This window comes from Crocuta crocuta, unplaced genomic scaffold (assembly GCF_008692635.1).
Source record: "Crocuta crocuta isolate KB4526 unplaced genomic scaffold, BGI_CrCroc_1.0 scaffold30, whole genome shotgun sequence".
NCBI classification, from domain to species: domain Eukaryota; kingdom Metazoa; phylum Chordata; class Mammalia; order Carnivora; family Hyaenidae; genus Crocuta; species Crocuta crocuta.
Genome location: NW_027528345.1, coordinates 12896187 through 12966161, shown reverse-complemented (window position 1 = coordinate 12966161; position 69975 = coordinate 12896187). Strand labels below are relative to the sequence as shown.

The 69975-nt window shown below is 47.8% G+C and overlaps 3 protein-coding genes across 4 annotated transcripts in view; 1 reads left to right on the top strand and 2 right to left on the bottom strand.

Annotated features, from left to right (window-relative positions):
* The window catches only part of SPRYD3 (SPRY domain containing 3), a 14439-nt gene extending 12385 nt beyond the window's left edge, over nucleotides 1–2054 (top strand). The window contains exons 9-11 of the mRNA XM_077753460.1: nucleotides 1–120; nucleotides 206–378; nucleotides 697–2054. Of these exons, the coding sequence (XP_077609586.1) occupies nucleotides 1–120; nucleotides 206–378; nucleotides 697–831 (428 nt within the window). The 3' untranslated portion in view covers nucleotides 832–2054. The remainder of the gene's footprint in view (nucleotides 121–205; nucleotides 379–696) is intronic.
* A 191-nt stretch (nucleotides 2055–2245) lies between these two features.
* TNS2 (tensin 2) lies at nucleotides 2246–15418 on the bottom strand. The gene is made up of 29 exons (XM_077753461.1): nucleotides 15315–15418; nucleotides 13638–13746; nucleotides 13092–13129; nucleotides 12174–12212; nucleotides 11813–11851; nucleotides 11610–11659; nucleotides 11248–11419; nucleotides 10913–10963; nucleotides 10480–10602; nucleotides 10328–10392; nucleotides 9392–9475; nucleotides 8896–9008; nucleotides 8735–8795; nucleotides 8387–8462; nucleotides 8011–8140; nucleotides 7843–7908; nucleotides 7655–7768; nucleotides 6249–7463; nucleotides 5959–6109; nucleotides 5255–5841; nucleotides 5072–5161; nucleotides 4604–4729; nucleotides 4301–4393; nucleotides 4122–4199; nucleotides 3876–3953; nucleotides 3307–3475; nucleotides 3157–3225; nucleotides 3017–3046; nucleotides 2246–2883 (listed from the first exon to the last, which is right to left on the bottom strand). Exons 1-29 carry the CDS (start codon nucleotides 15387–15389, stop codon nucleotides 2745–2747), a joined length of 4230 nt encoding a protein of 1409 aa, XP_077609587.1. The 5' UTR covers nucleotides 15390–15418; the 3' UTR covers nucleotides 2246–2744.
* Nucleotides 15419–21805: 6387 nt separating this feature from the next.
* Nucleotides 21806–51565, bottom strand: EIF4B (eukaryotic translation initiation factor 4B). 2 transcript variants are annotated; one of them, XM_077753457.1, is made up of 15 exons: nucleotides 51390–51565; nucleotides 42678–42815; nucleotides 41383–41591; nucleotides 38322–38438; nucleotides 36264–36318; nucleotides 35509–35643; nucleotides 31383–31520; nucleotides 31108–31281; nucleotides 28058–28286; nucleotides 27200–27312; nucleotides 25949–26162; nucleotides 25293–25348; nucleotides 24626–24731; nucleotides 24280–24352; nucleotides 21806–23886 (listed from the first exon to the last, which is right to left on the bottom strand). In XM_077753457.1, exons 1-15 carry the CDS (start codon nucleotides 51400–51402, stop codon nucleotides 23806–23808), a joined length of 1851 nt encoding a protein of 616 aa, XP_077609583.1. In that variant the 5' UTR covers nucleotides 51403–51565; the 3' UTR covers nucleotides 21806–23805. The 2 variants fall into 2 exon arrangements, with proteins under 2 accessions (XP_077609583.1, XP_077609584.1); XM_077753458.1 differs by having other exon boundaries at nucleotides 27215–27312; nucleotides 51390–51561.
* Nucleotides 51566–69975: the final 18410 nt, after the last annotated feature.

Genomic DNA, 69975 nt, shown 5'->3' with positions numbered 1-69975 from the left:
ATGATGGGAAGATCTTCCATGGCAGTGGTGTGGGGGACCCCTTTGGGCCACGCTGTTACAAAGGGGACATTATGGGCTGTGGAATCATGTTCCCCCGAGACTACATTCTGGACAGTGAGGGTGAGTGGGGTGGGGGTGGCTGGCCAGGCTGGTCAGGCAGAAGGTGGGGACAGCACCAGAGGAGCTCAGTTTCCTGGCCTCCTAGGTGACAGTGATGACAGTTGTGACACAGTGATCCTGTCCCCAACTGCCCGAGCTGTCCGGAACGTCCGGAATGTCATGTACCTGCACCAGGAGGGAGAAGACGAAGAGGAGGAAGAGGAAGAGGAAGAAGATGGGGAAGAGATTGAGCAAGAGCACGAGGGCAAGAAAGTGGTGGTGAGTGGGGAGAGGGTGGGGTTGGACTAGGGTTCTGGGGCCTGGGCAGGGGCTGGCATCGGTGGGGAATAGGACCCTGAGCCAAAGCAGCGGAGGGGCCCTGGCGGTGGGCGTGTTCTGTTCTGAGGTGTTGGCTGTTGCCTGGACTCTGGTGGGGAGCTGGTTTCCAGACGCCCTCTTGTGGTCACTTCCTGCATCACCCTAAGTCTCTCCCTTCAGTTGGCAGTGCTTGGGGTTCAGGCCTGTGTGGCTCTAGTAGCATCGTTAGAAGAGGCCAGAGCCCACCTGCTCCACTTCTCTCCATGCCTCCACCCCCAGGTTTTCTTCACTCGGAACGGCAAGATCATTGGGAAGAAGGATGCTGTTGTACCTTCCGGCGGCTTCTTCCCCACCATTGGAATGCTGAGCTGTGGGGAGAAAGTCAAAGTGGATCTGCATCCCTTGAGTGGCTAGGGGCTTCTTCCCTAGACCTGCCCCATCTCCTTTTCCTCGCCCTTTGCAGAACCGGGTGTCCAGTTCCTGCCTTCCCCAAGGATTTCCTTACCTAGCAGGCCGCAGGGAGTGCATCGTCCCTCTGCCTCTCCCAGATCAGGCCCCTGCCGAGCTCCTCTGTGCCCATGTTTCTGACCTGGTGCTACCTCGATCATCAGTCAGTCCTGGGCCCAAGTCCCTGGTTGGACAGGAACAGGCCCAGAGAATGGAATTGGTATATTGGTGGGTCCCACTTGCTTTGGCTGGTGGACTCCTGTACCTTTTCTTTCCCCACTGGCCGTGTTAGTGGAGAGGGGTGAGCACCCTGTCTCAGCTGCTATTTGGGCATGAGGCTCTGCAGGGGGTGGAGTAGCGACACCCCCCTCCTCTATTTATCACAGTATTTCTCCTCGCATCTCCTCTGTTTTGTTCCCTGTTCTCATTGTGAACCAGTTGCTGCTGTTCTCCCCCTTGGCTGGGCTTGGGGGCTCTGTTGGGCCCTCTCTCTCCTTCCACTGACTACTGTCCCCGGAAGACACCCTAGGGTCTCCGTTCTTTCCCTTGAGAGTCTGCTTTCTCCTTCACTGCCTGTCCAGGCACCATATCCCACAGAGAATCTGAGTCTCCAGCTCCCCGCAGCTGTACACACAGTCGGGTGCCTGTTACGTGTTGACTGGAGTGAGAGAGGGGCTGCCAGGTGAGGGGGCTTGGGGCCTTTGCTCCCATCCCCTCCTTGCCATCCTTGGGACACCTGTGGCACCCTTGTCCCTAGTTCCCTGGGATGCACAGTGAAGGCGAGATCCTGAAGGCAAGACCCCAGAGCCGTGGTTGCAAGCGCAGAGGGCGGCTTGGCCCCTCATTCCCTTTCCCTGCCGCACCCGTTTCCCAGCTTGCTCCCCGTGCCAGTTGCCTGTTTTGCTTCAGTGTTTGATTCTAGCACTTACACACGTCCTCCCCCACCAAGCCCTCCTGTCTGCTACTGCCATGACCCCTGCCCCCTTCCCATACAGTGACTTCTCCTGGGAGGAAGAGGGAGCGGGAGCTGTTAGCCTTGGTTTGCACAGAGTGGGTGGGCCTTGGGGAAAGGGAGTGAGCTGCTGTGTTGCTGGTGTCCCCCCTTCGGCCCTCCACTACGATGTATGAAATGTATGTACAGCCCAGAGATGTTTATACAGCCAATAAAGATGGAGTTTCTGTATTTATCAGGACGGCCTGGACAAGGGAATCCTTTCCAGTCTGTAGGGAACATCTGAGGGGAACTTGGACCCATGTGAGGCCAAGGGTAGGGATCGTGTACCTGGCCGTGGGCCTGGGATGCCCCCAAGAAGCCTCCAAGTGCCCCTAGGAGACACGAGTCTTTGACCTTCCCACGAACAAAGCACAACTCAGTTCTGAGTAAATGTTATAGAATTTCTTTATTAGACAAAAATAGACTCTTTCCCCCCCTTTTCGTGTGATCCCACTGTGATCTCTCTGCTCGGAGGGGGAGGAGGGAGTGCCTTCTCCCCACACCTCTTCCCCCTCTGTCTGCCAGGCTGGGACCTGCAGCTGGGTGGAGCCGGCAGGCCCGCTCTCCCCTCCAGGCTGATTTTCTCTCCTCATGCAGGTGGGGCTGTCCAGATCAGCTCTGGGGTTCAACTGCTCGTGCCTCCTCACCCTTCACACACCCATCTCTGCCATCTGCTCACGTGCAAGGTCATCTCACGGGCCCATCCGCTTGGCTTAGCAGGCTGGAGCAGGGAAGGAGAGCAGTGTCCCAGGCTGAGGCCCACTCCTCATTCCTAAGGGAGGGGCTGGCTCCTGGGTCGCCTGGGGCCCAGGCCAGGGGAAGTGAGGGCTGTGGGGTGCTGAGAGGTGCGCGGTGTTGAAGTGGGCTCTGAGCTTGTGGCCTTCCTTCACTTTCTCTGGCCCAGTAGGACTTTGGTGATGAAGGTGACAATGGCGCCTGCAGGCTGGTCTGGGTCAAGCTCTGCAAAGAGGTGACACACATTCTCCCAGGGACTTCCCGGCTTCTTGGCCACAAAACCGAAGATCCTAGGGGTACAAAGGCAGGGTGGGGCGGAGGCTCAGCAACCCTTCCACAAAGGACTGCAAAGCCAGGGTTGGGGAGGAAGGCAGTGCCTCTGTCCCGTGGAGGGAAGAGACGGCACCCGTGGGGGAGGCTTACTTGGAGGTGGTCCCATCGGGGTTGGTCCATCTGCAGAAAAAGACACACTGTGAAGGAATGCACCCAGGGTCTGGCTGCTGAAGGAGGAGGTTTGGGGCAGGGGACTTTCTGGTCTGTGGGGCCTGATGGGAGCATGGGACANATGGTCCTGAGGATCAGTGCTGCAGAAGGTGATGCTGTTCACTGGATAATGGCGGCGAAAGAAGAGCCTGCGAGGAGGATTGTGGGGAGAGTCACAGCCAGAAGTGGGGGTCCCCAGTGTCCCCCAGGGGCTGGACCCACACACTCACTTCCTTTGGTTGTCTGTCAGCGTAATGCCCTGGGCTGAGACCTTGAAGTGGACGATGGCCGGGGTCGGCCGTGGGCTGCAGCTCAGAGCTGCAGAGCTGGCCCGGGCCACCGCTTGGGGGCCCGTCAGGGACTCTGTCTCCACTGAGGTCAGGTAGAGCACACTGCAGGCTGTGAGGGCAAGAGAGGGCTGGGGGGGAGCACCGGCTCTGCCCGCACCCAGGTCTGTCTGCCCCTATCGCCCACACCCCCAGCTCTTGCGCTTTCCCCAGCTAGTGCTGCTCAAAATTCCTGAGAATCCTAGCTCACCCGTTAGAAAGGCAGATTCTGCGACTCCCCCTGATCTACAGTCGGGAATGCTAGAAAGAGGCCCAAGAATCTGCATTTTAACAAACCTCCCTCCAAAGATTGTCGTGTTCATGAATTTGAGGTCCTAGACTGACGACCCCCTTTCCCACTCCCACTGCAAATACAGGGACCCACCCACAGCAGGGTCTTTCAGTGGCCTGTGCCTCCATATGTAGTGCCCCACCTGGCGCCCAGGGAGAGAAGGGAAGGGAGAGGCCCTTACCAGCACCCTGACGTAGGAGGTCTGCTGCCGTGCTCATGTTGGCGGGCACTGGGGCCTCTGGGGTCTCCTCTAGAGGATCTGAGGGCAGTGGGGGCCAACAGGGAAGATCAGCAGGGGGTCATGTTCCCCAGGAGCTGGAGAACTCTGTTGTCCCAAGGCAAGGCAGGCTGGGAGCCAGGACCCGGGGACGCTGCCTTGGGCTGCAGCGTGCGAGGGGAGGCGGGAGGGCAGATCACAAGCACCCACCTTTGCTGGGGATGCGCAGGCAGCAGGGCAGGGACAGCGGGGAGATGGAGTGCTGGGAGACCAGGGCCGACAGGCTGCCTGCAGGGGGAGGTGACAGAAGCCCTGAGGTGCCCACAGGTATCCCCCCTCCCCAGCTTTCCTTCCACCCTCCTGAGACCCCCTCGGGCCCTGCTCCTCACCAAAGTAGGGCTCACTGGGACAGCCTTTGATCTTCACCCCTTTGGGCCCAGTCTCAATGAGAAAATGGCGGACCAGCTGTTCCAAGGGGTCCCCTGAGGGGAGGGGAGGAGGGTAAAGGTGGAGAGGAGAGAAGAAATAGGCTTTATCAGATTCCAAGTTCCAGCTTTCTCTTGTGCCGGGATTCTTTCCAGCGCCGGAGAGGTCACTTCCTGCCTCTCCCCACCAAGAGGTGGCATGGCCCACCCTGCCTTGTCATGCCTCTGGTACCTCCCCCCACTCCCTCAGGTTTGGGCATTCTTTACCTTTCCAGGGCTGAGCGCTGGGTGGAGGTGTGGCCACTTTGAGGGCCAGCCCATAGGCTCCTTGGAATGAATGACTGTCCCTGATCAGGAAGGCCCCAGGGTCCTTGTCCTTCAGCAGGGCAATGGCTGGGGGGAGGTGGGAGAAGTTTTCACAGTGGTGGATTCAGCCCCACGTAGCCCCTCTCTACCTCTGACACCCAAACTCTCTAGGCCTTTCACCCTGACAGGCGCGGTGTTTTGGGGCCCCCGGGGATGGAATTTTAGAGTCAAATGGGTATTGAAAGTGTTGAGTTGAAAGCTCCTTGGGCCCAAAGCCCAGAACCACCTGCTAGTGAGAGACTCAGCCTGGGGTAAACCTGCTGACGCAGGGAGGAGGAGGCACCAAGAGGGTGTTAACTGGGAGGAGGGGTTCTTAAGCCAAGACCGAGCCCCAGAGGGTGGGAGGGGTGGGGCAGGTTGGCTTCTCACCTTGGTCACGGGACAGGTGTGGTTTGTACCAGAACTTGGACGTATCCTGGACAAACTTGACATTGCTCTGGCTCTCTTGCATAGGGGGCTCTAGGACAGGGAGGGACTGAGCTTGGCCCCATGCCCCTCCTTGGCAGACAGGGTTCTCCCAAGGGGGCCCTGCCCTCCTCAGGGCCTTTATACCTGAGGGTTGGGGAACATTATCCGGGAGCAGGGGTGCAAAGGTGACATGGTGACTGGTGCCTCTGGCTGGTGGTGATGCCTGCTCCGGGCCCCAGGGTCCTGGCTGTTGCCCAGGTGCCAGCAAATGGCGTTTCTCGGGAAGTGGGGGCTGGGTGGAGCCGTTGATGTCATAGGATGCAGCCAGGGGGAAGGCAGGCGTGGGTGAGCTCTGAGGTGGCTCTGGGCTGGCCACAAGCCAGGGCATCTGGGTGGGCACGGGAGTGAGGGGGGACCCATCCGGGCTATCTGGGGGCTCTCGAAGTCCCTGCCAGGGGGCATGGCGGAGGCCAGGCAGTGTGGTGGGCACAGGGCCCCGGGGACTGGCGCTGTCTGAATGGCTCCCGGGGCTCTTCTCCTGAGGCCAGTCGGGTGAGCTGGGCGGGGAGGTGGGGGAGAAGGCGCTGGCGGCTGGGAGCTCAAGCCCGCTTCTTGCTGGCAGCTCGGGAGCCTTTTCAGCGCTTCCTTGGGGAATGGACGGCAAGGCCTCTCCAGGACTTAGTCTCTGCGTAGGCACCAAGGTGGGGGATGTGGTGTCCTGCCGTCGGGTGCTGCAGTTTGGGAGGGCGGGCAGGGGATCAGTAACTTAGCAGGGCTGCAGAGCCCCCGTGTGAGCTGCCCCCACCCCCATCCTCAGTGCCGGAACAGCCCCCAGCCCCTCTGCACACCTTTCCTTGCCCTGGACTGGGCTGCTGGTGTGCAGGGGTGTGGAGGGGCCAGACAGCTCAGAAGAGGCACTGCACTGAGCATCACGGGGAGACCGAGGCAGGGTGCTGTGCCCACTGGGGGCCTCCCTCCAGGATGCTGGCTCAGGTGATTCTGTAGGGAAGGTGAGAGAAGGGGCCGTGAACCAGCGAAGTCCCTTCTGTCTGGCTTAGTGCCTTCTCACTCTGCACCTTCCCCACCATCTTCCAGAACCCTCCTCTTCCCTGGGCACTCCCCATCCCAGTGCCCTCACCTGCAGACGCCAAGGGTCCTGCTGGGGCCAGGTGCCCAGGCATCGGGTACCTGTCCCCTCCTTCTTCGGCAGGGATCTCGTAGCTCAGCTTCCTGGATTGTGGGTAGGGTGGGCTGCCCGGGGAAATGGAGCCAGCCCGTGGGGAGTGGGTACCAGAGCTGGAATATCCTCTAGAGCCCTCACCCGTAGAGCCACAGCTATGAGGCACCCGGCCATATGCTGGGCAGTAACTGGGAACCGCTCCTCCATAGCCATATGTCACCAGGGCAGGGTACCCTGGATGCCCATACCTGCCCTCAGGGCACATGGCATAGGAGCAGCCCTCATGCCCTTCCTCGCCTGCCTTGGGTGGCTTCAGGCAGCTGTAGTCGGGCATCGGGGCATGGTGATGCCCGCAGGCAGGCACCAGCAAGGGCAGTGGGTGGCCGGGCCGCACCGGGTGCAGGAGAGGCTTGCCAGCCTCGCCCGCCCACCCCTCTCCAGCCTCCCTCTCCAGCCTCAGCCCATATAGGGCTGCAGTGGGCAGCGCCAGCTTCTCCTCACAGGCGGGGCACGAGCACAGGACAGGCATCCCAGGGTCCTCTACGATCACCACCTCCCGGTAGCCTGGGGAACGGTAGCCAAAGTCCCCATTGGCTGGTTTCCCCAGCTCAGGAGGGTAGGGATAGGGCCCCTCAGAGAGCGACCGGCAGAGGCGCCTCTTCTCCACAGAGGCCTCGGGGTAGCCCTGGGGGTGCCCCTCATAGCCCCCATAGGCCAGCCGCCGCCTGTCCAGGGTTCCCTCTGGCCGGTAGTAGCCCCCATTGGGGACCCCGCAGGGATCCCGGTAGCCCTGGCGGCAGGAGCAGTGGCGGCTGAGGCTGGGGCTGGGGCCTGAATACATTCCGAGGTGGGGGCCTCCGCCTGTGGGCGGCTGCTCTTCGTCATCTAGGATGGCCGTCTCGCGGCCGGCGCCCCGGCCCCCACCGGCCACTCCACAGCCTCCCAGGAGGCGGTCTAGCTCCTGTCGTTCAGCAGCCGTGGGGGGTGGCCGGCCAGGGGACTCGGCGGCCGGCTCTGTGGTCAGCGTGGACGAGTGGCCGGAGTCGCTGCTGACAGAGAGCATGGGGGGTGGCGGTGGCTCTGGAGAGGGCGCCGGTGGGCTCTGACGGGGGGCCCGCTGCACCTGGGCGTAAGGACTGCCATCCAGAGGTCCCCGGGTGTGTGTCGGGGAGCCTGAGTGGGGACAGGACCAGGGAGGGAGGGCAAGCGGGGAGAAGGGAGAGAGAGGGAGTTAATCAGAGGGGACGGGGGGCAAGGGGCTCCAGTTCAGGGGTGTCTCTCAGGAGGGGGATCAGCCTGGGAGAAAGGAGTGCACCCCTCAAACCTACACCTCCCCCCACCACCCCTGGGCCTGCCCCACACACCGTCCACACTGTCCTCGTGGTGCTGATTGAAGTTCTCATAGGAGTCCCAGCGGACAGCAGGCTCTGCCGTGTTGTAGTCAACAGAGACCGAGGGGTCATTCCGTGGGGTGCTGCCTGTGGACCGGGCCACCCAGGTGTTGAGGGACAGGGAGACAACCTTTAGCCCTGGCCCAAGGCTTGGCTCTTACCTTTGATCTTCTCAGGGCTGGAGGAGAAGACGAACTCCACCGAGGCTTGGAAGGGGAACCTCTCATCTGTGGGGAGTGGGCGGTGAGGAGCCAGGCCACTGCTCCCCCTCACCTGCCCGCCCATCCCCCGCCCCCGGGCTCCCGCCCCCACATTGGTCTCCAACACACCAGCCCAGGCCTCATCCAGTTGGTCCTTGGGGAAGGTGAGCCGTGGTCCGTGGATGGTGCATGTGTGGAACTGGACACGAAACACCAGGGCCCGGTCTGTCCCCCGGCCAGCCTTGTGATAGCAGGTCACCTGGATGAGGGAAGGGATATCAGGGGTCAGGCCTCCCTGTCCACTCACGTCTCCTCTGTGCTTCCACCCTGGGGACTGTCGGGCCACAGTTCTGCCTGGCCTCTACTGCAAGGTGACCCCTCCCCGCTCTAGGGGACTAGCTTTTCACCCTCCAATCTGCCTTGAATTGAGGGCTTACCAGAGACTGTGTGCCAGGCAGGATACACCCCCCCTTGCACCTCCCCTTTCCCAGGACAGCCCACTCACCATGACATCACCTTTGAGGAGGAGGGCTGGCTCCAGGCTGATGCAAACCTGTTGGGGCCCAGGGCCTGCAATGTGACTGAGGAAGGTGGGGGGAGACAAGGCAGAGGCTCAGTCAGAGGTACTTGGGCTGGGTGGGGAGGTATGAAGAGTCAGGAGGGACTTGGGAGATCGAGGTCTGAGCCCTGAGTGACAGACCTTTAGCCTGAGCATCAGCCTCTCCATCTCTAAAACGGATTCCACGATGGCCTACGTTTTTAGGCGCAGTGCCAGGAGCTGGAGGGCCCTGTGTCTGGGGAGGCTGGAGGAACCGGAATGCCGGGAGCAGGGGCCTGGGAAGAGAGCACTCACTAGATTCCAGATGTGTAGACGAGCTGCATGGACTGGTAGATCTTGAGGAAGGGCTGGAAACCTGGGGGGGGGGGACGGGAAGGAGAAGGCATGTTGGGGGGTACTGGGTGGAGGGGGTGGGGACGCCCCTCCCTGTGGGAGCACATCCCAGGCAGACTCACCTGTGCCAGGTTCAAAGGCTGGCAGCACGGGCACAAGCACGTAGTGCAGGAAGAGAGGGCTGCTGTTCATTCGGATGGAGCCGGACAGGAGACCACTGAAGTAGGTGATATACCTGGTAGGGGGTGTGTCAGAACATANCTTCTTAGCACTTCTCTCTCATCTTCCAGCTCACAAGAAAGTTCTTCCTTGCATCTAACCTCAACTCTTCTTGCTGTCGCAAAGGTTTGTACTTGCTGGCCCCTCTGGCTAGCATGCTCTTCCCCCAGATCTCTGCTTCCCATCATAGAGATGGGTCCTGACTGTCCTGGAAATCTCTCTTTATGACAAGCTCCATGAGAGCAAGGGCCCTGTTTATTCTGAAATTTTAGCACCTGCCACAGTGCCTGATACACAGAAGGTGCTCCATTAAGGTGTGCTGCATGAGCAAGAGAATCTGGGCCTAGACGGCCACGGAGGGAGCTGCTCCTCCGGCCCATCCCTACCCAGGCTGCTCACCGGCGCTGGGAGGGCTGCAGCTCCGCGGCCACCTTGTCCTCGCAGAACTTCCTCATGGTAAGCGTAGCCAGTGCCTGGTCCGCCCTGGGGACAGCAGGGCCAGCGTGGGGGATTAGGGGCCGGTATCCATGCTGGCCTCTCAACCCTAAGCCCCAGGATAGGGAGGAGAGGTGTGATCCCCCAAGGCTAGAGCAAGCCCAGAGTGGCGGTGAAGAGGACTAGAAACCCCACAGACAGTCACTTTACTAGTTGCTGGGCCTCAGGCAAGTGCTCCCTGAGTTTTAGTTCCTCCTCTGTAAAATGGGGCAATGAGACCATGCTATAGGTTGGATTGTGTCTCCCCAGAAGATATGTACCTCTGAATGTGATCTTATTTGGACATAGGGTCGTTGCAGATGGAATTAGTTAAGATGTTATACTGGAGGAGGGATGAGCCCTTAATCCAATATGTTTGGTGTCCTTAGAAGAAGAGAAGAGACAGACAGACACACACACACACAGGAAGAAAGCCACGTGACGACCAAGGCAGAGAGTGGGATGACGCAACTGCAGGCCAAGGAACACCAGGGACTGCTGGGCACCACCAGAAGCTAGAGAGAGGCAAGGAAGGGCTCTACCCAGAGTCTAGGCGGGAGTGCAGCGCTGCTGACACCTCGATTTTAGACTCCCAGCCTCCAGAACTGGGACAACAGATTTCTGTAGTCTCCAGCCACTTAGTTTGTGACACTTTGGTACAGCAGCCATAGGAAACGGATACAAATCCCCTGCTGGGAACTGTGGAGGACGGATACATGGGAAAAAGGAGGTGGAAAGGCCAAGTTTATGGTAAATGGTTCTCTGAACACAGAGGTGGGCCTCCAGGGAGATGGGCTCATCAAGGCCAACTAGAGGCAGGGTCATTGGGGTCAGGGCCAATCAGGGGTCAGGGAGTCTCACCCTGCAGAGATCTTGCTGTAGTGCATGTAGGCAGAGACGATGACCCCAAGCTTGCCCTTGCTCCCCTGAGGGTAGAAAGATAGGGATGGAGGGCCTGCTGAGGCCCCAGGCTGCGGGCACCCCAGCCCTGTGAACCCGAGGTCCCCACTCACCTTGCAGTACAGTACAACCACGTGCTGTGGGTCAGCACTGAGCCACGTCTCCATGGCTTTGCAGATCGAACACAGCTTGTCCAAGGGGGGCGCGTGCAGCTCGGGCCAACCGAAGTCCTGGACCTAGGGGTGGGGGGGGCGCAGGGGTGCAACTGAGGGTGGGGCCCACAAGCCTGAAGAGGGATGGGTGGGGATGGAAAAGGGGCCAGGTGGAGGGGTAGGTCGGGGCCAAAGTCAAGAGACCCTTGGTTGTCCACAACAGGCTCAACACTTTCCTCACGGGCACAACGGGGTTGACGCCCGCTGCACCATGCTTGGGAGTATCTCAAGAAGTCATCAGGGGAAGTGCCAACTGATATTATTAATAAGGAGGAGGCTGGGGCTGGTTGAAGTTGGGGGGGGGTTCAGTTTAATGGCTTTAATCCCCTCCTACCTTGGGGTTTAGGCGGGTCAGGTCATGCCTTTTCTCTGAAAGGTTGAAGAGCTGCAAGTAAAGAGGGGACTTTAGACGGGAGTGACCTTGGGCAGCGGGCAGCAAGGCGCGGTCCCCTGCTGTGACCCCAAGCAGTCTTTCTCCCAAACGTGGACGCCGCTAAGGGCTGGCCTAGCTACGACAGCCCCCGCGGGGGCGTTCCCTATGGGCTCCAGCTGCCCTGAGGCCCCGCCCCCTAGGCAGGCGTCTCCACGAGTTTGACGTCAGGGAGCAGCTCCGCCCACCTGGGTCTCCCAGTCCTCTCATTGGCTGACTGAGGAAGGCCCCGCCCTCACCAGGTACTTGTCGCGGTGCTTGGATTGCAGCACGTGAGCCAGCTCGCGCAGGTGGCCCCGGTGTCGCTGCTCGTCGGGCCGCGCTGGGAAGGCAGCAGCCAGGATCCGCTCCGTCACGTAAGTGAGGTCCAAGTCCCAGCGGCGCTCCATAAGCGGGTCCAGGCTGAAGCTCCTGGGGAGGGGGCAAAGCCTGCGTCAGGCACGGGGGCGAGGCTCCCGGGGCAGGTGGGAGGGAAGGGCGAGGCCTCGGGGTCCTGAGGGTAGGTGGGGCCGCTCGGGAGCGGGGCGTTGCCCGGGAGAGCTTTGCTGGGGGCGCGCTGCTCAGGGCTGAGGCTTGGGACCACCCCGGCGCCCTCACTTACCTGGGCAGAGTGCTGCGCTGCTTTGAGTGGTTTAGAGACTTGGTGGATCCCTGGTGGATGAGATGAGACGGTGCACATCTTTTGGGTGCCTCCCCATTCTAGGCTCCCCGCTGCAGAGTCCCATGAACTTCCATTCTCAGAAGAAACCTAGGTCCGTACTCCCAGAGCTACCTGCTTCCGCCCCCTCCTCCAGCATCACTTACCAGGTGTTCTATGCGCCTCACGGGGGCCGTGTTTCTCCGCTAGAGGGAGACAGAGGAGAAAAAGGGGGTGGTTAGGGCGGGGGTAGGGACCAGTCTGCGCCTGGGGATGGTGGAGAGGGCAGCGGGTCTCCCTGTGGGGGCTGCACCGGGCGAAGGGAGGGAAGAGGAGTCCTAACCCCCAGCAGGCCCAAGGGCAAGAAGATCAGAGGGCTCATTTTTTTTCCCCTGCCCCTCAGGATGACCAGCACCCACAGCAGTCCATTCGAGCTAATCTCCTGGGGGCCCTCTCGGTGGCCACCGGACCTTTGGACACCTCAGCCAGGTTCCTTGCCACTCCCACCCCATCTCAGAGCACACTCACCAGCTCGGCAGGAGGCAAGGCCTGACAGGACGAAGTCACCTGGAAGGAGACCGAGTGAGGGGCTGAGCTCCTGCTGAAATGGGCTCTCTTTGGACTTGACCATGGGGCTACCCCTCAGCTTCAGGAAGGTGGAGGGGCTGTCAGCAGATGGGCGCACACTCCAGCTGAGGTTCCTCTATTTAAGGGAGGCTCCCCTCTGGCCTCTCGGTCCCCCACCCCTGGGCCCCCCACTTGTTGCTCTTGGCTCCCAGCCCCCTGCCCACACAGACCCCCATTCATCCAGCTGCGGGGCAGGAGTTATATATAGAGCCATGTAGGCAGGCCACGGCCAGGGACGGACACTGGCCTCTTTCACCGGGAGACCCCGCCCCTGGGCACACAGCTCCCCCAGGCCAACTCCAAGGCCCTGGGACCCCCCGCACTGCAGGAGGAGGATGAGGGAACCTCTTCAGAGATGGGGCTGCCTCAGGTCCCCGGTGGACAGTGGTGCTATCCACAGCTTGTACCTTCTGCCCGGCCTTTTCAGGGCCCAGGATGAGACCCACCCAGGCATCCTGAGGACCCTTCCCCAGAGGGAAGGCACAGCCCATCCGGCTACCCAGTCTTTGAAATCCTGCTCCCCCCCCACCTACCCCACCCTTCCTCCTCCTCATTCTCCTCCTCTTCCCCACCCCCATCCTCTCGCCAGCTGCAGCCTGGGCACAGCACCAAGACAAACGCAGTCTCCTGTCCACCGGCCTGGGCCAGCCCTCCAGGGGGTGGAGTAGGGTGGTTCTTAAAGGGCCCAGTACAGCACCCTCTCCCACTCCGGCAGGGTTCCCCAGTGATGAGAGGGGCTGCAGGTTGATGCCAATGTGGTTGGAGAAGGCTGTTTCAGAGGAAAGGACTCTACTCCTCTTCCTCCAGTCAAGTACCCACCTTTGATTCACATTTTCTGTGTGTTGCCACCTTGCAAACTATAGAGGGATGGTGGGGAGAAGAGAGGGGTTAGCAAGTGCCTACTGGCATAGCCTTCCCCCATCTCCCCAGGCCCTGGAACCAGATCCTGGGACTTCCAAGACTGTTGAGATGGAATGGGGGAGCAGGGGCAGAGTTCAAGGGAAGTGTACGGCAGTGGGGTAATTACTTACGCTCAGGCCAGGGAGGGAGGGGGCCAGGGTTAATGTTCTAGGGTGGCTGGGGGTGAGGTGGAAGAGAGGGAGGGAAGTCCCCATCACAGGTCACATTGGGGAGGCAGTGGATAGGATTGGGGCTCCTGGGTTGGGGGAGTGTCTGTCATGGGGAGCAAGGGCTGTTTGGAGGGGAGGCAGGTCCCCGTGATGGACACCCTCTTGGCACCTGTGCTGCCCAGTCCAGGGGGCAGCACACACATTACAGTTTATACTCTGTGAGCCTGCCCGCCAGAGTTGTACACACAGTGGTGCCGGGTGGAGGCTCTCAGGGTCACAGGACAGGGCACCTCACCTCTGCATGAGACGCCAGTCCCGTCGATGGTCACCTTACACACCGCACAGACTGGTGGTTTCTTCCGGAAGACCTTCTCCCGGAAGCTGTGTGGCTCGGCTTTCCTAGGCTAAGGACGGAGGGACACACAGGCAGAGGCGTCAGTTCCCAAGTGGACACATCTCGGGCTCGCCAGGGTCTTAGCGCTGCACTGGTTTCTTTCCCCTCCCTCCTGACAAAGCCCCCAGACTCCTAAGACACACCTGGTCAGGGCTGTTTCTCGGCTCCTGTGGGCCCTGTCCTTGATGGTGTGTGGAATCTGGCCCCTTGCATAACCCCAGATGGGTCGGTTACCTCCTCTCTGAGGGACCACTCAGGCCCCTCATATGGCCCCAGGGTGTGAAACCCTCGTGGTCACTGCTGCCCCAAGTGCTAGAGCTTTCTTCCTAATGGGGGCGTGCTCTCTGACTTGCCTCTATAAGGGGTCCCCATTTCTCCTCCCATTTTGCCTTCCCCAGAGGGAGGTCCCTGTGGAGAGTGAGCAGGAGGGGGTCCAGAAATGAACGTAAGAGGTCAGCCACGCAGCACCCATACTGACCTGGCAGGGAGTGGCCTAAACCAGCCCTACTCCCCTGGCTCCCGCTGTCCCCACGCTCCAGACAGCTGACATGCCCTCCTCCCCCTGCTGTCAGAACAACATGTTTACTCATTGTGCATTGAGGCGCAGGCGGCAATTGTGCAGGAGGGGGTGGTAATGCCGGAGAGACAGGCAGACAGAGGCATGACATTGGGGGAAACACTTAGCTGCCTTGCTACGTCGGGAGGCAGTGAGCGCCCTGTCCCTTGAGGTTCAAGGGGGATTCCAGCAAGGAATGGGGGAAGGAGTGGACCAGATGCCCTGTTGGGCCTCTCCCTCCCACTGTGGGTTCACTCCGCTCATCCTCTGTCCATATGCCTCCTCTCCCTTCTACCCATTTTTCTCTTCCCTTAAGTGTTCAAGCCCCCCACCCCTGCCTCATGATATTGTCTCATGTTGCCTTGAGCTGCTTCTTTTGGGGTAAGGCTGACAGAATATGGGGAAATGGAGAGATAGGCATCCAGGGCCCCCATCCTGGGGACCCAGGCAGCACTTTTGGTCTCTTGGCTGTCCCCCAAGCAGCTGGGTTAAACCCATCCTGAACTTTTCTGGACCAGTCTTGCTGGACCCATTAGGAAACCTGGGTGCATTCTGACATTAACAGCAGGCACAGATGATGTCAGGGCAAAGCAAAGACCCAGGGTCTAAAGCACTTCTGAAACCTGGCCACCCCTCTCCCTTCGCCACCTCCACCCCATTTCTCCCAAACTTCTTAGCTCAGGGAAGGGGTCTGATCTCAGCTCTGCTCTGGGGCTCCCTGACAGTACCTGAAAAAAGTCCTACAATGAAGTATATGCCTGAGTGCAGGTTTAGGGGGCCAGGACCCCCAGGATTGGCCTCCATTAGAGCAGGGAAGTTGGAGGAGCCAAAGCGGACACCAGGCTCTGCTCTAATTCAAACTTGTGCTGCTCACACCACAGCTCTGGCCATTCCAAAGGGGCAGAGTAGTGAGGGGATTCGGGGCAAGGGGAAAAGGGTCTGGCCTGAGTCCTGGTTCCCTCCCCCCACTGCCCACACCTCCACCCCTGTCCCTCCTCTGCCCAGCCAGCGGGCACTCCTACCCTGCTGGTGGCCCGGCTGCTGTCCCTCCTCCCCAGGGCTCTGAGCAGCCTCTCCACGGGGCCGCTGGACTTCATGATGTCCGGCGGCTGGCTGGGGTGCCGACTGCGGGCCTGAACAATGCTGGGGCCCGGCCCGGGGCTTCCTGGAAGCGGCCTGGCGGAGGCAGCCGCTTCCCCTGGGTGGAGGGCAGGCTGTCTGGCTGGTGTGAGAAGCCCGGCCCTGGAAGTGGAGGGGAGTGCAGGCNGTGTCAGCCCGGGATCTTTTGCGCCCCCCGCCCCAAGCCCCCTTGCTCTGGAGCTGCCTCAGGCCCAGGGATCCACCCTATCCAGGGATCTGTAAGGATCCTGAGATCCAGCCCCCAGTGGGGTGGGGTGGGGGCGGGGTGGGAATTTAGGTCTCCTGCAGGGCTCAAGGGCCAGTGGGGAACACTGTGTCCCAGGCCAGGCCAGGCCGGTCTCCCAGCCTGAACTCTCGGGCTCTCAGGGGACCTCTGGTGGGGAGGCAGGGGGAGCTGGGAACCACAACCCCAGCCAGCCCAGAATCGGGAGTGCATCCTGAGGGGCAGGAAAAGTAGGACTGAGAGCCAGCTTCCTGCCTCAGTTTCACTGGTTGTGAAGTAGGAAAAGGAAAGCATGTACTGCCTCTCCCCCGCCGCCCCCATACACACTGGAAGGCCTGATTCCAGCCACAAGATTATTCTGCCCACAAGAGCGAGCCAGACTCCTGCTCCAGCCTAAGGCATTTGAGGCTCTTTTCCTGAGAGCACCCCAGCTGCTCTGCTCCTGACAGTCCTGTCGTCATCCCTGAGCTTGTCCACGCCAGCCCTCCCAGGTCCCTAGCCTCTTTTTCCAGCCCTGCTGTGTAGGCCCTCTACCCAGGCCCTAGGGCTGGGCCCTATCCCCCCTGGCCCCCAAAGCCTGAGTACTACCTTCATGGCTCTCCTAGCTGTGCTCTCCTTCCTCAGCAGCTGTCCCAGGTCCTCAGGGCTGGACAGGAGGGTCCCCCCCCCCCCCCACATCCTCCACCCCCCTCTGTGGGCCTCCTACCTCCCTCCTGGGAACATGGCCAACTTCCTGTCCCAAGAGTCAAGGGAAGGAGGTGGACTGGGGCCTTGGAAGTGGGGGGCGGGGAGGGGCAGTAATGTTCCAAAAATAAATGGGGTCAAGGGCCAGGGGGTCCTCAGCCCCAAGCCTTGGATAGCAGCCCTTTGACCTGACCGGCTGGAGCTGTCACTTGAAAGAATGTGCAAATATGCCTCCCCTCATTTGCATGGTATTTACTGAATGTACCAGAGCTCAGTCTTCTCCCACCCAGTCCTTAGACTTCCCTTTCCCTCCTTCAGGCCCAAGGGACTGGTCTATTCAGGCCTTCTCTGGGATGAGTCCCCTTAGGAGAGACCACTCAGGACACTTCTTTGGACTTGCCTGGCACGGGCCTGGCCTGAGGCTTTGCCCTTGAAGATTTAATTCTCCTTCCAAGTCAGGAAGTCTGTCCCCAGGGTACCTTGGCCAGAGGGAGGTATCTCCGAGGCCAGGCTTGGGCCCCTAGCGTGTAACTGGAGAGGGGCGCTGGCCCTGCAATCCCACCAACCCTGGCCGGGTCCCAGGACATTCCAGGCCCCTGGCCAGTGTGGGCAACTGGGCCTGGCCTGGTCCAGTCCACAGCCTTGCTGTGGGGAGGGGAAGCAGTATGGTGGGTGTGTGGATTGGGGTGGCCTTTCTCTGCCCCTTCAGCATGCTTCTTTCTACACCTGCTGCCTCCACAGGGGCTGAAGTCACCTCACCTGTAGTTTCCTCATGGGGGACTCATTAACCCCTGTCTTGGGGGGGCCAGGGAAGAATGCCTTTGAGTCCGTCCCTGCTCTGTGGGGGCACCTCTGTAGTGAGATGGAGAACGGGGAAACAGGGTTGAGAGGAAAAGGAGCTCACCAGGGCAGGACTGAGGCACGGCCAGACCCCGTAGGACCCTTACCCTACTCCTGCCTGGAACATTCCAGAGCCTGTCAGTCTCTCCCCCAGCTTGGCCCCCTCTCACTCCGAAGCCTTGGGTTTGTTTGGAGAAACCCCTCCACCCACACTCCCCCTTCCTGGAAATAGCTGTGGTTGGATGAGAGGCTGGGAGCCCAGCCGTGGAGGAGGGGTGAGGCCCGGAGAAGGAGAGAGGGAGAGGCGGGATATATGAGTGTGCCCTGAGGGATCTAGAGAATTGAGGGGAGAAGCAGAAGGGGGGCGGAGGAGTGGGGATGAAAATCGAAATCGGCCTCAGTGTCCCAGAAGTGAAGTAGAAAACGAAAACCCACGCGACGCACTCTCCTGGGCCAGGACGGCAGTTCCCGCCCAGGTCCGGGGCCCCGCGTGTGGGGGCAACGTGCGCCCCGTGACGGCGAGTGCGCNCCCCAGGGCTCCCTCCCCTGCCCGCCGCGCCCCGCGCCCGCCCTCGCTCCCTCCCGCGCTGCTCTCCTCCCTCCTTCCCGGCTCCAATCCCCACGTTCCCCCGCTCCCCGCCCCTCGGCCTCCTCCTTCTCCCTCTCGTCCTCCCCACCTTCTCCTGCGGGCCCACACGCCCGGGGCTCGGGGCGAGGAAGGCCGCGGCGACTGGCGGAGGGGCGCTTGGGCGCAGGAAGAGAGCGGGATGGGGAGAGTGTGAGGAGGCGGACAGGGAGGACGCAAAGCCTGGGAGAGACTAGCCGGCAGGACGCAGCAAAAGCAAAACAAAACACAGGAGCCAGACAGACGCAGAAGAAAAGCGGCCATAGGTCCAGAAGGCATTAGAAACAGGCTCTCAGCCGCCCCCTCCACAGGGGAGTATTTGCGATTGAGCCTGACCCCAAAGTCAGAGGAACCACCTACCACTCCTACCACGGGGCGCCAGATTCAGATAAAGATACCTGCTGCCCCTTGTGTCCTCAGTCGCTGGACACCCTTCCCTAGTCCTCTGCCACAAGGGAGACGTCTAGGCCACTTACTGTCCCCAAAGGACTCACAGCTAAGTATCTCCACCTCAAGTTCAAGCTCTCACCCCCTAGGCAGCTCCAGTCAGCCCATTCATCGCTCTGCTTTGGAACTGGGCCGTCATTTCCACTCCCTGACTCTTATCTATAAAGAACGTCTTCCTCCTATTTAACTCAAGTTGCAGGTTTCCCAGTGGAGATGGAAGTTCATTCAGTCTGTGGTCTAAACCTCATTCCCTTCTTTTGCAGTGTCAGGATCTGGTACTGGATAGAAACCAATGGGCCGTGGGGTAATTTGAGTTGGGTCACCCTGGAGGGGAAGATAGAAGGGATGTCTTTCTAGAAACTGAATCTATTCCCATTCTCAGATTCACCAGTATTCTCTAGTATTGAGTACTTCCTGAAACTCCCTCCTGCCCTCCCCACCCTCCCCACTAAATTTTCCATGATGAAAACTGGTGTGTGTTGGTGTGGATTCTGAGAAGCCAGTGCCCAGGGCTCAATGTCCAATATCTGCTCAAGGCAGCCAGTACCATCAGCTCTAAAGCCCTCTGTCTCTCCCTGTCTCAGCTCTCAACTGGGTCGTCTGTGCTCATCTTGCCTTTGGCAAAGGCTGGGAAGTCTGTTTCTGATCCCAATCTGGCGGCTGGGGAGAGGCATGGTGACAATACAAGTCCCTCAGAGACCGGCATTTGGAAGGGGTGGGTGTGGCTGGGACTGGGGAGCCTAGAGTTTACTGCTCTTGGCGGAGTTGATGTCCAGTAGGTGGCCAGAGTCTCGGAGGTTAGAGCAGTGGGAACCACTGGGAGCTGGAGGGAGGGCTGGAGAGTTGAAATGGGGTGCGGGAGGGAAGAGATGAGGAGGCACCGGGAGGAGGAGAGGCAGGAGTTTCTGGTAAGCCCCAAAGAGAGTGACAGGGATCAGAGGCTAACTGGAAGGGGGCAGGGTTGAAGGTCATTCTGTGTATTTTGGTAAGATTTGATTATGATTATACCTCGAGATACCCGAGGTATGGAATTTTGCTCATTTCTTTGTGGAGTCTTAGCTAGCTTTTAAAAAATCTCGTCCTTCCCAGAGTTCATTAGGGACTTTGGCCTGCTGCCTGGGATGCCTGTGGAAGGGGGGGTAGGTTCTAATTTTTTTTTCCCCCTGAGTTTATTTAAGTAATCTCTACACCCAGTGTGGGTCTCGAACTCACTACCCTGAGATCAAGAGTTGCATGCTCTTCCTACTGAGCCAGCCACATACCCCAAGTTCTAATCTTTAAAAGTACCAAGGAGAGACTGGTGCTCAGAAAAGAGGCACTTGATTGGATCTCAGAGAGGTGGGCAGGGCTAGAGCCCCACTCATGCTGGTATTGTCCCTAAGAGGAACTTCTGAGGTTCCAAGGAATTGGGAGAGTCATAAGATGAGTGGCTGAACTTTCAGCTCAGACTTGATTCCTGCTCTCAATCTGGGGACCAGGGGCTGAGGGGGCTGCAGGAGGCAGCCTGATGAGGAAGGTTGAAGAGTAAAAAATTATACATAGGAGGTGGCTTGGTGGGAATGAAGTAAAAATGGGTGCCTATGGAGCCAGCCAGCCATCCTGACTACCAGTTCCGAGCAGCAGAAGGAGGGGAAAGGGAGAAGGGAGACAAGATGATGTTAGTAAAGGCGAAACAGCATTTCAGGAGCAGTATCATGACCCCTCCCTCCGTGCAGGTTTTCTTACCTTGACTATGCAGAGGGCAGCCCATCCTGGGACTGAAGGCTGAACCCTCTCTTCCAAGGTCTGGGGTGATCCCATGCCTGTGACCGAGTGTGCTCAGATCCTTGGGGTGGGGGAATATGGGAGGGCTTTGAGGGACATAGGCTATCCTGGCTGGAAGAGCACTGGGTCAGGAGGATTTGAGTGGAGGGTTTGGGCGCTGGGAACCAGGAAGAGCGGGGGAAGGGGCAGAGCTCACTCCAGAGGCGGATCTGCTGGCCAGGACAGAGGACAGAGGGTGTATTGTCCAACCGGGAGGTTGCTGCAGCTGGGCGTGGAGCAGCACAGCTTGCTGCTTCCAAACTCCTTTCTGGGGAGGCGGGAGGGTGAGGAAAGTCGAGTCCCCCCTTCGCTTGTGGCCCTGGGGGCTATGACGGTTGCCAAGAAACAAGGTTTTATTTGAGAAATAATGCTTCCCAGGAGCAGATGTGTAGCTCTCCCACTTCCTGAGAAACCAGATGCTGTGAGCTTGCTTAGTACTTTAGGTGACGCCTTTGGCACTAACTGGGACCCTCATTGCCTTGGGATCCAGAGCCTAGTGCTTGATTCTGTTTAGGAGAGTCTAAGCTATGTGGACCTACTCAGGATCCGAGCAGCCTAGAAGTGACGCTTGTAAAGTAGGATGCCATACCTGTACCCTTCTGGTCATTCAAGATTTACGGCAGGTTGACAGGGTGCACCAGGGTCCTGGGATCTACTTCTGAAGATGGGAGGGGGGGTGGCGGGAGGTAGTACCAGCGCCTACCTTTCCCTTGGATTTAGAATACCCTCTTGGGACACAGTACAAGGGAACTTCTTTACCTTTCCTGTGCCCAACTGCCATGAATCTCTCTGAAGTTAGCCTTTCCCACTTCTATTTTTTTTGAGGTGGGGAGAGGGGAGAGAGAGGGGCAGAGAGGAGAGAATCCTAAACAGGTCAGCGCTCCACCCCACAAACCATGAAATCATGAACGGAGCTGAAATCAAGAGCTGATGGAGCCACCCAGGCACCCCTATTCTCCTTTCCATCATTTACCCTGCCCTTTGGGGAGTGGCTGGAAATGAAGTGGTGATGGTGGGTTCCACAGGCAGCCTCGGCAGCAACCGTTTCCTTTCCGCCTCAACCCACGTGGAAAGCTGTCAGCATGGTATGTGGAGCCCCTTACCCCTCCACGCTTGAGATCAGTGCAGCAGCAAGAACCACAACTGCAGCTTCTACGGTTGGCCTAGGAAAGCCACTTGTGTAGCTGGGCTCCCATGCTGGGACCCACCCATCTCTCCCTTGGGTTTTCTATGCTCCACCCTATTGTGACCTTTAAGGATTCTCTGCCACAGTCCTAGCCTCTTTCCTGCCTTGCAACATCCAATAGCCCATGTCTGGTCATTTGGAAAGTTCCCACTGAGTCTGAGCTACGGTTAAGAGCAAAGGGGAAAGGGGCCTCAGTTGTAACCCAGACCAGCCGGTCAACAAGAACCCAGTCTGCCTGTGCCGTGTAGCCCGGGCATGCGGAGGCAGTGCCTCTCCAGACTGGAGTGGAGGGTGGAGGCACGGCCTCCAGGCCAAGAGGTAGGAAATGGACTGCAGGTACTTTGAAATATTAAGGTTAACACAGCCGGAGGCAAAAATGCTAGAGGGGAGTGGATGCTAATTCTCAGTTCTTGGGCCTCAATAAAGATTCCCCTGGTAACCCCACTCGGTACTTGCACAGAACAGTATCTATCTCACGTCCAGAGGACTTCAGAGATGGGGGGTGGGGAGCCAGTAAAAAGGCACAGGAGTGTAGTATGTGGTCAAAAGAATTTCAGCATTAACGTGAACTTTAAAGATCAGATTTATTTGGAGAAAACAAAAAAAAAAATAACCCCACAACCCGAAGGATGGGATTTTACATCTCAAGACGTCTCCCAGGTATTAAGTCTACAGATTACAAATCATTTTCATAGAAGATATTTTGTACAAATTTTACACATATTTAAGGAGCGGGACATAACCCGTTTCTGTTGTAACGGGGGCAGGAGAGGGGAGTGGGGAAAAAACAGCTTTTTTTGGACACAACTATTTGGAAGTAGACCTGCAGAGGGCAAACCCTAACTTTCCAACATCTAAAAGCCACTTCCTGGCTACTGGCCAATCCAAGCCAATTATTTAAAGATACTTCACTTCGTAAGCCTTTTATGTCCAGTGGCTAAATGATTCACTCCTTGTGCCCACTGCTGCAGCACTCACAAACCAACACGTCTGCATGGCTGGACAGGGTCTAATCTAGGACTGATGGGTGAAAGGCTTGTGAACACCCATCACCCACGAGGATGCCATTTACTGGGCTGACAGTACAAAGGTGCACATAACACACGCAAGTTAGGCTATTGTGTTGCAAGAGAAACCAGGGCCTTGTTACACAGTTCTCTCCATTATCCTTTATTCTCTCAAGGGAAGCTAAAAAAAACAAAAAACAAAACAAAAAAAAAACCCAAAAAGAAAACAAAACAAAAAAACCCCACAAACCCACCAAAAAACCACGCATTGGTTGAGGCCACATTATAAATCCAAACACTAGTGTGGGATTTCAATGGAGAGAAGGAAACTTGTAAAAACAAAAGCCCCAATCAAGGTCATAAGAATGGCTCACAATTTGACCCTATTTATCCACCCTCACTCACCACCCAAGACCATTAATTCTAGAGTTTTCTGAGGTGTAAAAGGAGTCAAAGAAATAGGAGCCGGAATGGAGGGAAGGAGTGAGAGTCAAAAGACATGAAGGAGCCAAGATCTACTTGAGAAAAGCAGTGATTCCTCATTTGCTTCTGCTCCCTGGGGCGGGTCTAGAAAGCCTAGATCAGGTATGTGATTTAAATAGAAGCTGCATTCTGGGAGGTGACAGCAAAGAGTAGCATGAGGAACAGAAGCCCAGGATGAGAGAGTCTACATTTTTAAAGCTTCAAGATTTCAGCAGAACGTAGGTAGATGTGAACTTTCAGAAAGGATGGTGTTTAAGAAAGGGCAAAACCAGGACCCACACAAGACTTGGGAATTCCCATGACCCTTAAGTGCTTCCTGCTCCAGGAAGTAACCACGTGGTGTTTACTGGAGGTCATACCATTTCCCCATTACTGGTGCAAAATAATCCATCACCTCCCGACAGCTTCTTTTCAAACCACAACTTTTCCCACTTATTTTGGTCACCAAGCAGTCCCTATTCGTTAGTGGCCTACAGACTCACTCCCAACTACCCCCCTGGGGGGTAAAAATGAAGGAATTCCCCCTGGGCTGGCCCCAGTAACTCAGAATTAAGAGGAGGGGCTGACAGCCTCCTGGAGACTAAAAAAACAACTTCAGAGACTAAACCTACCTTTCCAAGGAGGGAAAATTTATTCAGATCATGTTTGAGAATTCATATATGCCACAACAGGATGTTAAGAATGAAAAGGTAGAAATCTCACACTGTTCCTTAAACCTGTCCTACTGCCCAACCAGATCCAGACACTGCATGTCACTACCATTTTGCTAAATGGAGGCCCCCAGGCACTAGTTCACACAGGCAACTGCATGTGTCGTAAAAATGCACAACTTTTCCATTAAAAGCTGTACGTCTCTCTCTCTCTCTGGCTACACTGGCGATTCTCCAGTTCAATACTTTAAAGGCTGCAGCAGCATGCATAAGAATTTCATTTTTTGTTTTTTGTTTTTTTAAAAAAAAGTTAAGAAAGGTCTCCAGGAGATGGTGAGTTTTATTGTCTTGTCTGGATAGAGGTTTGATTCGCTTTCGAATGTTCCAGGGTGGAAAGACTAGGAGAAAGCACAGGATGCAGAGGTCTATTCGGTGTAATCTTCTCCCTCATTCTCATCTTCGCCATCAACAGACAGAGCAGCATACTTGCTTGCAGAACTGAACTTCTGGAATAGAGGAGTGAGAAAAATCACCAAAGCCTTGAACCCTCACATCAAAAAACCAAGAAACAGGATACTGAGACTTAGACAAAAGGGAGGGGGCCAGGCCTAGCCCACTCCCTTCGGTATTAGCATTTTACACTGGCCTGTAGCTAGGGAGGCACGGCCAGAGGTGCAGGTGTTCTTACCGAAGTCCTCCCCCCACTTTTATCCTGGAGAGGGGATAAGAGCAGTGAAAGTGAAAGGCAGAAAACTGGGAAAAAAGAAGCTTCTTTCACTATTTCAAACAAGCAGCGATACCTGATTTCCAGTTTCCAACCCCTCTGCTTCCAGCCCCAAATGTAGGAGTTCCATGGCAAACATGCGCCGAGAGAAATCTAACAAGCATCTAACACTTACGGAAGCTGGATTTTCTTCAGGTTTCTTTGGCTCAGGTGCAGATCGGGAGTCTTGATCCTTTTTGCCATCTTTCCTGCGGAGACGGGAGTGTGAAACCATGTCTTTAGGAGAGGACCCTCGCAACAGCCACAAGCAGGTGGGAGGCACTGAACGGGCACTTCCAGTCAACAGTCCTTGCTACCTGGACATTGTGCTTCCAGATTCTTAAACAAGAACTGTCCACACTGGTTGACTTTCCTACAGCAGGAGATACGGCATCGCTTGGAGAACCAAAAACTTAACTACAGGGACCCACGTATCCAGCATCAGACGAAAGATTACCAATGACGAGAGAGAACATACATACCTATCTGACTCCTTCCAGTGGTCTTTGTTCCCTCCATCTCCTGGACCACGGCTGGAGTTCCCACTTTGGCCTTTTGGGACACTCATGCCATCTACTTTGTTTTCATCTGTTTGAGTGGAGACACAAAAATAAATTGAAGGCAAGTAAAATAAGCACCCTCCCTCTCCTAAGTTTCCCTTCAGCTACAGAAAAGCGTATCCATGTGTACTGAGGAAAATTCAACCTCAACCCAACCCAGATTTCTCTCCTAAATCCTTCTTCCCACATTCCTCTCACCCCCAAATATGACCCACTAAAAAATTCCACTTTAGGGTTATGCCATCATGAAGAGCAAACTGGAAATAAAGACTATAACGCTGTTGTAGTGACCTTGGCCTTGCAGATGGTGACATTTCTAATCTGGACTGAGCATGTTAATTTCCTTCCGATTCTTTTTTTTCCCCCCTTTCAAAGAAATGTTCTACCAGGAAAGGGCAGGACTCAGTGCTTTCTCCAGAGACCACTCTTGCCCTCTACTGGCTGGCAAGAAAAGGCAGATAATCTAAGAACCTTTGATACAAAAACAGGTGCAAAATTACACTGAAGTTCAATTGCTCAGGGACTCCTTTATAAGCTTCTGATTTAGGCCTCTCATCTATGGGAAAAACTAACTTCCTTTTGGTCTTACCTTTCCTTGCTGGTCCTTCTTCAGACGGTTGAGCCGGAACTACTTTCCCCCCACCACTGGAAGGAAAACATGTACACATTTTTCAGGCTTAGGGAAAGAACAGGTAAGAAACTTATAAAGTAGTAAGCTTTACAGAGAACCAGAAATATACACTTAACACTGTGAAACATTATAGGAAAAACAACAACGAAAGCAATTATTCGAACACTCACTAAGCACCATGTCCTATCGAATCATCACAATCACCCCAGGTGAATATAATTCTCTATTTTACACACGAGGCTCCTAGGACTTAAGGAAGTGAAGTGACCCCCAAAAGCCATGCTGCCAAATGTGGTAGTGGCAGCTTCTGACTACCAGGCTGCAGGTTTCGAGTAGCCACAGTGATGCCAACTGGTTATCAAAACTCTAGAAAATCGAACAATTGGCTTTAATGAGCCAGCTCCAGAACACCACTGAATCTGAACTGAGAGCAAAGACAGCATAACTTAAAAGCTGCTCTGGAAGGCACTTCCTCTCTCTCTTTTTTAACAATTTTTTAAGATTCCTGAGCTGAAACCAAGTGTCAAGTGCCCAGCCAGGGCACTTTCTGTCGTGCTATCACGGTGTTTAAGATCCTACAGCTATGCCACTGCTGCGCTTCTAAGCAGACTCACCTTGTAGGGGACTGCTGCTCTGTGTCTGAGCTCTGCGATCGAGCAGGAGGGTTGGAACTTCGCTTCACCCAAGCATTCTCCTTTGGTGGAGGGGCTGGCATTACCTTTAGAGGCTGTTCAGGTTTGGGAGGCTTGGAAGTCGGAGAGTGACAGTCTTCCTCCTTATTGAGGGTTTCATTTTCTAGAGACTTCTCACTCTCTCTCCTTCGTGCATCTGTTAAGTCAGAGTGGGAAGGTTAAATTATTGAGAAAAATTCCACCTCCTTTCCTAGGAACCAGTACTCTACTTCAGGATTCTAGCCTTGCTACATTTTCAGCGTTAAAATGTCTGTACTTGGACAGGATACGTATACAGGGGTGAAGAGGACCTCTGATGCACCCTCAAACCCCAGGAACCACTGCTCAAACTTCAACCTGGAGGCTCAACACACACTCACATCCACATACACAGAACAAAATGGGATATACGTTTATGAAAAACAAAACATACTTTATGTATTTTATAAAGGCGCCAAACATTTTCTCAAAACTAAAAGCTTTATTTTGTTAGATTCTTTCTGCATTTTAAGTGCAACCTCTTCACGTGGTGTATAATCAACCCAACCATCACACTCCCACCTCGCTGTAAGAGGCACTACGGTCCTGTTACTAAAAGGCTACTCGAGTATGAATGACTGCCAGAAAAACTTCTACAACACTTGGCTGAGGTGATGTGGAAATTCATCCTTGAGCCATACTTTGAAATGCACAAATCAATTTAGAGATGAGAGGAGAAAACAAAAAACACTGGCTCACAATAAGGTAAGGGAGGTATTATAATTGAACTGCTGTTTCCAAAACACTGAACATGTTTGTGACCGATCAATAAATTCAACGAAGGAAGGAACTATGGATGAAGAGCAGATCACTGCTGGAGACGCTGCTCTGGTCATAGGGGACGTCCACAAAGGCTGGCCCTGGGAGCAGCTCTGAGAGAGCTGTAGGACTGTGACTGCTCTAAATAAAGGAAAACTCTGGAATGTCCGTAAAAGGAAAAGAAAATCCAGCCGTCAAGTATACTCTTTAGTGGAAGATTATTCAACAGGTCACCTAAGTCACTTCTGGTACCCATTTCTCAGATTTTTCAAGCGATTAGATGTGATACTCCAATCAATCTATGCTAACCCAAATTAAGTGTCCACGACTGAATTTAATACCCCAAAGACTCTGCATAGTTTGGTTATGGCTAGTTTATGGAAACACGATACCCACCCTGGTCTGACTTACTTCTGCCAGATGTGGCTGAGGTCCCAGTCTGTGATGACTCACTTCCTGTCCTGGACCGTTCCCGTTCCTGAGTTTCTTCACTTCGCCAGCTTGGGTGTCTGTACAAAGAGATTAAAAACAAAAAGTCCAGCTCAATGAAGGCCACTTTGGACCCATGCTGACCCTTCAAGAACCATCACTTATTGATATTTTATCATGGTTGTTTTCCTTGTGGGTGGGTGTGTGCATCCTGTCTCTCACCTCACCAAGTTGGGGCTCTTTACTCCATATACTAAATCAAGGTTTGGCAATTTTCTTTAATGGGTCAAATAAACTTTATTTTTAAAAAAATGCTTATTTATTTTGAGAGAGAGAAAAGTGAGCGAAACGGAGGCAGAGAGAGAGGGAGACAGAGAATCCCAAGCAGGCTCTGGGCTGTCAACACGGAAGCCAGACACAGGGCTCAAACTCATGATATGTGAGGTCATAACCTGAACTGACAGAGTCAGACACTTAACCAACTGAGTCACTAGAGCGCCCCTGATAAATTTTATTTATAAAAAAAGGAAAAGGGCATAACTTCCCAACTCCTGTATTAAATTACCACCAATTTATATTTGTCGCAGGTTAAGCCCAGTTATTCCCTTTTACAAATTGTGAGCGATAGGCAACCAACTCTTCACTGGGTGAAAGTGTCCCATACGCTCCAGCACACCCATCGGTCCCAGCCCGTGCACACTAAATGCCAGCGACAACCAACAAGGTCTCCATGAATTTCCCAAGTGCGCCCTAGGGATGCACGCCCCCCACCACCAGGAGCCACCAGACTCGCGACAGGAAGCGCACAACTGAGGAGATGCTCACCGCTCCCGAGGCCGTCGCTCTAGCTTGGGCTCATCCAGCTGGCGCTGCAGCTTCTCCTGCTCCTTCTGCAGCCGCTCCTCTACTTCTCGCTCTCTAGCAGCTGTGTCAACGGGCTTCGCCCCTCCAAAGATAGAGGCTGCTCGACTGGACTGCGAGGTGCTAGCAGAGGAATCATCTTCCTTAGGAGTACTCCGAGGCTTTAGATTCAGTTTGGGTCTTTGGGGGGGACCTAAGTTAAATAAAACTCTTAAGTAAGTTTTTCAAAATCACCGAAAGTTGATGGCTGAAAGCCAAATTCCCAGACAGAGCTCTTATAAAATGCTATATGGGATTTAGATTAGTGGCCTAGCCAGTCCAGCAGAGAAGGGAGATTAGAAAATGGGTGGCCTAAATAACCAAGTCCAATCAATCTTTCCACTATCATATTGATGATGCAGTGCCAGACTGAGGAAAAGACTAAAGAAAGGTAAAACTTTAAGTGGTAAATTATTGTGATTACTAATTACCTGGAAAGAAATGTCTGAGTATAATGAACTATTGGATGAAAAGTATCTTGGTCAAAAATGTGGTCTGGAAGATGGATTACTTAAGTAAGAGCTTGTAACAGTATGATGGTAAAGACTCTAGTTCCTATACCTTTGTCTCTCTCTGTAATATAAACTTGACAGTGATTCACAGAGCAAAGTATACAACACTGACTAGCTGAATATAAAGTCTAAAGGAATCTGATTCTGTTTTGGATCCAAGTTGTCAGAATGTTTTAAGGAAACTGTGTCTCTCATAATTAGTGTTTATCTTAAATATTTCAGACATACCAAAGATAAAGAAGATAAGGCCTATAGGTGTCAGCCACCTGGCTTCAGTAATAAAACACTACAAAACCCACTGAAGGCTCCTCCTGAGTAGCTTTTCTCTGATGACATGCCTGTGTTCTGTCTTCTCATAACTATTATACTGAACGTGGGGTTTATCATTCCCATGCAGATCTTTATACTCTCACTATAGAGCATATACATGTTATCTACAAAAAGGGTATAGTTTAGCAATATTATTTTTTTCTTTTAAGTAGGCTTCACTCCCAGAGTGGAGCCCAATGCAGGCCTTGAACTCATGGCCCTGAGACCAAGACCTGAGCTGAGATCAAGAGTCAGAGGCTTACCCGACTGAGTCACCCATGCACCCCAATATTTAAGTTTTCTAGAAAGGGTTTAAATTGGCAATTTATATAACCTTCCAAGGTACAGTTTTTCAAAAAGGTCTTATCTTTAAGTCATTTCTACATCCAGCACGGGGCCTGAATTCACAACTCCAAGATCCAGTTGTACCCTCAGACAAAGCCAGCCAGATATCTCCAAGTGATACAATTTTAATATGTGTAACTGTGCGAAGGGCCCATTAGCTTCCCTTTTATAGGGTAATACTGGGGGTCAGAAAGAGTAACTCATTTAAGCCATACAGCTAATAATACTTTGTGGACCAAAGGATGAAATCTGTATTATCAAAGCAACTTTATGCTCCTTCCACTAGAGTACACAGTATCCTTTTCTTCTTCATCTGATAATTTCCATTTATCTTTACCAACTCAACAAATAATTTGACCACCTATATTTCTGATATTGTGGTAAGGCCAGGAATATGACAGTTGGATAGTATTTAGTTCCTGCCTGCAAGGAGCCCAATTTAGCAGAGGATCAGAATAAAAAAGACTATAGTATGCTAAGCTGTACAGAACAGATTTATCCACATGGAAGTTCTCAGACTGGGGCTATGTTTGGGGAAACCTATGAAAGGTTCCAAGTGGTGACTCCTGAAAGTCTAGAAAACTGAGCAAACACCTAATGGTAGATGTCCAAGGGATGGGAGAGAGCACTAAAGAGGCAAACTGGAGGCAGGATAGTGAAGACCCTTGTATGTCAGAGGAACAGACAAAGGGCTATCTTTCAGGCCATGGAGAGACTGGGAAAGCTTTTAAAAGAATGATCTAAATGGGGCGCCTGGGTGGCTTCAGTCAGTTGAGCGTCTGACTTTGACTCAGATCATGATCTCCCAGTTTTTGAGTTTGAGCCCTGCACTGGGCTCTCTGCTGTCGGTACAGAGCCCACCTCAGATCCTCTGTCCCAGCCTCTCTCTGACCCCCCACCTGCTTGCACTATAAAACAAAACAAAACAAAACAAAACATAAAAAGAGTAATCTAATTAGCTCTTGTTCCAGAAAAACAATTTGGGCCAGTGTGAAGAATGGAATGAGACAGGGAAATCTGTTAGTAATGTGAGCATAGCAATGAAGTATGAACAAAGCTGGAGATAAGGGGGCAGATCTTGGAGGGAGCGGTGGACAAGATCACCAGAAAAAAGATCAGGTATGCAGTTATGGAGGGAGGCAAGAAGGGCATGAGGAAGGAAAAGGTCAGGAGTCAACGAGATTCAAAGCCCATTATCAAGCCTCTACTTTTCTCACTAGTGAAGTGGAGATGATAATCGTACCTACACTAGATAGAATTCTTAAGACTGCATACCTGTAAAAGTACTTAGCTCACTGTTGGTGCAGAGTAAATGCTCATAGACTGTTGGCCATTTATTAACACTTCGTGAAAGGCCAGATTTGTAACAACAGTACATTTTACATAAATGTTATTAACATTAACATTAGGGGCATAATTTTAGGGGCACTTACATCTTACCACTGATTTAGTATCAGTTACTGTGATATAAAGGCACTGAAATCACCAACACTTGGTTTTTAACCCCACAGTGCCAATCACTCGCAGTCTCCTAACTGCGTGGCAAACATTTTCCTTTTCTCCTTTGTAGAGTCAACACATTTTAACTGAAAAATCTATATGCTAAGGCAACTTAGAAGAATTAGACTTTGCTTTATTTCCATTCTGTCATCCTTGTCCAATGCTCTTCTACTATCCTCTGCTGCATCTTTCACAATGTGTAAATTCTATCCTGTTTCAAAACCCACTTAAGGGGTTTGAGACATAACTGATAATTTTCCAATCAGTTTCTCCAGTGGTCTGCCCTACTAAGTAAGAGAAAATGATTACCTCTATCATCACGCCTATAATCATCCCGAGAGTAATCATCTCTGGAGCTCCATGACCGATCATCTCGTCTGTCATATCTGTCTTCATAGCGGTCCCCGCCTCCTCTGTAGTCATCATCCCTACGGTACCCGCTACCAAAAGCTCTTCTGCCACTCCCTATCCTGGAATCATAACCTGTAAATATATCCCAAATTAAGATCATCACACTTGAGGAAATAAAGGCAAGCAAGGGGTTCTCAAAAGAAAGAGATTTAATGCAGCTGTTTTCTAATGACCTCTATCATAGTCTCTGCTGCCTCGGTCATCATAGCGATCCCGGCCCCCGTATCGATCCATATCTCGGCGTGGGCCATCACGATACCCATCCCGATACCCATCCCGGTATCGGTCTGAATCGTAACGATCTCGATACTCTAGAGAGAAAACAGACAAGGCAATGTCATTCTCTTTTCTTTGACACCATTAATAAGAGCTTGAAAGACCATGAGGGCAACTTGGTTTCATGAGTTCACAGTCACTATGTCTGTTTTTATAAAAATTAATCACTTTAAATGCAAAGTGGAAAAATGTGTACTGAATTAAGTTTTATTGGTATTTGACTTAAAAAAATTTGATTCAATAAATGCTAACAATTTGAGAATTAAGGAAGAGTAAACTCTCTAAGTGGCCCATAATGAATTTCCAGGATTAAAAACAAAATACGGTAGAAAAAAAGATATTGTTGGAATCTATAGTTTTGATTGGTTCTAAAGAACCAAAGACCACTTAAAAAGTTTAGCATGGGAAAATACACAAGCTCTAATCTGGGAAGCAAACAAAATGAGAAAAATGTGACATAGGACAGTAATTGGCTATTACTTAAGTAACAGAAAATAAAATTAACAGGACATTTTCCACCACCAAAATGGCGAAGATGAAAGTAAGAGATACCTCTGGTACTGGCCAAGTTGGGGGGAGTAAGTTCATTCCCACACTGCTGAGGAGTCTAGAACTGCACAACTACTCTGAAACTGGTTTCAGAACTATGCATTAAAAGCTTTAAAATCACTTGTATCCTGTGGGGCAACAATTCAAATTCTAGGAATTTATCCTGAAAAAATATGGAACATTATAGAAACATGTACAAGAAGATTCACAGGAATGTTGTTTATAATGTTAAAAAATTGTTGAGTGCACAAGCTATGGGTTAAGTGAGGGACCATCTATAAAAAGCAACCACTAAAAATGGAGTAAGAGATATATTTACTATGACACTTGAAAACTGTATTTTACACTCATGCATGAATCAGTATCAGAGATGCCTAAATTCCAGAAATTTGTATCTAAAAATGCTGCAGAGCTCAGGTGGCAAACTACATGATATGAGGCATTTATAAAAGGAGGTAGAGGCTACTTAGCTTTGGCTAACTTGCTACATCTTCCAATTTTCTGAGAAAGCTGAGAACCCCAATTTTCATACGAAAAACCGTACTTTCCAAACATGAACCAAACAATTACAACAAACTTAAAAACATTTTGAGTTTAATAATTTATGCAGAGGTCAAATGAGAATTGTATTTTTATGACCTCTTCCTTGTAAACCACGATTTTGGAAACCTCATTTTGTCCACATTCCCTGATAAATTCCCAAGTTAAAGGATATGCTAATGTTGGTAAGACAATTATAGACAGGAGAGAATCTAAAATAGAATTCAAAAACCAAAAAATCAACTAGTGTTTATTTTGAAGTATGTATTTGATTTCTAGAGACAGGCACTGTATACTTAATTTTAGATGTTATTAAAGCGGGAATAAGCTTGTACTCACTACAACAGTTGGCTGGGAAATACACAAATGTTTGTTGAGATTTCACAGTAATATTTAGCACCACTGTACCCTTCCCTGTATCCTTTATGGGCCCAGAGCGTGGCACAGGTGGCTCTGACAACTTACCAGAGCTGACACTGGGGCCATAACCTAGTCTTACAAACTTGGCAGCACATTCACTCTCTCTTGTTATCCATCCTGCTTGCTCTAAATTCAAGGTTTCAAGTGAGGAAATAATCATGCCCCTGGATTCAAAAGAGGACCCTTGGTTTCCCTGCGTTTTTCTTTCAAGACCTATTTTGTTCTGTTAACAGAACTTCCTGCAGAAAGGCTGACGCACAGTACCTCAGGTAGTTCTCCCCATGGCTTTGTCTGGTCACACAGACTTGACTGAAAAGTCAGATATAAACTCGACTCCTTCTTCCTATTCCTACATCATTAGGTTAAGGAGAAATTCTTCAAATAGGAATTCTACTACTTACTGCTCCCTTCATTTTATTTGGTAGAGCTCACATGATGCCTTAGAGAATTAAAATGCATGTGAACTGAAGTTGTTCTGTTTCTTTTTACTTATAAAATATTTCCAACACACAAGAAATTACAAAAGCAATCATAACAGACTCCTGTTATACCTGTAGTTAGGTTTAACGGATGCCAATAGTTTACCATATTTACTTGTTTTAAATTTCATAGCAGTATGTTACAAATGTAGCTAAAAGATTCCTTCTACCTTCCCCCAGTCATGAAGGTAGTTCCGTTACCATGCATACATTTTTGTAATTTATGCATGAACACTAGAGGATAGTTTTTTTTTTTTAATGCTTGATTTTTTTCTGAAAGAGAGAGAGAGAGACAGAGAGAGAGAGACCGTGTGAGCAGAGGAGGGTCAGAGAGAGGGAGACACAGAATCTGAAGCAGGCTCCAGGCTCTGAGCTGTCAGCACAGAGCCCGACGCAGGGCTCGAACCCACGAACAACCGTGAGATCATGACCTGAGCCGAAGTCAAGACGCTTAACTGACTGAGCCACCCAGGTGCCCCTAGAGGATAGTTTTCAAATGTTTACACCCCCCACTCAATATTACAGATTTAAAATTTTATCCCTATCATTACACATGTATTATACTATATGGACAAACCACTATTTCATCATTTCTTCACTGAATTAGTGTTCTTTCTTCATATATTTCAATAAAGTTGCCTAATTTTCTCCATAAAGGTTTGCATATTTTTTTGTTAGATTTAGGTAGTGTGTGTAAAAGTTGTAATTCACCCCAACTCTTAATTACCCACAACATTCTATTTCTCTTCTCCTTACTCTAAATTATAGTTTATTTATTTATTTGCACACTGCTTTTCTCCCCCAGTATAAACAATGTCCAAGAGGATAAAATTTTTGAATTTCTTTTATTTTGAGAGAGCACCAATAGGTGAGGGGCAGAAAGGAGAGACAGAATCCGAAGCAGTCTCCATGCCATCTGCACAGAGCCTGATGTGGGGCTTGAATTCATGAACCATGAGATCATGACTGTAGCTGAGATTAAGAGTTGGGACGCTTAACCAGCTAAGGCACCCAAAGGCGCCCCCTTGTCTGTTTTGTTCACTGCTATATCCTGGGCTTTGAACACTATCTGGCACATGGTAGACATTTAGTGTTTTTGAAGTGAATGAATTCTGTTATTTAAAAAAGTATCTTAAAAAATTCCATTTTGACTGCTGGCTGCTAGTAATACAACCAATTTTTGTGTAATGCTCTTGCCCCAGCAATCTTTTTTTTCCCTTTTTTAAGGTTTATTTATTTTTGAGAGACAGAGCATGAGTGGGGGAGGGGCAGAGAGAGAGGGAGACACAGAATCGGAAGCAGGCTCCAGGCTCTGAGCTGTCAGCACAGAGCCTGATGCAGGGCTCAAACCCACAAGCCGTGAGATCATGACCTGAGCTGAAGTCGGAAGCTTAACCGACTGAGCCACGCAGGTGCCCCACGCCCCAGCAATCTTGCTGACTCTAAGATTTCTTGGGTTTCTTTATAAACAGTTATTTCCTAAAGAGAGAGAAATTTCCCGCCTAATCTTTGGCAAGGTTTAAAAACAAAAAAATTTTTTTTAATGTTCATTTTTAATGTTTATTTTTGAGGGAGAAAGTGGGAGCGTGGGGGGGGGTGGAGGGACGGAGAGGGAGAGGGAGGGAGAGAGAAAGAGAGAGTGTGAGAGTGAGAGTGAGAGAGCGCGCGTGCGAGCATGCACAAGAGACACCCAGAATCTGAAGCAGGCTCCAGGCTCTGAGCTGTCAGCACAGAGCCCAACTTGGGGCTTGAACTCCTAATCTATGAGATCATGACCTGAGCTGAATTTGGGTGCTCAAAAGACTGGGCCACCCAGGCACCCCCCACAAGGTTTATTTTTCTTTTTTTTTTTTAAATTGTAACCATATCAAAATCTTTTTCTGCATCTATCAATTCTTTTGGAGATCACATTTTTTTCTGTATCTACTACTCCCTCCCTCCCTGCTAATATGATTATTTACATTGATACATTTGTCCTATTACAAAACAGTCCTCAGAACACAGAAGAAACTCACTGAATTAAAAAGGAACTTACTGTCTCCAAAGCTATCATCGCCTCTCCTAGGCGGGTAGTCATCGAAGCTGTCTGTGGCAGGGCGCGCCCTCCAGTCTGTATCTGTTTTGTCAGAATCCCGATTTCTATCTCGGCCAAAAGAACGATCATCCCTGTCTACAGAGATGTAAAATAAAAACTACAAGTTAGCACACAAAACCTTTTACATGATTGTATTTCTTACCCGCACAGAGTCTTCCCCCAACATACTGCATTTCATATCACAAAGTTGCCTGACTCAGATGGTGCTCCATCATAAGTGCACTCTTCGACTTAACTGAGTAATTCATTTCCTCACTGTAAGCATTAAACCTCATTCAGGTCTCATTGTGTACAGGCCAGAAGCCCCTGAAATACATACGAATCAGGCCCTTGTGCTGCTAGGTACACTTATTTATTACATATTTAACGTTCCTCTAGATCAATCAGGGTCTTTCCATCAACACTACTATTATTTTGGGGTGAGTAATTTTTTGCTGTGTCCTATGCATTCTAGGATCAATCCCTGGATTCTACTCATTAGGAGTCAGCAGGACTCCCCAGTTCTGACAGTTCGAGAGGTCTCCACACATCGACAGATGTCCCCTTGGGCAAAATCATCCTTAAGTGAGAACGAACGCTCCAGATTCAGGCAGGCCTACTGCTCTATCTCTATTAAAATGTTCTGGTAAAAGGTACCTCTGCTTTGTCATCCTAGGACCAAAACAAAACAGGGAGATTTCTATCAGTTTTCTTACCTTTATCTTGTGCTTGATCAGCAACGTCCACTCGAATTCTCCTGTTACCTAGAGACTGAGAGCATAGGACCACATTAACCAACCTTTTGCCCCATTATGCACAAATCCCATGAGTGACTTGAACGTCTGGGCATAGCAGAAGCACTGGGGGAAGGAAGATAAAGGAAAAACACTGTAATCTAGCCAACACTCCAATTTGTTGGCCAAAGAATCCTTTATAAAGACTTGAAAACCGAAATAATCCCTTAGAATTAACAAATTTAAGTTGGGCTTATATCAATGTCATATCAATTACATATTTTTATAAAGCTATATATACTTTATAAAATGAGCCTTTTAACTATTAAAGGCAACTTATCAAACTTAATAAATTGAAAAGAATTCCCAGATAACTAGCTAAATAAAAGGCATATTTGGGTCCAGAGCAACTATTCAGGCGGACATTTATAGAGCCCCTACTATGCAATAGCAACAGTACATAAAGCATTGTCTCTATTATCTCAAGTTCTTTCACTCAATATTACCTTTGGATAAATCAGTTCCTCCAGGATACCCTCTGACTTCCCTTTCCCACATCATTATTTATACACTTTGAACCCAATTAATTCTACTGCTGATTTTTCCTCATTTCACAGTAGAATCTACAGTTGAAGAAGGATAACAGTGAATTTTGGTTAAAAACACCCAGAATTATATTAAATACTACTATGATGCAATCTCTAGAAACAAAGTAAACTCCTAAGTCTGGACCATGACAGTATTTTATATAATATGTTATTCATCAAACTTCAGATAATTAAATTGTACGGTATTCCTTCCCTCATCCAAACCTAGAAGTTATAAATAATGTTAATAAAACCTAAAAATGATCTGAAAAGAAAAAACTTTGGAACAAATAAGCTTTTCAGATATTTAACTCATACAGACGATCATGGCTGTAACTCAGTTATGACACAGGAAAAATATTTGAGAGGCGTTGATATGAACTGTGTTAAATGGTAGGGTTTGGACCATAGAATTATGGCCCGAATCTGCTATCTGACAAACTGCCTTCTCAAGAAGTGAGGGTTTTCTCATATTAAAATGGAAAAAAGAGCCCCTTTCCTTCCCAGATTTGATTTCTAGTCACTAGAAGGAAAAAAAAAAAGCAGGTTCTAGACTAGAAACTTCCATTACTAAGAGGTAACTGTTAGTTTAAGAATCACTACATGGCACCAATCACTCAAATGACTGTAATTACAGTTAGGTTTCATCCCCATACCCCCCTCATGTATTAGCAGCTGAATCTCCTCTACTACACTGCTGGTGTGTCTGGGTAGGAAAACATCTATGGGCAATGTTAAAAAGCACAAGAACTGAGTGTTAACGGTCATTCTCCTTTAAGAGACTCCTAGGAACATATATTACAAATGACATTCCACTGAGAAATGTTTCCAAACTCTTTAAACCCATAAAAAAAAATCATTAACTTTCCTGAAAATCAGTAATGCCTTTTAACACTAAACTGATAAGCATGCTTTGATCTGGTCAGATTATTTTGAAAAAGCAAAGCTATGAGAACTGAGACAAAGTTCCAAATCAACGAATGAGTAACTTCTATTAGACCTGGTGTGGCGGGGGTGGGGGTGGGGGGCACGGCTGGGTGGCTCAGCTGGTTGAATGTCGACTTTGCCTCAGGTCATGTTTTCACTGTTTGTGAGCTCCAGCAGCCCCCAGTCGGGCTCTGTGCTGACAGCTCAGAGCCTGGAGCCTGCTTTGGATTCTGTCTCCCTCTCTCTGTTCTTCTCCCACTTGTGCTCCTTCTCTCTCAAAAAAGACTCCGTGTGGTGGGTTTCTTCCATAATTTCCCACATTAAGTACCTCCCTGAATGATTGGGACCTGCGGAGTTTGCTCAAGTTAAGTGTGACTTGCTAGATGTTGAGTGTTAAGTGTCACATGGTGTTTTTCTTTGTAGACACTATGACAGTCTTTGCAACAGTGACCCAAGCAAAAATACATTGATAAGCATAGGATTGGTTAGCTCCCACCCCTCAAACTTCCCACCTTATTTTCTTTACCTCTTCGTTGAGGCTCAGGGCACTGAGCAAAGAATCCAGGTCCTCAAACTCAGCGTAACCAAAACCTTTCAACCTCTCTGGATTGCTGGGTTCACGTGGTAAACGCACTGCACTGATCTGAAACAGTAAAGAAACAGATTTCCAATTAAATATTCTCGTTCATTTCTCCCTCCAACCCCCCTGCATATGCAATGAATTTCTCTGAAGAATTCCCAAGAAAGAACCTGGCTGTTTCCAGGAGGAAAACTGGTACAAAGGGATAGGATAAAGACTTCACTATATGCCATCAAACCTTTTCAATTTGAACCATATGCTTTTAACCCTTAAAAACAAACAAACAAACAAACAAAACAAACAAAACCCTAACGAGTTCAGAGTAGTCCCTGTATCCCCGACTTCTGTTTCATTCTTCAGGTCTAGTTTTTAGCTGTTTTTCAATAAAGAACTGCCCATTCCACAATCAGTTTATTTTAGTCATCTCTTTATGCCTACCTTTTTAACAAAAAGTTTTCTAGGCAGTCTATTCTTTGAAGACTTAATCATCTGGGAAATGTTACTGTCTTTGTATACTACCCATCCTTGGCTGAGTCAAACACTGGATTATAAACTCCCACCAGGCTTACTTCCTCTGTTGAATTTTGAGATGGCAAACTATTATAATTTTACTCTTGACATACAGGAAAAATTTTCACTAACTTGGTTTTATTTTGAGGTCACCTTTTGTTTTCTAATTAGAAGTTTGCAGGATTCCTTGTTTTAAAGTTCCATAAAACTGCCTGGCATGAATTTTTATTTATTGATTATTTACAACAGGGTATGTACTCTTCATTTCCAATTTTAGAAGCATTTTCAAATACTTCTAACTATTTTCTGCCCATCTTTTTGATGGCTTCCACATATTTTCTCACCCTTTAACTTATTTCTTAAGTATTTTGAATGTATTCAAGCTACATTCTTCTAGATCATGGATATGATACTTTACTCTGGCTCCTGAGATACACATTTTGTTAAATTCTCTTTTAAATTCTAGTTTAACTCAACTCTTGAAATAGCAGTAAAAGGAACAAAATATGAAAGAGAGAAGTACCTCCAGATCAATTCTAAATTCTAAAGCATTCACAGTGAAAAGCCTAAATGGGCCAGAGGTTATTATTCAGCATTCTACAGAAGAGGCCAAGAAAGTAAAATCAAAAACAGGTCAGCTTTCTAGCTGTACTACATATTTATACAGAGAAGAGGATTTATAGGTAGCAGTCAAAAAACAATCACATTGTGGGGAGCCTGGCTGGTTCAATTCATAGAGTATACAACTCTTGATCTCAGGGTTGTGAGTTCGAGCCCCACATTNTCTCTCTCCTAGAAATAAATAAAACATTAAAAAAAAAAAAAAAAGTAAAAATAAACTCTTAAAAGAAAAAAAAAATCACATCAGAAAAAGTACCCATTGACGTTTGTGGTCCACTACAGAAAAGATGATCTAGGAAGGGAGTCAAAAAACAAAGTAAGAAGAGAGTAGACTGCTCCCAGAACAGAGCCCAATGGGGGGGCCTGAACCCACAAACTGTGAGATCATGACCTGAGGCCCCCAAAAGTAAACCGTACCCTCCGTGTGGGGTTTGAACTCACAACCTTGAGATCAAGAGTTGCATGCTCTCACTGAGCCAGCCAAGTACCCTAAGTCCCAAGTATTTTTATTTTTTTAAAGTATATTTATTTTGAGAGAAAGCAAATAGGGAAGGTGCAGAGACAGAAGGAGAGAGAATCTCAAGCAGGCTCTGCGCTGTTAGCATGGAGCCCAATGTGGGCTTTAAACTCACGAACTGTGAGATCATGACCTGAATCGTAAACCGAGTCGGATGCTTAACTGACTGAGCCACTCAGGTGCCCCAATCCTTAAGTATTTTTATTTATTTTATTAAACAAAAAAATTTTTTAATGTTTTACTTATTTCTGAGAGAGACAGTGTGACCAGGGGAGGGTCAGAGAGAAGAGGAGACACAGAATCCAAAATAGGATCCAGGCTCTGGGCTAGCTGTCAGCACAGAGCCCGATGTGGGGCTCAAACCCATGCATCGTGAGATCATGACCTGAGCTGAAGTCGGACGCCCAACTGACTGAGCCACCCAGGCGACCCTCTTAAGAATTTTTAAATCTAAGTTTGAAAAAAGAACTCAGCACCTCTATACTCACTTTCCCATCTTTTTGGAATCTTTTAGATCAGCACTGCAAATATTCTGTCTTAAGCCTTTTAAGAATGCCTATAATCACTGTGAATTCCACTATATGTGGCACCAAACTCACAGAACCCTTAATAATTTTAGCACACTATCATTAACATAAATTACATATTTCTGACTTTGGCTCAGGTCATGATCTCACAGTTCATGGGTTCGAGTCCCACGTCAGGCTCTGTGCTGACAGCTCAGAGCCTGGGGCCTGCTTCGGATTCTGTGTCTCCCTCTCTCTGCCCCTCCCCCACTCATGCCGTCTCTCAAAACTGAAAAAACATTCAAAATAATTTAAAAAAATTAAAAAATATAAACTACATATCTTCTCAGTTGTAAGTATTCCTACCAAACATCGAAAAGTGACTCTGAGGGGTGCCTGGCTGGCTCAGTAGAGTATGCGACTCTTGATCCTTGGGTTGTGAGTTTAAGCCCCACATTGGGTGGAAAGATTACTTAATAACTGAGTATATCAGTTTTTAAAAAAGTAATCTATACGCCCAATGCGGAGCTTCAATTCATGACCCAAAAACAGATTCCCATGCTCCACTGACTGAGCCAGCCAGGTGCTCCTGGGTATATCACCTTTAAGATTCTTAATGAGAAGAGGTATAGGTTCCTGAGAGATTCTGTATCAATAAGATGAGATTATGACTGGTATGGGATGAGAGTATTTTCAGCCAAAGGGTCTAAACACCACTTAATCAATTATATACCCATTTCTTCCAAGTCTAGACATAACCTCAGAATCTTTCTCAGCTTAGAAATTCAGACATGATCACTGACAGTTTGCTACTCTCCACATTTAGTTAACTGCCTTAAACCTTTACACTTACATTTAATCCTCTAAAGAATTCCTTAATGGAATCTTCTGTCACATCATAGGGCAGGTTCCCTAGAAAAGCAGTATAGGGTGGCGATTTTGGAAGACGGCTCCGGTCGATATTGGGTTCCCGAGCAGCCCGTGGAGCAGTGGGCAGGATGGAACGGTCAATTGGAGGTGCCCTATACACGTCGTCATCATTACTGTGCCAAGTAGTTGAAACTAGGATAGAAAAGTGGATGTTTAAGAAATCAGAGCAAACTTCCCTCACTGCTGCTGGAGAGTAAGAAGATCCATGCTAAGTACTGAGTATTAAATAGTTTCTTTAATATCTGGAAAGATTAAATAGTTTATTGAATATCTGGAAAGAAACAGATAAAAAAGCACTTAAACGAGGGCATTTTACAAAGACAAAATGCTTCTGAAATGTCAGTATCGGATTAGCAATGCAAAAAACTCAGTACTCACTGTTTCTTGGTTGGTTTCTAAGTATTTCAAGACCTTTCAAGACCCAGGCTTTTGTTAACAGAATCATGGTAACTCTTATTCCTTATGAAGCAAAGTATCACCTATTTCTGGAATGTTACTGTGTGCCAGGTATTTTATATTCATTATATCCCATCTTATCTTTTAAACAACCCTGTGAAGTTGTTTCCATTCTACAGAAAAGGAAAACTCAGATTTCAGATTCAATAACGTGTCCAAGATTACAAAGATGGCAGAGTAGTAGATGGTAATCCTAGTACAGACAGGACTCAAACCAAGGTCCCTCTCATTCCAAATGTATTTAAACATTGCTGACAACTCTCAGATTCCTAACTTTTTGGGTGGACAAATTGTTTTCCTTATGGTTCATCTCCTTCAAACAAACAGCACCTCAATTCCATCCCATTCCTCAGACTTTTATCCATGCCTTCATAAAAATAGTTCCTAGATAAATTTATTCCTTAACTCTGAGCATAAACAGCTTATGCAATATACTATAATATCAGGATATCATAGAATTTTAGTAATCTAGTCCATAACTTTTCAAATGACAATGAAGCTTAAAAGCCTTGAGAAAAAGTCTGTTAACAAGAGCCAGAACTAGTACTAAGCTTTCTTGAATCACAATTTCAGTACCTAATCATGAACTCTTATAGCCTAAACCTAAAATTGTATGAAACACACAAATATATAAGGTTCTACAAAATGATTATAAAGTCTTTTCAGATTATATATGTGAACCATTATTATGGAATGGGTTTGCCTTAGAAGAGAATGAAAATCCCAAGCACAATGGAAAATTAAAAAAAAAAAAAAAATTACCATCTCCTTCCAGGTCGTCTGTTTCATCAGCCCAGCTGACTGGTTTGGGGACATAAGTGCTTCCTCCCCCAGTCCCTCCATCCTCAGCCAGAAAGTCTGTTAGGGAGATAGTTTTCCCCTTCTTATTCTTCTTTTTTGCTGTTTTAAAAAAGGCAAAAGATTATTTATCATTACTTGGTTATTTAAAAGAGTTGTACAACATGCTGTTAAAAGAAAGTAACAAAGGGGTGCCTGGGTGGCTTAGTTGGTTAAGTGTCCAACTTTGGCTCAGGTCATGATCTCGCAGTTCATGAGTTCAAGCCCTGCATAGGGCTCTGTGCTGACAGCTCAGAGCCTGGAGCCTGTTCTACCCCTCCCCCGCTTGCACTCTGTCTCTCAAAAATAATTAAAAAAAAAAAGAAGAAATATTTTCAACATTAAGACTGGGGTGGGGGCAACCTTTTATTTTCTACTATATTCACTCATATATCATTTGAAAATTTCAGTTTAGTAACTATCTGTGCTTAAGACAGGTGATTACATTCGTAGCTCCTGGTATACAAAGAACTAAAACAAGACTCCTATCCCTATTAACATACTCTGTATGACATTTATGAGAATTGTGTGATACTTGTAAAATAACCACATGAAGTAGGAATCATTACTATCAATTTACAAAAAAGAAAACTACATCTCAAAGAGGTTACATGACTATCCTACAGTTACAGAGATGTTAGATAGCAGAGCTAGAATTAAACTCAGGGTTTTAGATACCAAATCTAGGGCTCTTCCCACAGGTGTCCAGCCTCTAAGAAGCCTGTTAGTAGTTCTACTGTGCGTGTGTGGGGTTTTTTTGGGGAGGGGGAGGGAGAGGGTGTATCATAACTACGGTCAAGTGTTGTATGGTTAAGACTATACAAAGCTGGATAGCCCTGCCCTCTAGGAAGAAAAAATTCTCTCCTTCCCTAGTCTAACACCACATATGAAGATAAGATAGGGTACTAAAGGTAAAACATAAGAAACCCCTAAACCCAACACATTTGACTGTTTTTGTGTATTTATGAAATCTGTAGGAATTTCCAAATGGCTGTTTAGTGGACTGACCTTGGCTCTTTAACTATCTAGATCTCAGAATCTCTTCTGAGATGGCACCAATCAATAGCTAATGCAGAAGAGCCGAAGGGACTAAATAAACTTCTAAGACTGGCTCCAGAGAGTAACCCCTACATGATAAGAAAAAAAGCAAGCAGCTTTGTTGTAACAAAGATCAGTTTCATGGCTTATAATCATGAGTTCCTCCTCCATGTTCCAATTCTCATCTAATTTTCAGTCCAAGAAGACTAAGAATATGAAACATGATGCAACCAATTTGTTTAACTGAAGGCTGCTCTCTCTCACAGCACCTTTTTTTTTTTTTTTTTTAAATGTTTTATTTATTTCTAGGAGAGAGAGAGAGAGCGTGAACAGGGGAGGGTCAGAGAGAGAGGAAGTCACAGACTGAAACAGGCTCCAGGCTCTGAGCTGGCAGTCAGCACAGAGCCCGATGCGGGGCTCGAACCCACGAACCGCGAGATCATGACCTAAGAGAAAGTCGGACGCTTAACCGACTAAGCCACCCAGGTGCCCCTCTCACACAGCACCTTTCTTTAAAATCCAACTCTCAGGAAATAAAGATGACCTGTTTGCTATGAACAGCCTTCTGGATGGACACATTAAGAAGGGTCCTATAGCATTGATATTGCCCCAGCTTTATGCAGAAGGCCCAGGAGAAATTTTAGTAAGCAAATTTGAACAAAACATAAGGCATGCCTCTGAAAATGCTTATTTTCGTCTTTTCCATTTCCTCTAATTCAAAACAGTGTTGGGGACTAATACGATGCTAGCTAGAGATCCTTACCCTCATGGGGCTTAACCTGGTTATCATCAACTAATACCAATTATTAATCTCTCTGATCACTAGGAAATAAAAATAGAACTGGTGGTCAGTCCATACAATGAGGTGAAGTCCAACATAAATAATTTGATTAAAGCATCCCTGTCCCCTTTGTTCTATATGTATATCTAATACCAAAAACAGCAGAATCTGGAATTAACCTGTCCTTTGATCTGATTTTGGCTTTTACCAACTTTCTGGATCATAATTTCTCAACTTTTACCCCTTGACTTTTTTAAACCCACGACTCTTGGGGCGCCTGGGTGGCTCAGTTGGTTGAGCACCCAACTTCGGCTCAGGTCGATCTCACGGTTGTTCGTGGGTTCGAGCCCCGCGTCGGGCTCTGTACTGACAGCCAGCTGAGAGCCTAGAGCCTGTTTCAGATTCTGTGTCTCCCTCTCTCTCTGACCCTCCCCTGCTCACGTTGTCTCTCTCTCTCTGAAATAAATAAAACATTAAATATAAACAGATTTAAAGGAACTGGCTCCTAAGTAAAATCAGTCAACTACAGTGAGTGCCAATGTTTGTTCCACTATTTTACTCCAGTAACTGAGAAATGATGTTATCTAAATAAATCCTCCATGCCCTCTGCTCCTCCAGTATCTAGGCCTACTACTTGTTTAGGATTTCAACACCATTCTCTGTATAAGTAAACCACTGTTTAATGTTCTAGGTTTATCAGTCCCCTGCCACATGATCAAACTGGTCCAACTCTTAATTTCCTTTAAATCTGATGTGAACTGGGTTAAAAAGTTAAACCAACCACCTCAAGAACAATGAAGTGTCCCAATTATTTAAGGCCAAACCTACATGGACTAAGGGAAAAAAACACACGCATCTCAGAAATTTTATTAAATCCTCCCTGCTGACTTAATTACTGCTACAATTTACTGAAAAAGCATCAGGTACTTTGTATACTCATACAGATTAAATAAAAGAGCTTAAAAGAAAGCATTTTCAAAAACAAAGTCAGCCAAGTCCTTAAACAAGAAACCAAACATCTGTGTCCTTGATAAACAGGGTTTCTTATAATAGATACAAAAATAAATACAACTAGGGATGCCTGGGTGCCTTAGTTGGTCAAGCCATCCAACTTCTGATTTTGGCTCAGGTCTCGATCTCAGGGCTGTGAGTTCAAGCTCCATGCTGGACGTGGAGACTACTTAATAAATAATACAACTGACCAACTCAACTCTTATTTAGAGTTTCTCAATTTCTACACCACTGACGTTCTAGGCTAGGAATTCTTTTTTTTTTTTTTTTTAAATGTTTTTATTTATTTCTAGGAGAGAGAGAGAGACAGCGTGAGCAGGGGAGGGTCAGAGAGAGAGGGAGTCACAGACCGAAACAGGCTCCAGGCTCTGAGCTGGCAGTCAGCACAGAGCCCGACGCGGGGCCCGAACCCATGAACTGCGAGATCATGACCCAAGCGAAAGTCGGACGCTCAACCGACTAAGCCACCCAGGCGCCCCTAGGCTAGGAATTCTTTAACACCATCTCCAGCCTCTCTTCATTAGATGCCAGTACCAAAACCCCCACCCTGCTGTGACAACCAATGCCTTGACACTGTCAAATGAACCCTGCGTGGGTGAGACAAAATTGAGAACCACTGGTTTAAGTGGGTTTTACATCAGTAAATAAAAGGACAAACAAAAGGGAATGAATGTCTGCCCCTTATAAAAAATAGGATTCCTTCAGTTTTCTCAGAATGTTTTCCTATCACTTCATTCTTTTAGTAATAAAAGTACCAACTTACAGATACTGAAGTGACAAAATTACTGATTAGCTGCTAGATCTTTATTTCAAAAGAGGATGCCTTAAAGCACTATAAGCAATAAAGCTTATTTGTTGTACAATGCAGCCCTACTTCTGCAACTTTAACTCTTATTTCTTATTTAGGAAGGAGAATTCAGAATGCTCTTAACATTCAGATGAGGCTCTGTCAAAACTTAAGTTTCTTAATTTTAGATCTTGCCAGACTAAGTCCCACTTTTTTGTAGGGTTACCAATTCTTTTCAATGTTAGTAAAAGAACAGCTAGGAAACCAGAAAGTGTCATAAAAACCTATACACGATCATGGCAGCATTATTCATAATATGCAAAACCTGGAAATAACCCAAATTCACATCAAACAATGAATGGTTAAGTAAAATGTAGATGTCTGTACAATAGATTTTGCAATAAAAAAGAATGTGTACTCAAACATCCACCAATATGGATGAACGCTAGAAATATGCTAAATGAAAGAAGTTAGTAACAAAAGTCCATATATTATATGATTTAACTTATATGAAATGTTCAAAATAGGTAAATACCAAGAAACAGATGGTGGGGAAAATGACTTTAACATGCAAGGCATTTCTTTCTGGGAAGTCAATCTTGCCAAACCCTCCAAAAGGAAAAATCAATTAATGACTAACATGCTTCCTGAAAGAAACAATACCGTGCAAATGCAATCAGATCACCTGTACCAGTGCCTAGAACTAGACTAACCCTGCTGCTGTTTAGAGCCCATCCATGACAAGAGGTTTCATACAATGCAGTATCATGAGGTCGAGTGGCCTCACCTTGACTGCACTATAGTTGAGCATAATAGAGAATAAAAACCAAGTCAGAACTAATAAACTCCTCCACCTCGACCACCACCAGTTCAGTTACATGACTCAACTTCTTTGGACACAATCTGAGCAAAATGCCCTATCACCTTTCCACACTCAATTTGGTCATTTACGCAAAAAATTCACCTTAACCACTACACAAAACACCTTAGAACTTTTCTGTAAGTGAAGGGCTATAAAAATTCAAATTGACTTTGGTGTGGGCACTTGTAAATGTACTTACACGTAAGTAAAAATATGCACTTGGTTTTTTAAAAATAATACTCTGAAGTTAATTCTTTCCTCCACCATCATGAATAGTGAATGAATTCTAGGATGCTTTGAAACTAATACAAAGTGGTAGAGTATTCTATCAAGCCATACATATATGGTACGCAAATTATACCTTAAACCTGTTTCAAAGTGTGTATATACAGATTTTAAAAATGCCATGACTTAGAAACACTATGTCTTATTCTGACACTACTTCCTGTATTTGTCCTTGAATTTTCCTGAGTTTTAATCTTGACCTTCTTAATCTGCGTATCCTACTCCCAGAGTAACAAACGTATGGTAGATGATGGGATTTGAAAATAGGTAATACAGGTGGTCCTCACTTTTCAAAATTTTGCATCATGTCATTTTACTTTTATGATTTACATCGTTACCCTATCCCATCGTTTTTCCTAACCAAAAGAAATCCAAAGAGGATCTTTGTTCTTAATAACAACAATGCAGCAAAGGGGCACCTGGGTGGCTCAGTTGGTTGTTTTGACTTCGGCTTGGGTCATAATCTCAGTTACTGAGTTTTGAGACCCAGCCCTCCATTAGGCTCTGTGCTGACAACTCAGAGCCTGGAATGCTCTGTGCCCCTCCCCCACTAACGTGTGCACTCTCTCTCAACAATAAACTTAAAAAAAAATGAAAAACCAAACCTGTTTATTAAAAAAGAAAAAAAGTGAAAATAGCATTCAGGGTGTTTTGCAGCGAGGCACTATAGAGACAGCACACTTCCTACCGAGAGTGGCACATCCAAGCTTGTTCCCCAGAACTATACGCAGCATCAAGCCACTATAACTTTGAATTGTGTCTGTAAGCATCTGTGCTTTACCTTGATTTAATTTGTTAGCAAGATGTGTCCTAGGTATCAGTAAAACTTGTGATTATTTTTTGGATTTGGGAGTGCTCAAAAAAAACAAAAACAAAAACAAAAAAACCCAACACTTCACTATAAACTAATGGTTAATTGCTTCTTTGCTTTATGCCACTTCAGCTTACAAAATGCTCTACTTTTGGGGTGTCTGGCTCTTGATTTCAGTTCAGGTCATGATCTCAGGGTCACAGGATGGAGCCCAGCCTCCTTGAGATTCTCTTTCCCTCTGCCCCTTCCCCACACTGTCTCAAATAAAAAATTAAAACAAAACCCAAAATGCTCTACTTTTGGCTAGCAGGGGAAACCTGTATGTGAACAGCATATACTGAAACTATTTTGAATTATAAGGACCAGCACTGTATGAAAAAAAACTACTAGACACCATCGTCTTCTCATGAAAATGATCAAACAAGATGCCACACAAGGAATTTTCAAAAAGTGTTAGGTAAATTAAAGGTCTTCTGTGCATACAACCACAAATTTCCAATTTGAAAGCATTTGTCTCAAAAAATGTTAACCTGTATCAAACACATTTGATTCCCTGTAAGGAGAGCAGTTCAACAGCCTGCTCTGGGGCACTTTCTCTTCTTGAAAGTCAATAATGGTTCAACTGGCTACTGGTATTGCAGCAAAGAATTTTTCAGTCTCATTTACAAGAGGCCTGTGAACTTTCATCATGGATTTTTTTCTTTCTTCTTTTTTTAAATGTTTATTTTTGAGAGAGAGACAGAGTGCGAACGGGGTGAAGGGCAGGAAAAGAGAGACACAGAACCCAGGCAGGCTCTGAGCTGTCAGCACAGAGCCTGATGAGGGGCTGGAACTCATGAGCTGTGAGATCATGACCTGAAGTGAAGTTGGACGCTTCAACCGAGACACCCAGGCACCCCAAGAATAGTCTCATTAACACAGCCATATCTGGGAATATCAATGACTCGAAAAAATCAGTGAGACTGGAAAAGTTTCAAAGTGGGAAAAGAAGTGTGACAAATCCCAAAGTCCTTAAGGGTAGACTGTCAGATGTAACCTTGTCCTCTCAGATACCAGTATAGTGTCCCTTTACAAATACAAAGCTAAGATTTATGGAACCAAATTAAAGACAGGAGATGAGGGCTTCAAAGGGGGTAGAGTAAATGTGGAAGAACGGGAAAAGGGGACATCACCAAGTAAATCTCTTTAATCAGACCAGATTTCACTCAATTCTGTAACATGAAGGGCAGACACGCTAATGTGTTCCAACTCTAAAAATGATACCAGTTATGGTGAAAGGGAATATAAGGTTTTCACTAAATTATGACGCTGAACTGCCAAGATGGAAAACCCAGGCCAAGTACTCTAATTTAGATGTTTTTGGGTAGATCCCCAAAATGTGATGACATGGAAGCCAACCTTGTTATTTCCAGGTTGATAGTGGAGAAGAGTCAGGAGGTTCAAAGATTTCAACCTTGCTCTGCTACCTGCAGCCATGTGACCTTGAAAAATAATTTCACTTTTCTCGGCTGGGAGACACCACCATCTGCCTATATTATCTCACAGATGATCAAACTAGACAACATAACACAAAAGTGCCTGGTCAACTGTCAAGAGCTGTATCAATAAAAGGCATTATGTTCCAGTGCACCTCAATTCCCTTAACATTTTCCAAAAACATACATAATTCTTAGCCTCCTATGTAACAGAGGAGAAATTCTTGGTGAGAAAGGAGTGTCCAGAGATAGCAGGGGTTTGAGCAATGCTTCAAAGAATCAATGATCAAGCGGGAGAAATAAACTAACCTCCCCCAAACTAAAATGAATGCTGAAAATGCTCCACACCGCACTGCCAGGTCAATGTTAAATGTCAGGGAGACTTGTAGGACACTGGTATCCCCTACTCCAAACTCGTCTAAAAAAGAAACTTGCTCTATCCACTAGTTATTTTTAAAGTACTCCCCAGGAGTTGTGCAGGTATCTTTTAAAAAAAAAAAAAAAAGCTGATGCCATTGCATTTGAACCAGATGCTTTCAATCTCTTCCCAGAGAGCAGATTTCCCTCTCTATCTTAGATCACTTCATACAAATACAACTCAATGNGTTGGTAAGTAATTAAAAAAAAAAAAAAAAAAAGCTCAACTCGTCTACTGTCGGCGCTATCAAAATAAGCCAAAATGGAAGCTGTCAAGGGATCTAACCTTGCTCACCATTTTATCCATCCCCAACACCTAGAATTTTGTCTAGCTTATAGTCTGCGGTCAGTAAATACTATTGGTTAAGGAAAAAAGCCTGGAGAAAATCTAGGTCTCGCTCTTTGCTTTCTCTCCTCCAACACGTGGGCGCGCCACACTGGGTTCCCCACCCCCACCGAACTCCATTAGGTTCAGCCTCGAAGCCTAACAAATTTACCCTGAAAAGAATACACGGGCTGGGCCACACTCTGAAAAGGGAACTGCAGAGAGTGGAAGGACATGAAGGAAAGCGACACACGCACGTAAAACCTTCCCATCTGGGCTCTCACTCGTGCTTCTAAGGCGCGCCCGGTCGCTGCTACCCTCGTCTCTCTCACCGCGCACGCGCGTCGTCGCCTTCCCCCGCCCCTCCACCGACTCGCGCTCGTGTTCTAACTGCCCCCCCTCCTTATTCCCCTGCCCCCACTCCCGTCCACAACGGCCTCGCGCCTAGGAGACGTAGTCTAGTGTGCACCCGTCCGCGCGCCAACCGCCTCCTTCCTTCCTCCACGCGGACACTGTGCTTCACGTCTATGAGAAGGCCTCACGCCTCCCACAGATCTTTCTGCGCCTCATCACTCCAACTCAAGCCAGAGTCCACCATTACTCCCCGCTCCAACCCTTGCGCTGACGGGGTGAAAAGGGTGTGAGGGGGGAGGGGAAGGACACGTTCCCCTCCCCCCAAACATCCCGAGGCGATAACCTAACATGGCCAAGCCGCCAGCCTGCCGCAGCCCCAGAGTCCGAAGGAAAGCGGTGCCGCCCGCTCCCCGACTCCAGCGAATCGGTGGATCACGCTCGGAGAGTAGCTAATGAGCCTGGTCCTTGGCCGCGCTCGGCCGCTCACTCACCTGAGGCCGCCATGTTGGGAGAGGGAGAGAGAACGCAAAGGACCCGGATGAGGCAATCACGTGATTATAGCGGGAGCGTCGGGCTGGGAGACGCGAAACTGGGAGGGGGCGGGGAAGTGAAGAGGGAGAGAGGAGGCGGGGTGGTGCTGCTCTAGGTTCGTAAAGCAGCGCGACGAGGTGGTGCGACGTCCGACGGGCAGACCTGCGCGACATGTGGCCAAAGCGGGGAGGGGGGAGGGTGCCTGGGCTGTCGCGAAACCCCTCTCGCTTTACGTAGGACTACGCGCGGACGAGGGGGCGGGTCTCAAGATGGGCCGACTTCCTGCGAGTCCGGTAAGCGGAAGGGGCGGGGCGGGGTGTCCTGGTTCTAGTTGTCTGGGACCGAATGGAGGCGGGCTGGAACCCGGAATGGGAGTGCCACAATTGACTTTATGAAAGGGAAGATTCTAAGTTTGTTTTCTTTTTATTTTCACCTGTGAAGACATATGTGGTTAATTTAATGAGCTTTAAAGAAATAACTTTCTGGTTAAAGCTAAACAAGTCCAATGTCTTGCATAAGGATGGTTTTAATTGGGCATTTAGAAGAAATAATTACAAATATCGAACGCTTAATTACCACAGATTTTTACCTCATGTAGGCTTTCATTTTATGGAATAGGTTTAGTCAAATCCAGGCCCTTATGATTTCCCTGTGCTATCGCTGCTCTCTCTAGTTAATGCTACATTTTATTACATATTATTTCTATGCTGTATTAGTATTTTATTCAACGAAAATTATCATTGAGCGCCTACCTTGTGTCAGGCAGTTTATTGGCATTTTTTGATACAGCAGAAAGCAAAGTTCCAAAGGACGTTATGGTCCACTGAGGGAAAGAGACAATAAGCAGTGAGTAAATATAAGAAATGATAAGCACCCTGCAGGTAATTAAGGTGATTTGATTAAAAGATGATTGGGTGCAGCTGACTTTTTAAAAAATTTTTGATTTTTTTTAATGTTTATTTTTGATAGAGCTCAAGCAGGGGAGGAGCAGAGAGAGAGGCGGGCAGAGGATCTGAAGCAGGCTCTGTGCCCACAGCAGTGAGCCCCATGTGGGGCTTGAACTCAAGCTGTGAGATCATGATCTGAGTGGAAGTCGGATGCTCAACCAACAGAACCAACCAGGCACCCCTGGGTACACCTTTATATTGGCTGGTCAGGAAAGGCCTCTGAGGAATTGACATTGAAACAGATCTGGATTACAAATAGCCAGCCCTGTGAATGTCTTTAGGAAGAGCTTTAGAAGGTAGAGGATGTACAGCTAGCTCATAAGCTCCAGGGCAGGACCATCTTGGCCAGCTGAGGAATTTTAAGGCTGGTAGCCAGGGTATGGCAGGGGAGTGGAAAGAGTGGTACAAGGTGAAGGTTGAGAGAGTGTTAGGGGTTGGATCATGTGAGCTTTTGTAAAATAGGTTTAGGAGTTTGGATCTTATCCAGGTGGGTTGGGAAAGCAGGGGAGGATTTTATGCAAGAGAATGTCTGACTTGAAATGAAATTTTGAAAAAGATTACTTAGTGTTTTGATGTAGGTGGTGGTTACATGAGTGAATATGTAAAAGCTCTTCAGAATTAATGATACAATTATATTCTATAACTGTTGACAGAATGATCAATATACTAATATACATTAGAACGTTTTTGAGCTAAACATTTGTTGTTGTTTTTTTATAGTTTTAAACTAAAATGTTTTTAAGGTCCCCTAAAAGTACGGTGGAGCCCAGGCACTGTGCGTGCTATACCTACTGGATAAGTTGATCTGGTTGCTGTAATCCTGGTGAGAGAAGTTTGTGCCTTAGATGTGAGTGTAGGGATGGAAAGAGACAGATTCGGATATATTTTGGAATTAGATTTGATGATTGATTAGATGTGAAGAGCACAAGAGAGGGAAATATCAAATCTGACTCCATGTTTTTGCCATGAACACCTGGATGATACCATTTACTTAGGTGGCAAAGCCTGGTGTGGAGCAGGTTTGCAGAGGTGCATGGGCTCTGTTTTGGCCATATTAAGTCTGAGATAGGTACTAGTCCAGTACTATGTTTTGATGAATTTACATATCATCTGGGGAATATGTTAAAAGTCAGATTCCAATTCAGTAGGACTGGGGCAAGCCTGAGATTCTGTATTTCTTCTGGTTTGGATCATTAAAAGGGAAGGATATTTGGGAATTAAGGAAAAATGTGTTGGCTGTTGGGGACAGTAGATTTCAGAAAGTTCACAGAAAAGCTAGATTAGATTGGGACATGGTGGGTAGGGAGAGACTTTTCATTATCAAACACCTAATCTATTCCAGGGTTATATCAAGCACTTAAAAGCTAGCTTATTTAGTCCTCACAGTGGCCCTCTAAGGTAAGTATTAACCCTGCTTTAATTTTTCTAAGTTTATTTGTTTTGGTGGGGGGGTAGGAGGAGGAGAAGGAGAGAGTGAGAGAAACAGAGAGTGAGAGAGAGAGAGAGAGAGAGAGAGAGAATCCCGAGCAGGCTCCACGAGAGAGAGAGAGAGAGAGAGAGAGAGAGAGAGAGAGAGAGAGAGAGAGAGAGGGAGAGAGAATCCCAAGCAGGCTCCACACCATCAGCACAGAGCCCAACAGGCTCGAACTTGTGAACAGGGGATCATGACCTGAGCCAAAACCAAGAGTCAGACACTTAACTGATTGAGTCACCCAGGTGCACCTTAGTCTTGTTTTTAGATAATGACTCTGAAGCCAGAAACAATATGTACATAACCAGCAAGTGGCACAGCTGCAAACCCAGAGCTGTCAGGTCAAGGTTCTTTCCAGTTTCCCAAAAACTTCTTAAAAAATAAACTGTTAAAATAAAAAAAAAAGTCTATGGCAACTACTTTGTATCATTTGTTCTGAAGAAACCCAGAAGGAATAAACTGTTAATTATCCATTGCTATATAATGAATCACTCTAAAACTTACTGGCATAAAACAATAAACATTTTATTATCTTAGTTTCTGTGGGTCAGAAGTTGGTTATCAAAAATCACTTGCCAAGTCCTGACATTTGCAATGTCTCATATTTGTATCCTGTTTTCCGTGTTCCTGTTATTTCCCTTGTCATTTCTCACCCTGGCCATTACATTAGTTCCTAAAGAGTCTTCCTGACTATAGACTTTCCTGCCCCAATCCATGTAGTAAGTAGCTACCAGATTGATTTTCCTAAAGCCTAGGTCTGAATACATTCCCCTGCTGACTACCTTCCATGACTCTATGGCCCAGGCAGACATGCAAGGCTGTGTATGCTCCAGCCACAAATTCCTGGTTCACTCTTACTTTCTCTTGTCCTCCCTTGTCTAATGTCATGTTCCAGTCATGGATACCCAGAGCTTTCCTAATGTTGGATCTTTTTGCTCTTTGCTCTTCTCTCTGCCTGGAATACTCTTTCCTCTTTCACTACTGAATGGGTCACACACACACAAAAAATCTATCTTTCTAGGGCTCTTCTAATGTCACCTTTTCTACGAAGCCTTTTCTGAGCTTCTTCCTCTGAACCCCACCAGGACTGTGTCTGCACCTTCCTTTTGACACTTATCACCTTCCTTCTTGAACTGCCTTTCCTCCTGGTCTGTCAACAACTCCAGGGTGGCATCCGTTTTGGTTATCTTTGTGATACTTGTGCACTAGCATCTGGAACACTGTTAGTGCTCAGTATATATTTGCTGGTGCCAAAGTCAAATTTTCAAGGAATTTACATTCATTCGGGAGATTTTCAAGAAGTGCTCATAATGCGTATCGACTTATATGCCTAGATTCATTTATTGTTCATTGAACTGGAAATCATAGCTCTTAAAAGGAGTGGCTTCTTTCATAGAAATAAAGCAAAAAAAAAATTTCTTCCTTTAGACTGACTAGTCAAAACTGAACAATGTTTGGAAAGAAACTAAGTTAAAAACAAAGCAAACAAGCAAATGCATATAAGTTTATATTTGTTTTCTGGAGTCTGAATTTACTAATTGGCTTATTTAGTATTTGAGGTTCTTACAATTGTTCCTTACAATTGTCATTGAAATTGTCCAAATTTTCTTTTGAAAACTACCCTTTACGGGGGTGCCTCTGTGACTCGGTTGAGCGTCCAACTGGCTCAGGTCTGATCTCACTGTCCGTGAGTGAGCCTTGCACTGGGCTCTGTGCTGATAGCTTGAACCCTGGGGACTGTTTCAGATTCTGTGTCTGTCTCTCTCTCTAACCCTCCCCTGCTCACGCTCTGTCACTCTCAAAAATAAAATAAAAAAATAATAATTTGAAAACTGCCAGCTTTCTAATATATATATTTAGAAACAATTATGTGGAAGCTTGACCTTTTTAAAATCTCAGCTACATTAATAAGTTTTAGTTGAAGCATTCGCTCTGTCTCCTCCTAAGCCTTAGTAGTTTAATCTGTAAAATGAAGGCATTAAATTAGATGATTTCAAAAATCTTTTTAAAAGCTTTGTCATTTTATGCATCTGTGATGCTGATTGTCGATATTGTGATCTTCCTCCTGGTGAATTTGGCAAAAGCATTTCTCAGACAGCCAGGACAAAGCTAATCCATTAATAATGGAATATGGTTCATATACCAGTTACTTCTGTTTTGTTAAGCTTAGGCAGCTGAAATAAATTATTGTTTGCTGCTTTATGTACTCACAATCCAAGCAAAATATATCAGTGCTTTAAAGATGTGGTTCTCCAAAATAAAAGTTTTTGTCACTGAGTTTTGACTGTGTAAGTTTAGCCTTAAATATATACATATTATATATTATATAGGGGTTCTGTTTCTGGCATGGTAAATAAGTTCCCAGAGGATCAACTCTCTCATAGATAAAAGTAAATTCTGGACAAAAATTGTGAAAACCCACAACTATCTGAAAGTTGTGGAGCAAAGGCAAACAGATTTTGGAGGGGAGCTGAAACTTGGAAAAAGGTAGCAACATGGGGGTTACAGCCTGGTGTGGACCAGGGTGGCTAAGGAAGCCTGGCACAGTTCTGTCATTAGGAAGGCATTGCCCAGGACAGTTTCTGCTCTCACAAAGTGAGGAGGAGTCTTACAGAGAAAAGAGTCAGAGTTCTGGTGTTGATTCTGCCCGAGTGTCTGGCCAGTCCTTGTACCATGAATACATAAAGCAGGCTGTAAACAGTTCAGCTGAGGAAAGGGGGGGGGGGGGAAGAAGGGGAGAGAGAGAACGGAACTAAGATCTGAGCTGCTTATCTATTACAAGTGAGAGAGAGTTTGCAGTATGGGGCTAACCAATTTCATTGCTTGCTTAAATAGAACACGAACATCTTTGGAAGACACATCAGTTTTGTGTTCCTGCTCTAAGAAATTACCATTAACTTAGTGGCTTAAGACAACACAGATTTATTCTGTTATGGCTCTGGGTCAGAAGTCTGAAATGGGCTTCACTGGGCTAAAATCAAACCATTGGCAGGACTGCATTCCTTCTGGAAGCTCTGGACGAATCTGTGTCCTCTCTTTTTCCAGCTTCCGTGTAATACCTTGACTCCTGGTCCCCTTCTTCCATTTTCAAAGCCAGAGACACCAGGTTGAATCTGTTTTATATTGATCACTCTATTACTTTATATCTCCCTCTTCCACTTTTTTTAAAAAAGTAATTACTACGCCCAACATGGGGCTTGACCTCACGACCCCAAGATCACGAGTTGCATGCCTTACCAACGGAACCAGCCAGGCACCCCCTCCCTCTTTCACTTTTAAGGACCCCTGTGATACATTGGGCCCACTTGGATAATCCCCTATAATCCTCCTATTTTAAGGTCATCCAATTAGCAACCTTAACTCCATCTGCAGCTTTACTTCTCCTTTGCCATGTGACACAAAACATTCACAGGTTCTGGGGATTCAGATGTGGATGTCTGTGAGGGGCCATTATTCTGCCTACCACAGAGGGGTGTAACAGAATCTAGAGTCTCTATAACGTGACAAGGTATGGGGTTTCTCTGGGTGGGACGAAAATGTTCCAAAAGTGGTTGTATGATGCTGGGTCACCTCTATGAAATTTAAACTCCGCTGAGTTTCCTGCGAGCTGTAAAATCCACTGAATTGAATCCTTTAAATGGGTGAATTGTTCGGTATGTAAATAATGTCTCAAAGACATTTTCAATGTCTTTTAAAAAAATTTAAAAAACGAAGGCCGGGGGCACCTGGGTGGCTCAGGGAGTTGAGCCTCTGACTCATGATTCCAGCGTCATGAGATTGAGCCCCACGTTGGGCTCTGTGCTGAGCATGGAGGCTGCTTGGGATCTGCTCTCTCTCTGCCCCTTTCCCGTTTGTGCATCTCTCTAAAGTTAAAAAAAAAAAAATGAAGGCCAAATACATACGTTTTCAGATAAAAGAAGACTAAGAGTTCCTTGTGGGCAGACCTATATTACATGAAAGCCAAGGGAAGTTCTTCAAGCTGAGGGGATATGATACTAGAGGGAAATTTACATCTTCAGGAAAGAATGGAGGGTATCAGAAATAGTAAATTGCTGTCTGAATACTAATGACTTTTTTCCCCTCTTAATTTTTTAAAAATTCTTTTGACCACTGGAAACAAATATCAAAACCTTGTGGGATGTATAATGTCTTTAGATGTAATGTATATTTTACAACTATGGCATAAAGGATGATGGCTCTTCTGCCTGGGGAGATACAATATTAACTCTAAGTAGGCTATGAAAGGTTAAGGATATATATTCTAAGACTTAGAGCGAGAACTAAAAATAATGCAAAAGAGGGGCGCCTGGATGGCTCAGTCAGTTAAGCGTCTGACTTTGGCTCAGGTCACGATCTCATGGTTTGTGAGTTCAAGCCCCGTGTCATGCTCTGTGCTGAGAACTAGCTCAGAGCCTGGAGCCTGTTTTGGATTCTGTGTCTCCCTCTTTCTCTGACCCTCCCCTGCTCATGCTGTCTCTATCTCTCTCTCAAAAATAAATAAAACATTAAAAATAGTGTAAAAGTATAGCTAAAAATACAATAAATCAGTCAATGTGGAATACTAAGAAATATTTAAATAATCCAAAAGAAGGCAGAAAAGGAGGAACAGATAATAGTAATGATTTTAAAAACCAGAGGGGAAAAATAAGATGTATAAAACAAGGACTTGCAAATTTTTAAAAATGTTTTTATCTTATTTTTGGGAAGAGACAGAGTATGAGTAGGGGAGGGACAGAGAGAGAGGGAGACACAGAATCTGAAGCAGATTCCAGGCTCTGAGCTGTTGGCACAGAGCCTGATGCGGGACTTGAACTCACGGACCTGAGATCATGAGCTGAGCTGAAGTCAGACGCTTACCTGACTGAGCTGCCCAGGTGCCCCGAAAACAAGCACTTTTAAAGACACAACATACTGTCCAGAGCATAGTAAGGCAGGTTCTCATTGCAGCTGTGTTCCTAGTCAGCCTTGCAGAGCAAGGGTAAATGGAAAAAACACAATGTGGGGAGAAGTGGACAGAATATAGAAGAATCTTCTCGACTGTGAGGAATCTGATGTCTGCAAAAGGTTGTACACAGAACATTTAGAATCTTTACATCTGAGGAAGAAGCTGGCAGTCCCAGAGTGGTGTGCACAGGAGAGTGGAGAAAATATGACCAGGTCACTCCCCAGGTTCTGTCTATAGCAGCTACCTTAGGGAAAGGCAGGAAGACACCTGCCAATGTCAGGTTCTGTTGGAAGCTACTCCCTCATTGCATTCCACAGGGTTCTCTCCCAAGCCCTCCCCTCTTTTTGCAGCAAAAGCTACAAATGCAAATGCCTCCAGGAGCCAGGAAGATGAAGTGAATGATTTAAGGCAGCTTGGCAGGCATTGCCTGCAAAGCACATGATCCCTGTGGTAGAGACCTTTACTGCTTCCCCAAAACCCATGAGCGCCCCATTTCTCAGCCCCCTGCTGGAGTGCATGTGACTGGATTAGGCAGATGGACTGTCAGTGGAAGTAATATATGACACAGAGCTGCAACTCTCCAGGGCGGTTTTCCTCCTAGCAATGACTCAGGGTCCAGGCTGCGGACACTTTATGGCTCTATTTCACCTTGTGTTCTTCATGATCAGCAGGGAACAGGAGCTATTGAGATCGGGCTGCTTAGTAGCTTTTACGTAAAAGTAAAAAGTTGCCCAATTCACCCTGGACTTTGCTTGAACAAGAAACAAATCTTCATTCTGTTGAGGCCCTTCTATTTTGATATTGTAGCCTAACCTGCCTTTATAGGCAGCCGTCACAGTTCAGCTCTGGCATGTACCATCAAGTGACATGTGGGCTCGGCGTCAGCTGGATCTTCCAGTATCTACGAGATCTACCAGAAGTAAGAATTCTTTGGTGAGAATTCCAACATTTAAAAGTAGACTTAATTTGGAAAGTTAAAACCCTGTGTTGCCCAAATAAAACACATCGGGGGGGGGGGGCCAATTTAGCCCCCGGGACACCAGTTGCAACTTGTGCTCTCCATTTTCTTTCTAGTGAGTCATCAATTCCCGAAGCTTCTGTTGTCACTCCTGTTCAGATGGGGCAAAGACTGTATTTTTGTATCACAGGTCCCAATGGGCTCAGTAGATGCCTCTAGTTCTGGGTTTCTCACCTTGGCCTAAATTCTGGAGGGCAGCTCCTGTGTGTACTTTAAGTGATCCATCCCATCTGGCCCTCTATAGCCAGCACCCCATAAATGCAGCCTTGTAAAAGGCCTATGGTTCTTTCTCATGGTCTTGACCCCATCTCCTTTTCCTGACATGTTTCATATTTGACCTAATCATTTCTTTATTATTTCTGACCTAGTGATTTTCTTTCCTATTTGTGGCCTCGCATTGTTCCCCTTGTACTGGACACTTCTTCACCATTAAACTTTTTTTTCTCTCAGTTTTTTCTTTTCTGTTTTTTTTTCCCCCTTTGGAAATTTGGATTCTGCCTTCCTCTGCTCCAAGGGTTTGCTCTGACTAGTCCTGGGTTTTCAGTTATATCTTAGACAACTTAAGTTCAAACTGTTCCGCGTTGAACATACTCATGTTTCTATCCCAACTTCCCTATCTCTGTTAATGGTACTACTGTCTTCCAAGTCACAGTCTCAAAGCCTTGGTATCATAGTAACCTCCTCACCCAGAACCAACCCAAATATTTAGTATTCACACTGTGTGCTTTATTCTAGGCAATGGGCATACGATGGTGTACTTTGAAAAAATCTGTGCCCTCACAGAGTTTACATCCTATCGGGAATGGACAGACAACAAATACATATATGTTAGATCAAGTAGTGATATGTACCATGGAGAAAAACAAAGTCAGGTAAAGGAGCTAGGGGCACCATCATGGGGAAGGGTGTTATTTTATGTTTGGCAGTGGTGAGGACTGGAGTAGAGATGAAGGAAATGAGGGACTGAGATGACATATCCCGGAAGAGCGCTGTAAAGCCCAGGACCCTGAGGTGAAGGCGTGCATGGCATGTTTGGGGTTCAAAAAGGAGACCACTGTGACTGGAACTGGGCAAGGGAGAGGGTGGTAGGGATCGTTGCCCACCTAGCCGATCTTTCCCTTCCAATCCATTCTTACCACCTCTACTTTAGTTATGATTCTCCTTTCTACTCTGGACTGTCTCCACTTCATCTCCACCCGGATTACCCCTGTCCACCCAGCGCATGGTGCCTGGAGCAATCTTTTTACACACCTACACCTTCCTGGGCTCTGTGATGGTTAATTTTATTCTGTCCACTTGACTGGGATAAGGGATGCCCAGATAGCTGGTAAAACACTATTTCTGGGTGCTTGTGTGAGGGTATCTCTGGAAGAGATTAGCATTTAGATTGATAGAGTGAATAGAGATCACCTTCACTGATGCTGGTAGGCATCATTCAATCCACTGAGGGCTTAGATAGAACAAAGATGCAGCTGGAAGGCCAGATTGGCTCTGGTTATGCTAAGTTACCCATCTACTCCTGAATTCAGACATCTGTGCTTTTGGTTCTCAGCTTTTGGACTCAACTGAATTATACCACTAGCTTTCCTGGTCCTCCAGCTTTGCACATGGCAAATCATGGGACTTCTCAGTGTCTGTCATCATGTGAGCCAATTCCTAAATGAATCTCTCTTTCTCTCTGCCTCTACCCCTCCCTTCTCTCTTCTATTGATTCTGTTTTTTCTGGAGAACTCTAATACACAGCCCATCTCTTTCCAAGGCACTGCTCCCTAGCATTGAAAGCACTTAGTAATCTGCCTTCATCTTGCTTCTCTGACCTTATCTGTCACTCCCAACTTCTGCCTTGCCCTGAGCTTTCCCAGTGTTACGCTTCTCTTCACCTAGAATACCCTGTACCTTCGCAGTCTTGCCAGTTCCTTTGCAGGAGAAGCCTACCTACTCCAATCAGTGTCCTGAGACATCTTCTTGTCCTGGTCTTCTATTCATTTGTGTAATTGGTTTATTTTATCCTCCTAATTAGGTGATAAACTCCAGGAGGTATTTTATACATGTTTGTTTTTCCTCTCTTCCAAGGCCATGTATCCTATAATGTTCTTTTTGATGAGAATTTCTGCTTGAGGAGTATAGGCAGTCTTTTAAAAAATTAAAAAAATATATATATATGTAATTTATTTATTTATTTGTATTCCCCAAATCCAACCTGCACCATGAAAGATGCTATAGTTCCCACTTCCTGGGCTGGTGATTATTAGAGGAGAGATGGGTGAGGACTTTGGCTCAAGATTTGCCATGTACTGTTTCAAACCTGAACCCAGCTGTGGAGCCAGGCAGGAGTGCAGTCTGCGATTGTTTGCTAGGACAGCCTTGTTTGACATTGATAGGCTCAGGTTCTCCCTCTTTCCTTCTCACTTACCAGGTCAAACTTTTTAATGCTGAAATGTGTTTAAGAAACAAGTAAAGGCCAGAGTTTACAAATCTATGGTTAGTTGTGCACTCTTGGCAGGTATTGCTAAAGAAATGATTCACCTGTTTAATGTTTTTATTGTAAGTCTGTGGATAAGTGAGAAATGAATAGTGAAGTACTCTCTAATAGGCAAATCAAAGGTAAAGCTAAATGCAGTAGGGGAAGGAGCTAGGGATTACCTCACCACAGAGCCTGGCCAAGTTATCCTCTTCCCACTTTGACCTTGCCTTCCCTGGGTTGGTCTCTTCCGCCTTCTTTTTCCTTCTGCAACTCCTGGCCTTCGAGGGCCAGCTAAAACCACTTTTCCTCTGGGAAGCCTTCCTGGATTATTCCAGACTCCAATAATCTGTTTTAGGGGAGCCTGGGTGGCTCAGTCAGTTGAGTGTGCAACTCTTGATTTTAGCTCAGGTCATAATCCCAGGGTTGTGGAGTTAAGTCCCGCATGTCAGTGTGGAGCCTGCTTGAGATGATCTCTCCCCCTCTCTCTGCCCCTTTCCCTGACTCACATACTCTTTCTCTCTCTCTCAAATCAAAAATCGAAAAAAGATGTGGAAGTTTTACTAAAACTTAAAAAAAATTTTTTTTTTACATTTATTCATTTTTGAGAGACCAAGAGAGACAGAGTGTGAGCAGGGGAGGAGCAGAGAGAGAGGGAGACACAGAATCCAAAGCAGGCTCCAGGCTCTGAGCTGTCAGCACAGAGCCCGACGCGGGGCCCGAACCCACGAACCGTGAGATCATGACCTGAGCTGAAGCCAGACGCTTAACCGACTGAGCTACCCAGGCACCCCTGTAAATGGTGACTGTTTTAAGCCTCCAAGTCTTGGCGTGTTTTATTATGCGGCAATGGCTAAACTGGCACAGTGCTGTCTGTGTAGTCACAGAATGTCCGCCAGGGGCGGGGAACAAGTGATTCTGCTTTGGGGATATGGGTTGCTCACCATGGTGGAATCTCCTGGCTCAGCTGTCCTGCGTCCCAGCTCGTTGGGACCCCTGTGCTGCTCCTTGAAGGAAGTGTCACTACCCGGGTATGTGGTTTGGCCCCAAACCATCTGGGTGCCCACGCAGCCCCCTTGACCGGCTCATTATCTGCACTGGGCTGGGGACTCAAAGAGAAGTCGGGTCAGCCCTCTTCCAAAGAAGAGAGGCAGCAAACAAATAACACTTTTCTACAGAGTTGACATCTGAATGAGGATATGTAGGTCCAACTTGAAGTACAAAGTTAACTCTATCATTAACATCTGCTCCTCCTTTCCTTGAATCTGTATGACGCTTCTGCTTCCCAAATATCTTTCTACTTAGCTTGTTTCAGTCCCAGCATAGCACAGTGAGGAAGAAGGCCAGGTGAGGAATGAAGAGATTTGCACGGCACCGCACAGCAGCCTCGGTGTGGGCCAAATCCAGGCCTCCTGCCGCAGTGCCCAGTGGTCCAGGGTTGGGTACTTCCCTGAGCAGCTTCCATGTGCAGCCCTTTCTCTTCAAAGTCCCCAGTCCAGGATACACACTCAGGACATCTCTAAGAGCACAGGATGATGCCTGGGGAGCAGTGCGGTATCAGGGAAAAGATCTAGTATTGGTTCTGTTAGCTCCATGAGCCGTGTGACCTCAGGCAGTCATGCAACCTCTCCGAGTCTGTTTCCTCATCTGTAAAATGGAATTGAAACTGTGTATACCAGTTCATAAAAAAACTAAAAATAATGTTTGCATCAGGGGTGAGGTATGGGGTTGGGCATCTGGGATAGGAGGAAGACTTAACTTTTCATTGTATATCTTGTGTACTATTCAAATTTGTAATTGGGATGATTAATTTTATGTGAACTTGACTGCTCTAAGAGATGCCCAGATCCACGGCGAAGCATCATTTATGGTCGTGTCTGTGAGCGTGTCTTGGGAAGAGACCAGCATTTGATTCAGCAGACTGAATAAAGAAGTTCAGTCTCATCAGGGCAGGTAGGAGGTGCATCCAATCTCTTGGGGGCCTGAGTGGAACAAAAAGGTGGCGGGAGGGTGAAATTGCTCTCTCTTTGAACAGGGATGTCAATCTTATCCTGCTCTCTGACCTTGGTGCTCCCAATCTTGGGATTTCTTTCTTTTTTTTTTTTTTAATATTTAAAAAAATGTTTTATTTATTTCTGAGAGAGAGAGACAGACAGATAGACAGCGTGAGCAGGGAAGGGTCAGAGAGAGAGGGAGACACAGAATCCGAAACAGGCTCCAGGCTCTGAGCTGTCAGCACAGAGCCCAATGTGGGGCTCGAACCCACGAACCGTGAGGTCATGACCTGAGCTGAAGTCGGACGCTTAACCATCTGAGCCACCCAGGCACCCCATTCTTGGGATTTCTCATTCAGACGATGACTAACACCACTGAGCACCAATTCTCAGGCCTTCAGACTTGGACTGAATTACACCCCCAGCTTTCCTGGCTCTCCAGTTTGCCAGACAGTGGACTGTGGGACTTCCTGGTCTCCACAACTGTGTGAGTCAATTCCCGTTATAAATCTCTTCTTACATATATCTCCATATATCCTTAAAAATTTTTTTATTATATATACATTTTTAATGTTCATTTATTTTTGAGAGAGAGAGAGAGAGGGAGAGAGAGGGAGAGACAGATCGTGAGCAGGGGAGGGGCAGAGAGAGAGGGAGACACAGAATCCACACAACAGGCTGCTGGCTCCGAGCTGTCAGCACAGAGCGCGATGCGGGGCTTGAACCCACAAACCGTGGGATCATGACCTGAGTCGAAGTCCGGTGCTTACCCAACTGAGTCACCCAGATGGCCCTCACAAGTTCCCTGTTGAAGATCACCTGGGATGATCTCTTCAGGGGTCTCAAGTCCAAAAGCTGTCAGGGTTCCAAGGAGAACTATGTGAAGCCGTGTAAATTACAGAGTGCATGTCCTGCCTAGAGGTGTTCTCAGGCCATTTTCCGGACAGCCCGTGGCACCCACAGCTAATAATCCAAACACAGGTCAGGGCTGACTGCAGGGCTCTTTCCACCATGCCATTGGCTTTGCCCTCAGCCTGTTTCCTCTCCCAAGGGCCACTAATACTTGCCTATCATGAGAAGCTTGAGGAACGTTTATTTCAAATTCTAAACCCAGGACCTAGCACACAGTGAGCACGCAAAGAGTGGCAGCTCTGTATAAAATAGTTTATAAACTGCAAAGCATTATACACATAGCAGCTATTAGTATAAGTGACATAAACAGCAGAGTGAAAATATCGCCTTCTAGACGAATTCATAGATGGGTACAGACTGATGTCCTAGGTAAGAAAAGAGTAAGGTACATGGGAGCCCTGGAGAAGATGAGAGCTGAGATGGGTGGGTTTAGATGAGAAATGAGTCTGGTGACCCCCGTGTGCAGGGGGAGAGAAGGGGAGGGAATGTCATGATGGCGGTGTGGCTCTGCTTGGGAGAAAGAAGTGTGTGGGAGCCCCCATCTGTGGACACAATGCATTCTCACTTTTATGAAATGAAAACAAGTACATGTTAAAAGACCCTAAAGGGTACACATCAAGGTATTGGAAATGGTTATCTCTAGGTGGTGGTATTTGGGAGGTTTTAAATTTTTCTTTTCGCTCATCTGTTTTCTGATTCTCCACAGTGAACACGTTCTGCTTTTGTAATGAGGAAAAATGCCATTTATTTTTTGAATTAAAAAAGTTTTTTTAGGGGCACCTGGGTGGCTTACTCGGTTAAGCGTCCGACTTTCGCTTAGGTCATGATCTCACGGTTCATGGGTTCAAGCCCCGCGTCGGGCTCTTTTCTGACTGCCAGTTCAGAGCCTGGAGCCTGTTTCAGAGTCTGTGTCTCCCTCTCTCTCTGACCCTCCCCTGCTCACGCTGTCTCTCTCTCTCCTAGAAATGAATAAAACATTAAAAAAAATTTTAGAAAAAGTTTTTTTAATGTTTATTTCTGAGAGAGCAACAGAGCATGAGTCGGGTAGGAGCAGAGAGAGAGGGAGACACAGTCCAAAGCAGGTCCCAGGCTCTGAGCTGTCAGCACAGAGCCTGAAGTGGGGCTTGAACCCATGAACCGCGAGATCATGACCTGAGCCATAGTCAGATGCCTAACTGATTAAGCCACCCAGGTGACCCCAAAAATGACATTTATTTTTAAAACATGGCGACAGTTAGATGGACAGAGATCAAAGACTGTGTAAATAGGACTCAGCTAATCTGGAAAAGCATCAGGTAGGAGGTCGCAGACTTACCAGGCAAGGGGAAGGAGGGAGAGAGGTATGTGGGGGGCGGGGAATGATGGGCAGGTGGGGGCAGGGCAGGACAGCTGGGATAGCTTGGGCACAGAGGAGATGGCAGGGGCGGGGTTGGGGGCCTCACAGCTGACATTCATCTTTCTGGCTCCTTGACTGCTGGACTGTGGTCATTTGCCACTCTACCCTCACCTCTCGATGGTCCTCAAGAATAAATGGCAAGCCTGGATGAAGCTGTGGGTGGGACTTCATCCGTATGAACTCTGAATTGCAGGAAGTTTGAAAAGAAATTAGTGAGTGCGGATAGAGAAGCTGACCATTTGCAGTTTCGGCCAAACGGTGGTGCTAAAAGGCAGGAGATCAGAGCAGAGCATAGCAGTCCTGGGTTAGGCTGGATCAGTTGTTTGCATGCATATGGCCACCAGGGGGCAGAGGTAGGTTAGGAGGCGGGTGACTTGTGCAGGGCCAGCTGGAGTCACCAGTTTACAATGCCCTCAGCCGCCATTCAATAAAATGGATCGTTCTAACAACGAAGTGCCAGGAACAAAACAGAATAACTCAAACAGGCGTGGACCATGGAACTAAATGCTCCAAGGGGCAGCTCAAGGCACCTCTCCAAGCTACTCCCTCAGCCTTCCCCGGCTCGCACCTGAACACCTCCAGCACCTCCTTGCTCTGAGCCTCACCCTCCTACCATGCTTTTTCCTTCCCTCCCTGTGTCCTCCCTTCGTTTCCCATATTCACTGAGCACCTTCTGGGCACCAGAGCAGTTAGCCAGATCCTGGGAAGGTAAGGGAAAGATCCCTGAGAATGAGGTGGGAGGGAGCTAGATAGAGGGCAGTGTATGTGGACAGAGGTCTGTGGCAGTGTTATGTGACGTGTGACTGGCAGAGAGGACCACACTCAGCTCCTTGCGCTTGAGAAATGGAGCCGGTTAGAAGAGCCAAGTGGAGCCTAGTGTGGCCGAAGGCTGGTCAACAAGAGGGGGAGACTGGCAAAGATGGGACCGGAGAGAGGCAGGGGACTGACTGTAACGTTTGGACATTTGTGGGACCCCTGAAGGATTCTAAGTAGGCGAGGGACATGATGAGACTGATTTTTAAATACCTCACTGGATGGTGTGTGGAGAGAGGCTAAGGTGGTCAAGAGAAGAACTTTCTGCTGGGGAGGGGTTACCAGTACAGAAGAGAGGTGACCTCAGCCTGCGCATGGTGTATAGATGGGGAGAGGGGGATAGATTTGGCTGTATTTTGGAAGTAGACTTGGTAATTCCTGAGATGCAGAAAGGGTGGGGTAAGAGAGAACCAGGGGCCAAATATAATTCCCTGGTTTCTGGCTTGAGCAAGCAGGTGGATGGTATATCATTTACTAAGATGAGCAATAATTAAGGTGGGGGGCTAAGATCAAAAATTTGTTTTCTGTTTTGAACAGTTTAATCTTTTTAAAAAATGTTTATTTATTTTTTGGGGCACCTGGGCGGCTCAGTCAGTTGAGCATCTGACTTTGGCTCAGGTCGTGATCTCGCAGTTTGTGGGTTCCAGCCCCATGTTGGGTTCTGTGCCAACAGTTCAGAGCCTGGAGCCTGTTTCAAATTCTGTGTCTCCCCTTCTCCCTGCCCCTCCCCTGCTCAGGCTCTGTCTCTCTCTCTCAAAAATAAACATTTTTTAAAATGTTATAAAATAAATAAACATGAAAACATTTTTTTAAATGTTTATTTATTTTTGAGAGAGAGAGCACGTGCAAGAGAGCACGAGTCGGGGAGGGGCAGAGAGAGAGGGGCAGAGAATCCCAAGCAGGCTTCACACTGTCAGCATCGAGCCCCATGCAGGGCTCTGGAGTCTCACGGACCATGAGATCATGACCTGAGTCAAAGTGGGACGCTTAACCGTTGAGCCACCCAGATGCTCCTATTTTAAATAGGTTTAAATCTGAGATGCCAAAAAAGATCCATCCAAAAGCAGGCGTCAAGTATTAAGTTCCACAGGCTGTTTAGGAGCTCAGAAGAAAGATCTGGGTTGGACACCTGAATTTGGAAGCCTTTGCTATATAGAAGGTGCTAATGAAGCCATGACAATGGATGAGATTACTCAAGGAGACAGTACAGGGGAGTAGCGGGAGAGGGTTCAGAGCCTAGCCCTGAAGAGCATTAACATTTATAGATCTGATAAAGGAGGGTGAGCTGGAGACAGCGACTGAAAAGCTACACTTGTAGGAGAGCCTAAAGTGAGGTGTCAAGGAGAGGGAAGGAGAGTGTGTTGAGAAGGAAGTAGAGGCGTCTGGGGGCTCAGTTATTTAAACGTCCAACTCCCGTTCAGGTCATGATCTCACGGTTTGTGAGTTCCAGCCCCGCATCGGGTTTTTCCCTCTGCCTATGATGCCATCCCTGCCTTACCACAGGCTCACCTTTTTCTAGTCCTACCAGACAACTTTGTTTCCACCGCTGCACAACGTGTTTATAGCTGGAGTATAGCTTTTTTTCTTTAAGAGAGAGAGGGAGAGAGAGAATCTTAAGCAGGCTCCACGCTCAGTACAGAGCCCGACGTGGGGCTTGATCTCACAACACTGGGATTATGACCTGAGCCAAAATCAAGATTTGGGTGCTTAACCAACTAAGCCACCCAGTTGGTGGCACCAGCCCCGTGCACATCCTGGTGGGAGGGTAAGGGTGCTGGGGGGTCATGGTAGGCTGACTGAGAGAACTGGCTATTTCAGCAGCTATTTCTGATTTTTTTTCCCCTGGAGGGGTGGAGCCCTGATGGTTCCCAGACTCCCTCACATTATGACCCAAGGAATGTTGCTTAGAGGATCCGCCCGGTGTAGAAGAAGAAACAGAAGTGGAGACAGAGCCCCATTCCCATCAGTCCATCTACACAGCAAGTTAGGAGGTCAGAGGTTAGGGGAGCAGGCTGGGGGTGGGGGTAGGGAGAGCTGCCTGAATTCCTCTGTCCCAGCACACATGGATCCTCAGGTATTTTCTAATTAAGATGAGAAGCAACAGGGACCCTCTGGAATGTAAACATCAGATAAGACCAGGCCCCCCTCCTCTCTGGAAAGCTTCCATTTTCTTTCTTTTAGCTTGAGTACCACATTCTTTACCAGGAGCTAGTTTCTGCCCCCTCTAGTTCCTGCTGTTCATTCTCTTCCTTGGGGGTAAGGAGTCTACCACCCAAGCCCCCTACCCTAGGCTTTGTCTCCATATTTGGGTCTTTTTGTAACCCTGATGGCCTAGTAGTCTTTGGCAGGGCCTGTCTTCTGAACCTGGAGGGAGAGCTCTGATTTTTTTTTAAATAGCTTATTTATTTTTGAGACAGAGACAGAGCATGAGCGGGGGAGGGGCAGAGAGAGAGGGAGACAGAATTTGAAACAGGCTCCAGGCTCTGAGCTGCCAGCACAGAACCCAATATGGGGCTTGAACTCATGCAAGATCATGACCTGAGCTGAAGTCGGATGCTCAACCAACTGAGCCACCCAGGTGTCCCTGAT

Bases quoted from the DNA above. Each gene is read 5' to 3' on its own strand.
- EIF4B (XM_077753457.1), bottom strand. The intron at 41,592-42,677 runs GTAATTTTTTTT...TTTCTATCCTAG, and splicing joins AGACGACCTGGAAGGAGATG to TTTCAACTACTTGGCACAGT. The intron at 25,349-25,948 runs GTGAGTCTGCTT...TTTTCCTTCCAG, and splicing joins GAGCAGCAGTCCCCTACAAG to TGGTGGGGGGAAAGTAGTTC.